Source organism: Rhipicephalus microplus, unplaced genomic scaffold (assembly GCF_043290135.1).
Source record: "Rhipicephalus microplus isolate Deutch F79 unplaced genomic scaffold, USDA_Rmic scaffold_26, whole genome shotgun sequence".
NCBI lineage: Eukaryota > Metazoa > Arthropoda > Arachnida > Ixodida > Ixodidae > Rhipicephalus > Rhipicephalus microplus.
Window position 1 is genome coordinate 6,640,663 of NW_027464599.1, and position 65,311 is coordinate 6,705,973.

Here is a 65,311-nt window from a genome sequence, read left to right on the forward strand (position 1 = left end):
ATTTCTAGTTGTGGAGTCTCTAGTTCTGTAGTTTCTAGCTGCAGAGTTTCTATTTGTGGAGTTTCTAGTTGCGGAGTTTCTAGTTGCAGAGTCTCTGGTTGTGGAGTTTCTAGTTGTGGAGTTTCTAGTTGTGGAGTTCCAAGTTGTAAAGTTTCTAGTTGGGGAGTTTCTAATTGTGGAGTTTCTAGTTGTGGAGTCTCAAGTTGTGGAGTTTAAACTTGTGGAGTTTCAAGTTGTGGAGTCTATAGTTGTGGAGTTTCTAGTTGTGGATTTTCTAGTTGTGGAGTAAATCGTTGTGGAGTTTCCAGTTGTGGAGTATCTAGTAGTGGAGTTTCCAGTTGTGGAGTTTGTAGTTGTGGAGTTTCTAGTTGCGGAGTCCCTTGTTGTGGAGTTTCTAGTTGTGGAGTCTCTAGTTGTAGAGTTTCTAGTTGAGGAGTTTCTAGTTGTGGATTTTCCAGTTGTCAAGTTTCTAGTTGTGGAGTATCTAGTAGTGAAGTTTCCAGTTGTGGAGTTTCAAGTTGCGAAGTCTCAAGCTGTGGAGCTTCTAGTTGTTGAGTTTTAGTTGTGCAGTTTCTAGTTGTTGAGTTTCTAGTTTGAAGTCTCAGGTTGTGGAGTTTCTAGTTTAGGAGTTTCTAGTTGTAGAGTTTTTAGTTTTTGAGTCTCTAGTTGTGAAGTTTCAAGTTCTGGAGTTTCGAGTTGTGGACTTTCGAATTGTGGAGTATTGAGTTGTGGAGTTTCGAGTTGTGGAGTTTCTAGTTGTGGAGTTTCTAGTTGCGGAATCTCTAGTTGTGGATTTTCTAGTTGCGAAACTTAAGGCTGTGAGGTTTCAAGTTGTGGAGTTTCTAGTTGTGGAGTTTCTAGTTGCGGAGTTTCTAGTTGTGGAGTTTCTAGCTGCGGAGTTTCTAGTTGCAAGGTCTCTAGATGTGGAATTTCTAGTTGTAGAGTTTCTAGTTGTGGAGTCTCTATTTGCGGAGTTTCTAGTTGTGGAGTTTCTAGTTGCAGAGTTTCTATTTGTGGAGTTTCTATTTGCGGAGTTTCTAGTTGCAGAGTCTCTGGTTGTAGAGTTCCTAGTTGCGAAGTCTCTAGTTGTGGAGTTTCTTGTTGTGGAGTTCCCAGTTGTGGAGTTTTTAGTTGTGGAGTTTCTGGTTGTGGAGTTTCTGGTTGTGGAGTTTCTAGTTGCGGAGTCTCTAGTTGTGGAGTTTCGATTTTTGGAGTTTCTAGTGTTGGAGTTTTGAGTTTAGGAGTTTCTAGTTGCGGAATCTCTAGCTGTGGATTTTCTAGTTGCGGAACTTAAAGTTGTGAGGTTTCAAGTTGTGGAGTTTCAAGATGTGGAGTTTCTAGTTGTGGAATTTCTAGTTGTGGAGTCTCTAGTTGTGTAGTTTCTAGCTGCAGAGTTTCTATTTTTGGAGTTTCTAGTTGCGGAGTTTCTAGTTGCAGAGTCTCTGGTTGTGGAGTTTCTAGTTGCGGAGTCTCTAGTTGTGGAGTTTCTAGTTGTGGAGTTTCTAGTTGTGGAGTTTCTAGTTGTGGAGTTCCAAGTTGTAAAGTTTCTAGTTGGGGAGTTTCTAATTGTGGAGTTTCTAGTTGTGGAGTCTCAAGTTGTGGAGTTTAAACTTGTGGAGTTTCAAGTTGCGGAGTCTCAAGCTGTGGAGCTTCTAGTTGTTGAGTTTTAGTTGTGCAGTTTTTAGTTGTTGAGTTTCTAGTTTGAAGTCTCAGGTTCTGGAGTTTCTAGTTTAGGAGTTTCTAGTTGTAGAGTTTTTAGTTTTTGAGTCTCTAGTTGTGAAGTTTCAAGTTCTGGAGTTTCGAGTTGTGGAGTTTCGAATTGTGGAGTTTTGAGTTGTGGAGTTTCGAGTTGTGGAGTTTCTAGTTGTGGAGTTTCTATTTGCGGAATCTCTAGTTGTGGATTTTCTAGTTGCGAAACTTAAGGCTGTGAGGTTTCAAGTTGTGGAGTTTCTAGTTGTGGAGTTTCTAGTTGTGGAGTTTCTAGTTGCGGAGTTTCTAGTTGTGGAGTTTCTAGCTGCGGAGTTTCTAGTTGCAAAGTCTCTAGATGTGGAATTTCTAGTTGTAGAGTTTCTAGTTGTGGAGTCTCTATTTGCGGAGTTTCTAGTTGTGGAGTTTCTAGTTGTGGAGTTTCTGGTTGTGGAGTTTTTAGTTGTGGAGTTTCAAGTTGTGGAGACTCTAGTTGTGGAGTTTCTAGTTGTGGAGTCTCTAGACCCGGAGTTTCTAGTTGTGGAGTTGCTAGTGTTGGAGTTTCTAGTTGTGGAGTTTCAGGTTGTGGAGTTTCTAGTTGCAGAGATTCTAGTTGCGGAGTCTCTGGTTGTGGAGGTTCTAGTTATGGAGTTTCTAGTTGTGGAGTTTCTAGTCGTGGAGGTTTTAGTTGTGGAGTCTAGGGTTGTGGAGTTTAAAGTGGCGGAGTCTCAAGTTGTGGAATTTCTAGTTGTAGAGTTTTTAGCTGTGCAGCTTCTAGTTGTTGAATTTCTAGTTTTGAAGTCTCTAGTTGTGGAGTCTCTAGTTATGGAGTCTCTAGTTTAGAACTTTCTAGTTGTAGAGTTTTTAGTTGTGGAGTGTCTAGTTGTGGAGTTTCCAGTTGTGGAGTTTCCAGTTGTGGAGTTTCGAGTTGTGGAGTTTCTAGCTGTGGAATTTCTTGTTGCGGAGTTTCTAAATGCGGAGTTTCTAGTTGCGGAGTTCCATAGTTGCAGAGTCTCTTGTTATGAAGTTTCTAGTTGTGGAGTGTCTAGTTGTGGAGTTTCAAGTTGTGGAGTTTCTAGTAGAGTTTCGAATTTTGAAGTTTCTAGTTGTTGAGTTTCTAGTTTGAAGTCTCTAGTTGTAGATTCTCTAGTTGTGGAGTCTCTAGTTTAGGAGTTTCTAGTTGAAGAGTTTTTAGTTGTTGAGTGTCTAGTTGTGGAGTTTCCAGTTGTTGAGTTTCGAGTTGTGGAGTTTCGAGTTTTGGAGTTTCTAGTTGTGGAATTTTGAGTTGTGGAGTTTCTAGTTGTGGAGTTTCTAGTTGCGGAATCTCTAGCTGTGGATTTTCTAGTTGCGTAACTTAAGGTCGTGAGGTTTCAAGTTGTGGAGTTTCTAGTTTTCTAGTTGTGGAGTTTCTAGTTGTGGAGTTTCTAGTTGTGGAGTCTGTAGTTGTGTAGTTCCTAGCTGCGGAGTTTCTATTTGTGGAGTATCTAGCTGCGGAGTTTCTAGTTGCGGAGTCTCTAGTTGTGGAGTTTCTAGTTTTGGAGTTTCTAGTTGTGGAGTTTCCATTTGTGGAGTTATAGTTGTGGACTTTCTAGACATGAAATTTCTTGTAGTCGAGTTTCTATTTGTGGAGCTTGTAGTTGTGGAGTTTCTAGTTGTTGAGTTTCTAGTTGTGGAGTCTCTAGTTTTGCAGTTTCTAGTTGTGGAGTTTCTAGATATGGAATTTCTAGTTGCCGAGTCTGTATTTGTGAAGTTTGAAGTTCTGGAGTTTCTAGTTGTGGAGTTTCTAGTCGTGGAGTTTCTAGTTGCAGAGTTTCTATTTGTGGAGTTTCTATTTGCGGAGTTTCTAGTTGCAGAGTCTCTGGTTGTAGAGTTTCTAGTTGCGAAGTCTCTAGTTGTGGAGTTTCTTGTTGTGGAGTTCCCAGTTGTGGAGTTTTTAGTTGTGGAGTTTCTGGTTGTGGAGTTTCTGGTTGTGGAGTTTCTAGTTGCGGAGTCTCTAGTTGTGGAGTTTCGATTTTTGGAGTTTCTAGTGTTGGAGTTTTGAGTTTAGGAGTTTCTAGTTGCGGAATCTCTAGCTGTGGATTTTCTAGTTGCGGAACTTAAAGTTGTGAGGTTTCAAGTTGTGGAGTTTCAAGATGTGGAGTTTCTAGTTGTGGAATTTCTAGTTGTGGAGTCTCTAGTTGTGTAGTTTCTAGCTGCAGAGTTTCTATTTTTGGAGTTTCTAGTTGCGGAGTTTCTAGTTGCAGAGTCTCTGGTTGTGGAGTTTCTAGTTGCGGAGTCTCTAGTTGTGGAGTTTCTAGTTGTGGAGTTTCTAGTTGTGGAGTTTCTAGTTGTGGAGTTCCAAGTTGTAAAGTTTCTAGTTGGGGAGTTTCTAATTGTGGAGTTTCTAGTTGTGGAGTCTCAAGTTGTGGAGTTTAAACTTGTGGAGTTTCAAGTTGCGGAGTCTCAAGCTGTGGAGCTTCTAGTTGTTGAGTTTTAGTTGTGCAGTTTTTAGTTGTTGAGTTTCTAGTTTGAAGTCTCAGGTTCTGGAGTTTCTAGTTTAGGAGTTTCTAGTTGTAGAGTTTTTAGTTTTTGAGTCTCTAGTTGTGAAGTTTCAAGTTCTGGAGTTTCGAGTTGTGGAGTTTCGAATTGTGGAGTTTTGAGTTGTGGAGTTTCGAGTTGTGGAGTTTCTAGTTGTGGAGTTTCTATTTGCGGAATCTCTAGTTGTGGATTTTCTAGTTGCGAAACTTAAGGCTGTGAGGTTTCAAGTTGTGGAGTTTCTAGTTGTGGAGTTTCTAGTTGTGGAGTTTCTAGTTGCGGAGTTTCTAGTTGTGGAGTTTCTAGCTGCGGAGTTTCTAGTTGCAAAGTCTCTAGATGTGGAATTTCTAGTTGTAGAGTTTCTAGTTGTGGAGTCTCTATTTGCGGAGTTTCGAGTTGTGGAGTTTCTAGTTGTGGAGTTTCTAGTTGCGGAATCTCTAGTTGTGGATTTTCTAGTTGCGAAACTTAAGGCTGTGAGGTTTCAAGTTGTGGAGTTTCTAGTTGTGGAGTTTCTAGTTGCGGAGTTTCTAGTTGTGGAGTTTCTAGCTGCGGAGTTTCTAGTTGCAAGGTCTCTAGATGTGGAATTTCTAGTTGTAGAGTTTCTAGTTGTGGAGTCTCTATTTGCGGAGTTTCTAGTTGTGGAGTTTCTAGTTGCAGAGTTTCTATTTGTGGAGTTTCTATTTGCGGAGTTTCTAGTTGCAGAGTCTCTGGTTGTAGAGTTTCTAGTTGCGAAGTCTCTAGTTGTGGAGTTTCTTGTTGTGGAGTTCCCAGTTGTGGAGTTTTTAGTTGTGGAGTTTCTGGTTGTGGAGTTTCTGGTTGTGGAGTTTCTAGTTGCGGAGTCTCTAGTTGTGGAGTTTCGATTTTTGGAGTTTCTAGTGTTGGAGTTTTGAGTTTAGGAGTTTCTAGTTGCGGAATCTCTAGCTGTGGATTTTCTAGTTGCGGAACTTAAAGTTGTGAGGTTTCAAGTTGTGGAGTTTCAAGATGTGGAGTTTCTAGTTGTGGAATTTCTAGTTGTGGAGTCTCTAGTTGTGTAGTTTCTAGCTGCAGAGTTTCTATTTTTGGAGTTTCTAGTTGCGGAGTTTCTAGTTGCAGAGTCTCTGGTTGTGGAGTTTCTAGTTGCGGAGTCTCTAGTTGTGGAGTTTCTAGTTGTGGAGTTTCTAGTTGTGGAGTTTCTAGTTGTGGAGTTCCAAGTTGTAAAGTTTCTAGTTGGGGAGTTTCTAATTGTGGAGTTTCTAGTTGTGGAGTCTCAAGTTGTGGAGTTTAAACTTGTGGAGTTTCAAGTTGCGGAGTCTCAAGCTGTGGAGCTTCTAGTTGTTGAGTTTTAGTTGTGCAGTTTTTAGTTGTTGAGTTTCTAGTTTGAAGTCTCAGGTTCTGGAGTTTCTAGTTTAGGAGTTTCTAGTTGTAGAGTTTTTAGTTTTTGAGTCTCTAGTTGTGAAGTTTCAAGTTCTGGAGTTTCGAGTTGTGGAGTTTCGAATTGTGGAGTTTTGAGTTGTGGTTTTTCGAGTTGTGGAGTTTCTAGTTGTGGAGTTTCTATTTGCGGAATCTCTAGTTGTGGATTTTCTAGTTGCGAAACTTAAGGCTGTGAGGTTTCAAGTTGTGGAGTTTCTAGTTGTGGAGTTTCTAGTTGTGGAGTTTCTAGTTGCGGAGTTTCTAGTTGTGGAGTTTCTAGCTGCGGAGTTTCTAGTTGCAAAGTCTCTAGATGTGGAATTTCTAGTTGTAGAGTTTCTAGTTGTGGAGTCTCTATTTGCGGAGTTTCTAGTTGTGGAGTTTCTAGTTGTGGAGTTTCTGGTTGTGGAGTTTTTAGTTGTGGAGTTTCAAGTTGTGGAGACTCTAGTTGTGGAGTTTCTAGTTGTGGAGTCTCTAGACCCGGAGTTTCTAGTTGTGGAGTTGCTAGTGTTGGAGTTTCTAGTTGTGGAGTTTCAGGTTGTGGAGTTTCTAGTTGCAGAGATTCTAGTTGCGGAGTCTCTGGTTGTGGAGGTTCTAGTTATGGAGTTTCTAGTTGTGGAGTTTCTAGTCGTGGAGTTTTTAGTTGTGGAGTCTAGGGTTGTGGAGTTTAAAGTGGCGGAGTCTCAAGTTGTGGAATTTCTAGTTGTAGAGTTTTTAGCTGTGCAGCTTCTAGTTGTTGAATTTCTAGTTTTGAAGTCTCTAGTTGTGGAGTCTCTAGTTATGGAGTCTCTAGTTTAGAACTTTCTAGTTGTAGAGTTTTTAGTTGTGGAGTGTCTAGTTGTGGAGTTTCCAGTTGTGGAGTTTCCAGTTGTGGAGTTTCGAGTTGTGGAGTTTCTAGCTGTGGAATTTCTTGTTGCGGAGTTTCTAAATGCGGAGTTTCTAGTTGCGGAGTTCCATAGTTGCAGAGTCTCTTGTTATGAAGTTTCTAGTTGTGGAGTGTCTAGTTGTGGAGTTTCAAGTTGTGGAGTTTCTAGTAGAGTTTCGAATTTTGAAGTTTCTAGTTGTTGAGTTTCTAGTTTGAAGTCTCTAGTTGTAGATTCTCTAGTTGTGGAGTCTCTAGTTTAGGAGTTTCTAGTTGAAGAGTTTTTAGTTGTTGAGTGTCTAGTTGTGGAGTTTCCAGTTGTTGAGTTTCGAGTTGTGGAGTTTCGAGTTTTGGAGTTTCTAGTTGTGGAATTTTGAGTTGTGGAGTTTCTAGTTGTGGAGTTTCTAGTTGCGGAATCTCTAGCTGTGGATTTTCTAGTTGCGTAACTTAAGGTCGTGAGGTTTCAAGTTGTGGAGTTTCTAGTTTTCTAGTTGTGGAGTTTCTAGTTGTGGAGTTTCTAGTTGTGGAGTCTGTAGTTGTGTAGTTCCTAGCTGCGGAGTTTCTATTTGTGGAGTATCTAGCTGCGGAGTTTCTAGTTGCGGAGTCTCTAGTTGTGGAGTTTCTAGTTTTGGAGTTTCTAGTTGTGGAGTTTCCATTTGTGGAGTTATAGTTGTGGACTTTCTAGACATGAAATTTCTTGTAGTCGAGTTTCTATTTGTGGAGCTTGTAGTTGTGGAGTTTCTAGTTGTTGAGTTTCTAGTTGTGGAGTCTCTAGTTTTGCAGTTTCTAGTTGTGGAGTTTCTAGATATGGAATTTCTAGTTGCCGAGTCTGTATTTGTGAAGTTTGAAGTTCTGGAGTTTCTAGTTGTGGAGTTTCTAGTCGTGGAGTCTCTAGTTGCGGAGTTTCTAGTTGCGGAGTTTCTAATTGTGGAGTTTCTGGTTGTGGAGTTTCTATTTGAGGAGTTTCAAGTTGTGAAGTTTCTAGTTGTGGAGTCTCTAGTTGCGGAGTTTCTAGTTTTGAAGTTTCTAGTTGTGGAGTTTCTGGTTTTCGAGTTTCTAGTTGTGGAGTTTCTAGTTGTAGAGTCTCCTGTGGCGGAGTTTCTAGTTGCGGAGTTTCTAGTTGGGGAGTTTCCAGTTGTGGAGTTTCTAGTTGTGGAGTTTCTAGTTGTGGAGTCTCAAGTTGTGGAGTTTAAACTTGTGGAGTTTCAAGTTGTGGAGTTTCTAGTTGTAGATTTTCTAGTTGTGGAGTATCTAGTTGTGGATTTTCCAGTTGTGGAGTTTCTAGTTGTTCAGTTGCGGAGTATCTAGTTGTTGAGTTTCTAGTTGCAGAGTCTCTAGTTGTGGAGTTTCAAGTTGTGGAGTCTCTAGATGTGGAGTTTCTAGTTGTCGAGTTTCCAGTTGTGGAGTATGTAGTAGTGGAGTTTCGAGTTGTGGAGTTTCTAGTTGTGGAGTTTCAAGTTGTGGAGTCTCTGGTTGTGGAGTTTCTAGTTGCGAAGTTTCAAGTTGTGGAGTTTCAAGTTGCGAAGTCTCAAGCTGCGGAGTTTCTAGTTGCGGAGTCTCTAGTTATGGAGTTTCTAGTTGTGGAGTTTCTAGTTGTGGAGTTTCCATTTGTGGAGTTATAGTTGTGGACTTTCTATACATGAAATTTCTTGTAGTCGAGTCTCTATTTGTGGAGCTTGTAGTTGTGGAGTTTCTTGTTGTTGAGTTTCTAGTTGTGGAGTCTCTAGTTTTGCAGTTTCTAGTTGTGGAGTTTCTAGATATAGAATTTCTAGTTGCCGAGTCTGTATTTGTGAAGTTTGAAGTTCTGGAGTTTCTAGTTGTGGAGTTTCTAGTTGTGGAGTCTCTAGTTGCGGAGTTTCTAGTTGCGGAGTTTCTAATTGTGGAGTTTCTGGTTTTGGAGTTTCTATTTGAGGAGTTTCAAGTTGTGAAGTTTCTAGTTGTGGAGTCTCTAGTTGCGGAGTTTCTAGTTGTGAAGTTTCTAGTTGTGGAGTTTCTAGTTTTCGAGTTTCTAGTCGTGGAGTTTCTAGTTGTAGAGTCTCCTGTCGGAGTTTCTAGTTGAGGAGTTTCTAGTTGGGGAGTTTCTAGTTGTGGAGTTTCCAGTTGTGGAGTTTCTAGTTGTGGAGTTTCTAGTTGCAGAGTCTCTAGTTGTGGAGTTTCAAGTTGTGGAGTCTCTAGTTGTGGAGTTTCTAGTTGCCGAGTTTCCAGTTGTGGAGTATCCAGTAGTGCAGTTTCCAGTTGTGGAGTTTCTAGTTGTGGAGTTTTATAGTTGCGGAGTCCCTAGTTGTGGAGTTTCTAGTTGCGGAGTCTCAAGCTGCGGAGTTTCAAGTTGTGGAGTTTCTAGTTGTGGAGTCTCAAGTTGTGGAGTTTCAAGTTGTGAAGTTTCAAGTTGTGGAGTCTCTAGTTGTGGAGTTTCTAGTTGCAGAGTATCTAGTTGTGGAGCTTCCAGTTGTGGAGTTTCTAGTTGTGAAGTGGTGGAGTCTCTGGTTGTGAAGTTTTTAGTTGTGGAGTTTCTAGTTGTGGAGTTTCGAGTTGTGGAGTCTCTAGTTATGGAGTTTCTAGTTGTGAAGCTTCCAGTTGTGGAGTATCTAGTTGTGGAGTTTCCAGTGGTGAAGTATCTAGTTGTGGAGTTTCCAGTTGTGGAGTATCTAGTTGTGGAGTTTTGAGGTGTGGAGTTTCTAGTTGCGGAGTTTCTAGTTGCGGAGTTTTTAATAGCGGAGTTTCTAGTTGTGAAGTTTCAAGTTGCGGAGTCTCAAGTTGTGGAAATTCCAGTGGTGGAGTTTTTAGTTGTGGAGTTTCTAGTTGTGGAGTGTCTAGTTGTGGAGTTTCCAGTTGTGGAGTTTCCAGTTGTGGAGTTTCGAGTTGTGGAGTTTCTTGTTGTGGAGGTCTGAGTAGTGGAGTTTCTAGTTGCGGCGTCTCAAGTTGCGGAGTTTGTAGTTGCGGAGTGTCTAGTTGTGGTGTTTCTAGCTGTGGAATTTCTTGTTGCGGAGTTTCTAAATGCGGAGTTTCTAGTTGCGGAGTTCCATAGTTGCAGAGTCTCTTGTTATGAAGTTTCTAGTTGTGGAGTGTCTAGTTGTGGAGTTTCAAGTTGTGGAGTTTCTAGTAGAGTTTCGAATTTTGAAGTTTCTAGTTGTTGAGTTTCTAGTTTGAAGTCTCTAGTTGTAGATTCTCTAGTTGTGGAGTCTCTAGTTTAGGAGTTTCTAGTTGAAGAGTTTTTAGTTGTTGAGTGTCTAGTTGTGGAGTTTCCAGTTGTGGAGTTTCGAGTTGTGGAGTTTCGAGTTTTGGAGTTCCTAGTTGTGGAATTTTGAGTGGTGGAGTTTCTAGTTGTGGAGTTTCTAGTTGCGGAATCTCTAGCTGTGGATTTTCTAGTTGCGTAACTTAAGGTCATGAGGTTTCAAGTTGTGGAGTTTCTAGTTTTCTAGTTGTGGAGTTATAGTTGTGGAGTTTCTAGTTGTGGAGTCTGTAGTTGTGTAGTTTCTAGCTGCGGAGTTTCTATTTGTGGAGTATCTAGCTGCGGAGTTTCTAGTTGCGGAGTCTCTAGTTGTGGAGTTTCTAGTTTTGGAGTTTCTAGTTGTGGAGTTTCCATTTGTGGAGTTATAGTTGTGGACTTTCTAGACATGAAATTTCTTGTAGTCGAGTTTCTATTTGTGGAGCTTGTAGTTGTGGAGTTTCTAGTTGTTGAGTTTCTAGTTGTGGAGTCTCTAGTTTTGCAGTTTCTAGTTGTGGAGTTTCTAGATATGGAATTTCTAGTTGCCGAGTCTGTATTTGTGAAGTTTGAAGTTCTGGAGTTTCTAGTTGTGGAGTTTCTAGTCGTGGAGTCTCTAGTTGCGGAGTTTCTAGTTGCGGAGTTTCTAATTGTGGAGTTTCTGGTTGTGGAGTTTCTATTTGAGGAGTTTCAAGTTGTGAAGTTTCTAGTTGTGGAGTCTCTAGTTGCGGAGTTTCTAGTTTTGAAGTTTCTAGTTGTGGAGTTTCTGGTTTTCGAGTTTCTAGTTGTGGAGTTTCTAGTTGTAGAGTCTCCTGTGGCGGAGTTTCTAGTTGCGGAGTTTCTAGTTGGGGAGTTTCCAGTTGTGGAGTTTCTAGTTGTGGAGTTTCTAGTTGTGGAGTCTCAAGTTGTGGAGTTTAAACTTGTGGAGTTTCAAGTTGTGGAGTTTCTAGTTGTAGATTTTCTAGTTGTGGAGTATATAGTTGTGGATTTTCCAGTTGTGGAGTTTCTAGTTGTTCAGTTGCGGAGTATCTAGTTGTTGAGTTTCTAGTTGCAGAGTCTCTAGTTGTGGAGTTTCAAGTTGTGGAGTCTCTAGATGTGGAGTTTCTAGTTGTCGAGTTTCCAGTTGTGGAGTATCTAGTAGTGGAGTTTCGAGTTGTGGAGTTTCTAGTTGTGGAGTTTCAAGTTGCGGAGTCTCTAGTTGTGGAGTTTCTAGTTGCGAAGTTTCAAGTTGTGGAGTTTCAAGTTGCGAAGTCTCAAGCTGCGGAGTTTCTAGTTGCGGAGTCTCTAGTTATGGAGTTTCTAGTTGTGGAGTTTCTAGTTGTGGAGTTTCCATTTGTGGAGTTATAGTTGTGGACTTTCTAGACATGAAATTTCTTGTAGTCGAGTCTCTATTTGTGGAGCTTGTAGTTGTGGAGTTTCTTGTTGTTGAGTTTCTAGTTGTGGAGTGTCTAGTTTTGCAGTTTCTAGTTGTGGAGTTTCTAGATATAGAATTTCTAGTTGCCGAGTCTGTATTTGTGAAGTTTGAAGTTCTGGAGTTTCTAGTTGTGGAGTTTCTAGTTGTGGAGTCTCTAGTTGCGGAGTTTCTAGTTGCGGAGTTTCTAATTGTGGAGTTTCTGGTTTTGGAGTTTCTATTTGAGGAGTTTCAAGTTGTGAAGTTTCTAGTTGTGGAGTCTCTAGTTGCGGAGTTTCTAGTTGTGAAGTTTCTAGTTGTGGAGTTTCTAGTTTTCGAGTTTCTAGTCGTGGAGTTTCTAGTTGTAGAGTCTCCTGTCGGAGTTTCTAGTTGAGGAGTTTCTAGTTGGGGAGTTTTTAGTTGTGGAGTTTCTAGTTGTTGAGTTTCTAGTTGTGAAGTCTCTAGTTTTGCAGTTACTAGTTGTGGAGTTTCTAGATATGGAATTTCTAGTTGCCGAGGATGTATTTGTGGAGTTTGTAGTTGTGGAGTTTCTAGTCGTGGAGTTTCTAGTTGTGGAGTCTCTAGTTGCGGAGTTTCTAGTTGCGGAGTTTCTAGTTGTGGAGTTTCTGGTTGTGGAGTTTCTAGTTGAGGAGTTTCAAGTTGTGGAGTTTCTAGTTGTGGAGTCTCAAGTTGTGGAGTTTAAACTTGTGGAGTTTCTAGTTGTGGAGTTTCTCGTTTTGGAGTTTCCAGTTGTGGAGTTTCTAGTTGCGGAGTCCCTAGTTGTGGAGTTTCTAGTTGCGGAGTCTCAAGATGTGGAGTTTCTAGTTGTTGAGTTTTTAGTTGTGGAGTTTCTAGTTGTTGAGTTTCTAGTTTGAAGTCTCTAGTTGTAGATTTTTTAGTTGTGGAGTATCTAGTTTAGGAATTTCTAGTTGAAGAGTTTTTAGTTGTGGAGTGTCTAGTTGTGGAGTTTTCAGTTGTGGAGTATCTAGTAGTGGAGTTTCTATTTGTGGAGTTTCTAGCTTCGGAGTTTCTAGTTGCAGAGTCTCTGGTTGTGGAGTTTCGAGTTTTGGAGTTTCTAGTGTTGGAGGTTTGAGTTGTGGGGTTTCTAGTTGTGGAGTTTCTAGTTGCGGAATTTTAGCTGTGGAATTTCTAGTTGCGGAACCTAAAGTTGTGAGGTTTCAAGTGGTGGAGTCCCTAGTTGTGGAGTTTCTAGTTGTGGAGTTTCTAGTTGTGGAGTCTCTAGTTGTGTAGTTTCTAGTTGCGGAGTTTCTAGTTGCAGAGTTTCTATTTGTGGAGTTTCTACTTGCGGAGTTTCTAGTTGCAGAGTCTCTGGTTGTGGAGTTTCTAGTTGCGAAGTCTCTAGTTGTGGAGTTTCTTGTTGTGGAGTTTCCAGTTGTGGAGTTTTTAGTTGTGGAGTTTCTGGTTGTGGAGTTTCTGGTTGTGGAGTTTCTAGTTGTGGAGTCTCTAGTTGTGGAGTTTCGATTTTTGGAGTTTCTAGTGTTGGAGTTTTGAGTTTAGGAGTTTCTAGTTGCGGAATCTCTAGCTGTGGATTTTCTAGTTGCGAAACTTAAAGTTGTGAGGTTTCAAGTTGTGGAGTTTCAAGATGTGGAGTTTCTAGTTGTGGAATTTCTAGTTGTGGAGTCTCTAGTTCTGTAGTTTCTAGCTGCAGAGTTTCTATTTGTGGAGTTTCTAGTTGCGGAGTTTCTAGTTGCAGAGTCTCTGGTTGTGGAGTTTCTAGTTGTGGAGTTTCTAGTTGTGGAGTTCCAAGTTGTAAAGTTTCTAGTTGGGGAGTTTCTAATTGTGGAGTTTCTAGTTGTGGAGTCTCAAGTTGTGGAGTTTAAACCTGTGGAGTTTCAAGTTGTGGAGTCTATAGTTGTGGAGTTTCTAGTTGTGGATTTTCTAGTTGTGGAGTAAATCGTTGTGGAGTTTCCAGTTGTGGAGTATCTAGTAGTGGAGTTTCCAGTTGTGGAGTTTCTAGTTGTGGAGTTTCTAGTTGCGGAGTCCCTTGTTGTGGAGTTTCTAGTTGTGGAGTCTCTAGTTGTAGAGTTTCTAGTTGAGGAGTTTCTAGTTGTGGATTTTCCAGTTGTCAAGTTTCTAGTTGTGGAGTATCTAGTAGTGAAGTTTCCAGTTGTGGAGTTTCAAGTTGCGAAGTCTCAAGCTGTGGAGCTTCTAGTTGTTGAGTTTTAGTTGTGCAGTTTCTAGTTGTTGAGTTTCTAGTTTGAAGTCTCAGGTTGTGGAGTTTCTAGTTTAGGAGTTTCTAGTTGTAGAGTTTTTAGTTTTTGAGTCTCTAGTTGTGAAGTTTCAAGTTCTGGAGTTTCGAGTTGTGGACTTTCGAATTGTGGAGTATTGAGTTGTGGAGTTTCGAGTTGTGGAGTTTCTAGTTGTGGAGTTTCTAGTTGCGGAATCTCTAGTTGTGGATTTTCTAGTTGCGAAACTTAAGGCTGTGAGGTTTCAAGTTGTGGAGTTTCTAGTTGTGGAGTTTCTAGTTGCGGAGTTTCTAGTTGTGGAGTTTCTAGCTGCGGAGTTTCTAGTTGCAAGGTCTCTAGATGTGGAATTTCTAGTTGTAGAGTTTCTAGTTGTGGAGTCTCTATTTGCGGAGTTTCTAGTTGTGGAGTTTCTAGTTGCAGAGTTTCTATTTGTGGAGTTTCTCTTTGCGGAGTTTCTAGTTGCAGAGTCTCTGGTTGTAGAGTTTCTAGTTGCGAAGTCTCTAGTTGTGGAGTTTCTTGTTGTGGAGTTCCCAGTTGTGGAGTTTTTAGTTGTGGAGTTTCTGGTTGTGGAGTTTCTGGTTGTGGAGTTTCTAGTTGCGGAGTCTCTAGTTGTGGAGTTTCGATTTTCGGAGTTTCTAGTGTTGGAGTTTTGAGTTTAGGAGTTTCTAGTTGCGGAATCTCTAGCTGTGGATTTTCTAGTTGCGGAACTTAAAGTTGTGAGGTTTCAAGTTGTGGAGTTTCAAGATGTGGAGTTTCTAGTTGTGGAATTTCTAGTTGTGGAGTCTCTAGTTGTGTAGTTTCTAGCTGCAGAGTTTCTATTTTTGGAGTTTCTAGTTGCGGAGTTTCTAGTTGCAGAGTCTCTGGTTGTGGAGTTTCTAGTTGCGGAGTCTCTAGTTGTGGAGTTTCTAGTTGTGGAGTTTCTAGTTGTGGAGTTTCTAGTTGTGGAGTTCCAAGTTGTAAAGTTTCTAGTTGGGGAGTTTCTTATTGTGGAGTTTCTAGTTGTGGAGTCTCAAGTTGTGGAGTTTAAACTTGTGGAGTTTCAAGTTGCGGAGTCTCAAGCTGTGGAGCTTCTAGTTGTTGAGTTTTAGTTGTGCAGTTTTTAGTTGTTGAGTTTCTAGTTTGAAGTCTCAGGTTCTGGAGTTTCTAGTTTAGGAGTTTCTAGTTGTAGAGTTTTTAGTTTTTGAGTCTCTAGTTGTGAAGTTTCAAGTTCTGGAGTTTCGAGTTGTGGAGTTTCGAATTGTGGAGTTTTGAGTTGTGGAGTTTCGAGTTGTGGAGTTTCTAGTTGTGGAGTTTCTATTTGTGGAATCTCTAGTTGTGGATTTTCTAGTTGCGAAACTTAAGGCTGTGAGGTTTCAAGTTGTGGAGTTTCTAGTTGTGGAGTTTCTAGTTGTGGAGTTTCTAGTTGCGGAGTTTCTAGTTGTGGAGTTTCTAGCTGCGGAGTTTCTAGTTGCAAAGTCTCTAGATGTGGAATTTCTAGTTGTAGAGTTTCTAGTTGTGGAGTCTCTATTTGCAGAGTTTCTAGTTGTGGAGTTTCTAGTTGTGGAGTTTCTGGTTGTGGAGTTTTTAGTTGTGGAGTTTCAAGTTGTGGAGACTCTAGTTGTGGAGTTTCTAGTGTGGAGTCTCTAGACGCGGAGTTTCTAGTTGTGGAGTTGCTAGTGTTGGAGTTTCTAGTTGTGGAGTTTCAGGTTGTGGAGTTTCTAGTTGCAGAGATTCTAGTTGCGGAGTCTCTGGTTGTGGAGGTTCTAGTTATGGAGTTTCTAGTTGTGGAGTTTCTAGTCGTGGAGTTTTTAGTTGTGGAGTCTAGGGTTGTGGAGTTTAAAGTGGCGGAGTCTCAAGTTGTGGAATTTCTAGTTGTAGAGTTTTTAGCTGTGCAGCTTCTAGTTGTTGAATTTCTAGTTTTGAAGTCTCTAGTTGTGGAGTCTCTAGTTATGGAGTCTCTAGTTTAGAACTTTCTAGTTGTAGAGTTTTTAGTTGTGGAGTGTCTAGCAGTGGAGTTTCCAGTTGTGGAGTTTCCAGTTGTGGAGTTTCGAGTTGTGGAGTTTCTTGTTGTGGAGGTTTGAGTAGTGGAGTTTCTAGTTGCGGCGTCTCAAGTTGTGGAGTTTGTAGTTGCGGAGTGTCTAGTTGTGGTGTTTCTAGCTGTGGAATTTCTTGTTGCGGAGTTTCTAAATGCGGAGTTTCTAGTTGCGGAGTTCCATAGTTGCAGAGTCTCTTGTTATGAAGTTTCTAGTTGTGGAGTGTCTAGTTGTGGAGTTTCAAGTTGTGGAGTTTCTAGTAGAGTTTCGAATTTTGAAGTTTCTAGTTGTTGAGTTTCTAGTTTGAAGTCTCTAGTTGTAGATTCTCTAGTTGTGGAGTCTCTAGTTTAGGAGTTTCTAGTTGAAGAGTTTTTAGTTGTTGAGTGTCTAGTTGTGGAGTTTCCAGTTGTTGAGTTTCGAGTTGTGGAGTTTCGAGTTTTGGAGTTTCTAGTTGTGGAATTTTGAGTTGTGGAGTTTCTAGTTGTGGAGTTTCTAGTTGCGGAATCTCTAGCTGTGGATTTTCTAGTTGCGTAACTTAAGGTCGTGAGGTTTCAAGTTGTGGAGTTTCTAGTTTTCTAGTTGTGGAGTTTCTAGTTGTGGAGTTTCTAGTTGTGGAGTCTGTAGTTGTGTAGTTCCTAGCTGCGGAGTTTCTATTTGTGGAGTATCTAGCTGCGGAGTTTCTAGTTGCGGAGTCTCTAGTTGTGGAGTTTCTAGTTTTGGAGTTTCTAGTTGTGGAGTTTCCATTTGTGGAGTTATAGTTGTGGACTTTCTAGACATGAAATTTCTTGTAGTCGAGTTTCTATTTGTGGAGCTTGTAGTTGTGGAGTTTCTAGTTGTTGAGTTTCTAGTTGTGGAGTCTCTAGTTTTGCAGTTTCTAGTTGTGGAGTTTCTAGATATGGAATTTCTAGTTGCCGAGTCTGTATTTGTGAAGTTTGAAGTTCTGGAGTTTCTAGTTGTGGAGTTTCTAGTCGTGGAGTCTCTAGTTGCGGAGTTTCTAGTTGCGGAGTTTCTAATTGTGGAGTTTCTGGTTGTGGAGTTTCTATTTGAGGAGTTTCAAGTTGTGAAGTTTCTAGTTGTGGAGTCTCTAGTTGCGGAGTTTCTAGTTTTGAAGTTTCTAGTTGTGGAGTTTCTGGTTTTCGAGTTTCTAGTTGTGGAGTTTCTAGTTGTAGAGTCTCCTGTGGCGGAGTTTCTAGTTGGGGAGTTTCCAGTTGTGGAGTTTCTAGTTGTGGAGTTTCTAGTTGTGGAGTCTCAAGTTGTGGAGTTTAAACTTGTGGAGTTTCAAGTTGTGGAGTTTCTAGTTGTAGATTTTCTAGTTGTGGAGTATCTAGTTGTGGATTTTCCAGTTGTGGAGTTTCTAGTTGTTCAGTTGCGGAGTATCTAGTTGTTGAGTTTCTAGTTGCAGAGTCTCTAGTTGTGGAGTTTCAAGTTGTGGAGTCTCTAGATGTGGAGTTTCTAGTTGTCGAGTTTCCAGTTGTGGAGTATGTAGTAGTGGAGTTTCGAGTTGTGGAGTTTCTAGTTGTGGAGTTTCAAGTTGTGGAGTCTCTGGTTGTGGAGTTTCTAGTTGCGAAGTTTCAAGTTGTGGAGTTTCAAGTTGCGAAGTCTCAAGCTGCGGAGTTTCTAGTTGCGGAGTCTCTAGTTAAGGAGTTTCTAGTTGTGGAGTTTCTAGTTGTGGAGTTTCCATTTGTGGAGTTATAGTTGTGGACTTTCTAGACATGAAATTTCTTGTAGTCGAGTCTCTATTTGTGGAGCTTGTAGTTGTGGAGTTTCTTGTTGTTGAGTTTCTAGTTGTGGAGTCTCTAGTTTTGCAGTTTCTAGTTGTGGAGTTTCTAGATATAGAATTTCTAGTTGCCGAGTCTGTATTTGTGAAGTTTGAAGTTCTGGAGTTTCTAGTTGTGGAGTTTCTAGTTGTGGAGTCTCTAGTTGCGGAGTTTCTAGTTGCGGAGTTTCTAATTGTGGAGTTTCTGGTTTTGGAGTTTCTATTTGAGGAGTTTCAAGTTGTGAAGTTTCTAGTTGTGGAGTCTCTAGTTGCGGAGTTTCTAGTTGTGAAGTTTCTAGTTGTGGAGTTTCTAGTTTTCGAGTTTCTAGTCGTGGAGTTTCTAGTTGTAGAGTCTCCTGTCGGAGTTTCTAGTTGAGGAGTTTCTAGTTGGGGAGTTTCTAGTTGTGGAGTTTCCAGTTGTGGAGTTTCTAGTTGTGGAGTTTCTAGTTGCAGAGTCTCTAGTTGTGGAGTTTCAAGTTGTGGAGTCTCTAGTTGTGGAGTTTCTAGTTGCCGAGTTTCCAGTTGTGGAGTATCCAGTAGTGCAGTTTCCAGTTGTGGAGTTTCTAGTTGTGGAGTTTTATAGTTGCGGAGTCCCTAGTTGTGGAGTTTCTAGTTGCGGAGTCTCAAGCTGCGGAGTTTCAAGTTGTGGAGTTTCTAGTTGTTGAGTCTCAAGTTGTGGAGTTTCAAGTTGTGAAGTTTCAAGTTGTGGAGTCTCTAGTTGTGGAGTTTCTAGTTGCAGAGTATCTAGTTGTGGAGCTTCCAGTTGTGGAGTTTCTAGTTGTGAAGTGGTGGAGTCTCTGGTTGTGAAGTTTTTAGTTGTGGAGTTTCTAGTTGTGGAGTTTCGAGTTGTGGAGTCTCTAGTTATGGAGTTTCTAGTTGTGGAGCTTCCAGTTGTGGAGTATCTAGTTGTGGAGTTTCCAGTGGTGAAGTATCTAGTTGTGGAGTTTCCAGTTGTGGAGTATCTAGTTGTGGAGTTTTGAGGTGTGGAGTTTCTAGTTGCGGAGTTTCTAGTTGCGGAGTTTCAAGTTGCGGAGTCTCAAGTTGTGGAAATTCCAGTTGTGGAGTTTTTAGTTGTGGAGTTTCTAGTTGTGGAGTGTCTAGTTGTGGAGTTTCCAGTTGTGGAGTTTCCAGTTGTGGAGTTTCGAGTTGTGGAGTTTCTTGTTGTGGAGGTTTGAGTAGTGGAGTTTCTAGTTGCGGCGTCTCAAGTTGCGGAGTTTGTAGTTGCGGAGTGTCTAGTTGTGGTGTTTCTAGCTGTGGAATTTCTTGTTGCGGAGTTTCTAAATGCGGAGTTTCTAGTTGCGGAGTTCCATAGTTGCAGAGTCTCTTGTTATGAAGTTTCTAGTTGTGGAGTGTCTAGTTGTGGAGTTTCAAGTTGTGGAGTTTCTAGTAGAGTTTCGAATTTTGAAGTTTCTAGTTGTTGAGTTTCTAGTTTGAAGTCTCTAGTTGTAGATTCTCTAGTTGTGGAGTCTCTAGTTTAGGAGTTTCTAGTTGAAGAGTTTTTAGTTGTTGAGTGTCTAGTTGTGGAGTTTCCAGTTGTGGAGTTTCGAGTTGTGGAGTTTCGAGTTTTGGAGTTCCTAGTTGTGGAATTTTGAGTGGTGGAGTTTCTAGTTGTGGAGTTTCTAGTTGCGGAATCTCTAGCTGTGGATTTTCTAGTTGCGTAACTTAAGGTCATGAGGTTTCAAGTTGTGGAGTTTCTAGTTTTCTAGTTGTGGAGTTTCTAGTTTTGGAGTTTCTAGTTGTGGAGTTTCCATTTGTGGAGTTATAGTTGTGGACTTTCTAGACATGAAATTTCTTGTAGTCGAGTTTCTATTTGTGGAGCTTGTAGTTGTGGAGTTTCTAGTTGTTGAGTTTCTAGTTGTGGAGTCTCTAGTTTTGCAGTTTCTAGTTGTGGAGTTTCTAGATATGGAATTTCTAGTTGCCGAGTCTGTATTTGTGAAGTTTGAAGTTCTGGAGTTTCTAGTTGTGGAGTTTCTAGTCGTGGAGTCTCTAGTTGCGGAGTTTCTAGTTGCGGAGTTTCTAATTGTGGAGTTTCTGGTTGTGGAGTTTCTATTTGAGGAGTTTCAAGTTGTGAAGTTTCTAGTTGTGGAGTCTCTAGTTGCGGAGTTTCTAGTTGTGAAGTTTCTAGTTGTGGAGTTTCTGGTTTTCGAGTTTCTAGTTGTGGAGTTTCAAGTTGTAGAGTCTCCTGTGGCGGAGTTTCTAGTTGCGGAGTTTCTAGTTGGGGAGTTTCCAGTTGTGGAGTTTCTAGTTGTGGAGTTTCTAGTTGTGGAGTCTCAAGTTGTGGAGTTTAAACTTGTGGAGTTTCAAGTTGTGGAGTTTCTAGTTGTAGATTTTCTAGTTGTGGAGTATCTAGTTGTGGATTTTCCAGTTGTGGAGTTTCTAGTTGTTCAGTTGCGGAGTATCTAGTTGTTGAGTTTCTAGTTGCAGAGTCTCTAGTTGTGGAGTTTCAAGTTGTGGAGTCTCTAGATGTGGAGTTTCTAGTTGTCGAGTTTCCAGTTGTGGAGTATCTAGTAGTGGAGTTTCGAGTTGTGGAGTTTCTAGTTGTGGAGTTTCAAGTTGCGGAGTCTCTAGTTGTGGAGTTTCTAGTTGCGAAGTTTCAAGTTGTGGAGTTTCAAGTTGCGAAGTCTCAAGCTGCGGAGTTTCTAGTTGCGGAGTCTCTAGTTATGGAGTTTCTAGTTGTGGAGTTTCTAGTTGCGGAGTTCCTTGTTGTGGAGTTTCTAGTTGTGGAGTCTCTAGTTGTAGAGTTTCTAGTTGAGGAGTTTCTAGTTGTGGATTTTCCAGTTGTCGAGTTTGGGGTTGTGGAGTATCTAGTAGTGAAGTTTCCAGTTGTGGAGTTTCAACTTGCGGAGTCTCAAGCTGTGGAGCTTCTAGTTGTTGAGTTTTAGTTGTGCAGTTTCTAGTTGTTGAGTTTCTAGTTTGAAGTCTCAGGTTGTGGAGTTTCTAGTTTAGGAGTTTCTAGTTGTAGAGTTTTTAGTTTTTGAGTCTCTAGTTTTGAAGTTTCAAGTTATGGAGTTTCGAGTTGTGAAGTTTCGAATTGTGGAGTTTTGAGTTGTGGAGTTTCGCGTTGTGGAGTTTCTAGTTGTGGAGTTTCTAGTTGCGGAATCTCTAGTTGTGGATATTCTAGTTGTAGAGTTTCTAGTTGTGGAGTCTCTATTTGCGGAGTTTCTAGTTGTGGAGTTTCTAGTTGTGGAGTTTCTGGTTGTGGAGTTTTTAGTTGTGGAGTTTCAAGTTGGGGAGACTGTAGTTGTGGAGTTTCTTGTTGTGGAGTCTCTAGATGCGGAGTTTCTAGTTGTGGAGTTGCTAGTGTTGGAGTTTCTAGTTGTGGAGTTTCAGGTTGTGGAGTTTCTAGTTGCAGAGATTCTAGTTGCGGAGTCTCTGGTTGTGGAGGTTCTAGTTATGGAGTTTCTAGTTGTGGAGTTTCTATTCGTGGAGTTTTTAGTTGTGGAGTCTAGGGTTGTGGAGTTTAAAGTGGCGGAGTCTCAAGTTGTGGAATTTCTAGTTGTAGAGTTTTTAGCTGGGGAGCTTCTAGTTGTTGAGTTTCTATTTTTCAAGTCTCTAGTTGTGGAGTCTCTAGTTATGGAGTCTCTAGTTTAGAACTTTCTAGTTGTAGAGTTTTTAGTTGTGGAGTGTCTAGTTGTGGAGTTTCTAGTTGTGGAGTTTCCAGTTGTGGAGTTTCGAGTTGTGGAGTTTCTTGTTGTGGAGGTTTGAGTAGTGGAGTTTCTAGTTGCGGCGTCTCAAGTTGTAGAGTTTTTAGTTGCGGAGTGTCTAGTTGTGGTGTTTCTAGCTGTGGAATTTCTTGTTGCGGAGTTTCTAAATGCGGAGTTTCTAGTTGCGGAGTTCCATAGTTGCAGAGTCTCTAGTTATGGAGTTTCTAGTTGTGGAGTGTCTAGTTGTGGAGTTTCAAGTTGTGGAGTTTCTAGTAGAGTTTCGAATTTTGGAGTTTCTAGTTGTTGAGTTTCTAGTTTGAAGTCTCTAGTTGTAGATTCTCTAGTTGTGGAGTCTCTACTTTAGGAGTTTCTAGTTGAAGAGTTTTTAGTTGTGGAGTGTCTAGTTGTGGAGTTTCCAGTTGTGGAGTTTCCGAGTTTTGGAGTTTCTAGCTGTGGAATTTTGAGTTGTGGAGTTTATAGTTGTGGACTTTCTAGTTGCGGAATCTCTAGCTGTGGATTTTCTAGTTGCGTAACTTAAGGTCGTGAGGTTTCAAGTTGTGGAGTTTCTAGTTTTCTAGTTGTGGAGTTTCTAGTTGTGGAGTTTCTAGTTGTGGAATTTCTAGTTGCCGAGTCTGTATTTGTGAAGTTTGAAGTTCTGGAGTTTCTAGTTGTGGAGTTTCTAGTTGTGGAGTCTCTAGTTGCGGAGTTTCTAGTTGCGGAGTTTCTAATAGTGGAGTTTCTGGTTGTGGAGTTTCTATTTGAGGAGTTTCAAGTTGTGAAGTTTCTAGTTGTGGAGTCTCTAGTTGCGGAGTTTCTAGTTGTGAAGTTTCTAGTTGTGGAGTTTCTAGTTTTCGAGTTTCTAGTTGTGGAGTTTCTAGTTGTGGAGTCTCAAGTTGTGGAGTTTAGAGTTGTGAAGTTTCAAGTTGTGGAGTCTCTAGTTGTGGAGTTTCTAGTTGCAGAGTATCTAGTTGTGGACCTTCCAGTTGTGGAGTTTCTAGTTGTGAAGTGGTGGAGTCTCTGGTTGTGGAGTTTTTAGTTGTGGAGTTTCTAGTTGTGGAGTTTCGAGTTGTGGAGTCTCTAGTTATGGAGTTTCTAGTTGTGGAGCTTCCAGTTGTGGAGTATCTAGTTGTGGAGTTTCCAGTGGTGAAGTATCAAGTTGTGGAGTTTCCAGTTGTGGAGTATCTAGTTGTGGAGTTTTGAGGTGTGGAGTTTCTATTTGCGGAGTTTCTAGTTGCGGAGTTTTTAATAGCGGAGTTTCTAGTTGTGAAGTTTCAAGTTGCGGAGTCTCAAGTTGTGGAAATTCCAGTTGTGGAGTTTTTAGTTGTGGAGTTTCTAGTTGTTGAGTTTCTAGTTGTGAAGTCTCTAGCTTTGCAGTTACTAGTTGTGGAGTTTCTAGATATGGAATTTCTAGTTGCCGAGTCTGTATTTGTGGAGTTTGTAGTTGTGGAGTTTCTAGTCGTGGAGTTTCTAGTTGTGGAGTCTCTAGTTGCGGAGTTTCTAGTTGCGGAGTTTCTAGTTGTGGAGTTTCTGATTGTGGAGTTTCTAGTTGAGGAGTTTCAAGTTGTGGAGTTTCTAGTTGTGGAGTCTCAAGTTGTGGAGTTTAAACTTGTGGAGTTTCTAGTTGCGGAGTTTCTCGTTTTGGAGTTTCCAGTTGTGGAGTTTCTAGTTGCGGAGTCCCTAGTTGTGGAGTTTCTAGTTGCGGAGTCTCAAGATGTGGAGTTTCTAGTTGTTGAGTTTTTAGTTGTGGAGTTTCTAGTTGTTGAGTTTCTAGTTTGAAGTCTCTAGTTGTAGATTTTTTAGTTGTGGAGTCTCTAGTTTAGGAATTTCTAGTTGAAGAGTTTTTAGTTGTGGAGTGTGTAGTTGTGGAGTTTTCAGTTGTGGAGTATCTAGTAGTGGAGTTTCTATTTGTGGAGTTTCTAGCTGCGGAGTTTCTAGTTGCAGAGTCTCTGGTTGTGGAGTTTCGAGTTTTGGAGTTTCTAGTGTTGGAGGTTTGAGTTGTGGAGTTTCTAGTTGTGGAGTTTCTAGTTGCGGAATCTCTAGCTGTGGAATTTCTAGTTGCGGAACCTAAAGTTGTGAGGTTTCAAGTGGTGGAGTCTCTAGTTGTGGAGTTTCTAGTTGTGGAGTTTCTAGTTGTGGAGTCTCTAGTTGTGTAGTTTCTAGTTGCGGAGTTTCTAGTTGCAGAGTTTCTATTTGTGGAGTTTCTACTTGCGGAGTTTCTAGTTGCAGAGTCTCTGGTTGTGGAGTTTCTAGTTGCGAAGTCTCTAGTTGTGGAGTTTCTTGTTGTGGAGTTTCCAGTTGTGGAGTTTTTAGTTGTGGAGTTTCTGGTTGTGGAGTTTCTGGTTGTGGAGTTTCTAGTTGCGGAGTCTCTAGTTGTGGAGTTTCGATTTTTGGAGTTTCTAGTGTTGGAGTTTTGAGTTTAGGAGTTTCTAGTTGCGGAATCTCTAGCTGTGGATTTTCTAGTTGCGGAACTTAAAGTTGTGAGGTTTCAAGTCGTGGAGTTTCAAGATGTGGAGTTTCTAGTTGTGGAATTTCTAGTTGTGGAGTCTCTAGTTGTGTAGTTTCTAGCTGCAGAGTTTCTATTTGTGGAGTTTCTAGTTGCGGAGTTTCTAGTTGCAGAGTCTCTGGTTGTGGAGTTTCTAGTTGCGGAGTCTCTAGTTGTGGAGTTTCTAGTTGTGGAGTTTCTAGTTGTGGAGTTTCTAGTTGTGGAGTTCCAAGTTGTAAAGTTTCTAGTTGGGGAGTTTCTAATTGTGGAGTTTCTAGTTGTGGAGTCTCAAGTTGTGGAGTTTAAACTTGTGGAGTTTCAAGTTATGGAGTCTATAGTTGTGGAGTTTCTAGTTGTGGATTTTCTAGTTGTGGAGTAAATCGTTGTGGATTTTCCAGTTGTGGAGTTTCTAGTTGTGGAGTTGCGGAGTCTCTAGTTGTGGAGTTTCTAGTTGCAGAGTCTCTAGTTGTGGAGTTTCAAGTTGTGGAGTCTCTAGTTGTGGAGTTTCTAGTTGCCGAGTTTCCAGTTGTGGAGTATCTAGTAGTGGAGTTTCCAGTTGTGGAGTTTCTAGTTGTGGAGATTCTAGTTGCGGAGTCCCTTGTTGTGGAGTTTCTAGTTGTGGAGTCTGTAGTTGTAGAGTTTCTAGTTGAGGAGTTTCTAGTTGTGGATTTTCCAGTTGTCGAGTTTCTAGTTGTGGAGTATCTAGTAGTGAAGTTTCCAGTTGTGGAGTTTCAAGTTGCGGAGTCTCAAGCTGTGGAGCTTCTAGTTGTTGAGTTTTAGTTGTGCAGTTTCTAGTTGTTGAGTTTCTAGTTTGAAGTCTCAGGTTGTGGAGTTTCTAGTTTAGAAGTTTCTAGTTGTAGAGTTTTTAGTTTTTGAGTCTCTAGTTGTGAAGTTTCAAGTTATGGAGTTTCGAGTTGTGGAGTTTCGAATTGTGGAGTTTTGAGTTGTGGAGTTTCGAGTTGTGGAGTTTCTAGTTGTGGAGTTTCTAGTTGCGGAATCTCTAGTTGTGGATTTTCTAGTTGCGAAACTTAAGGCTGTGAGGTTTCAAGTTGTGGAGTTTCTAGTTGTGGAGTTTCTAGTTGTGGAGTTTCTAGTTGTGGAGTCTCTAGTTGCAGAGTTTCTAGTTGTGGAGTTTCTAGTTGGGGAGTTTCAAGTTGTGGAGTCTGTAGTTGTGGAGTTACTAGTTTCGAAGTTCTAGTTATGGAGTTTGCAGTTGTGGAGTTTCTAGTTGTGGAATTGCAGAGTCTCTGGTTGTGGAGTTTAGAGTTGTGGAGTTTCTAGTTGTGGAGTCTCTAGTTGCGGAGTCTCTATTGTGAAGTTTCTAGTTGTGGAGTGTCTAGTTGTGGAGTTTCTGGGTGTGGAGTTTCTAGTTGTGGAGTTTCTAGTTGTGGAGTTACCAGTTGTGGAGTATCTAGTTGTGGGGTTTCCAGTTGTGAAGTATCTAGTTGTAAAGTTTCCAGTTGTGGAATATCTAGTTGTGGAGTTTTAAGATGTGGAGTTTCTAGTTGCGGAGTTTCTAGTTGCGGAGTTTTTAATAGCGGAGCTTCTAGTTGTGAAGTTTCAAGTTGCGGAGTCTCAAGTTGTGGAGTTTTCAGTTGTGGAGTTTTTAGTTGTGGAGTTTCTAGTTGTTCAGTTTCTAGTTGAGAAGTCTCTAGTTTTGCAGTTTTTAGTTGTGGAGTTTCTAGTGGTGGAGTCTCTAGTTGCGGAGTTTCTAGTTGTGGAGATTCTAGTTGTAGTCTCCTGTTGCGGAGTTTCTAGTTGCGGAGTTTCTAGTTGTGGAGTTTCCAGTTGTGAATTTTCTAGTTGTGGAGTCTTAAGTTGTGGAGTTTAAACTTGTGGAGTTTCAAGTTGTTGAGTCTATAGTTGTGGAGTTTCTAGTTGTGGATTTTCTAGTTGTGGAGTATCTAGTTGTGGATTTTTCAGTTGTGGAGTTTCTAGTTGTGGAGTTGCGGAGTCTCTAGTTGTGAAGTTTCTAGTTGCAGAGTCTGTAGTTGTGGAGTTTCCAGTTGTGGAGTCTCTAGATGTGGAGTTTCTAGTTGTCGAGTATCCAGTTGTGGAGTATCTAGTAGTGGAGTTTCGAGTTGTGGAGTTTCTAGTTGTGGAGTTTTTAGTTGCGGAGTTCCTAGTTGTAGAGTTTTTAGTTGCGGAGTTTCTAGTTGTGGAGTTTCTAGTTGTTGAGTTTCTAGTTTGAAGTCTCTAGTTGTAGATTCTCTAGTTGTGGAGTCTCTAGTTTAGGAGTTTCTAGTTGAAGAGTTTTTAGTTGTGGAGTGTCTAGTTGTGGAGTTTCCAGTTGTGGAGTTTCGAGTTGTGGAGTTTCGAGTTTTGGAGTTTCTACTTGTGGAGTTTTGAGTTGTGGAGTTTCTAGTTGTGTAGTTTCTAGTTGCGGAATCTCTAGCTGTGGATTTTCTAGTTGCGTAACTTAAGGTTGTGAGGTTTCAAGTTGTGGAGTTTTTAGTTGTGGAGTTTCTAGTTGTGGAGTTTCTAGTTGTGGAGTCTCTAGTTGTGTAGTTTCTAGCTGCGGAGCTTCTAGTTGTGGAGTTTCCAGTTGTGGAGTTTCTGGTTGTGGACTTCTAGACATGAAATTTCTTGTAGCCGAGTCTCTATTTTTAGAGTTTGTAGTTGTGGAGTTTCTAGTTGTGGAGTATCTAGTTGCAGAGTTTCTAGTTGTGGAGTTTCTAGTTGTGGAGTTTCAAGTTGTTGAGTTTCTAGTTGTTGAGTTTCTAGTTGCGGAGTATCTAGTTGTGGAGTTTCCAGTTGGGGAGTTTCTAGTTGTGGAATTGCAGAGTCTCTGGTTGTGGATTTTCTAGTTGTGGAGTTTCTAGTTGTGGAGTTTTGATTTTTGGAGTCTCTAGTTGTGGAGTTTCTGGTTGTGGAGCTTCCAGTTGTGGAGTATCTAGTTGTGGAGTTTCCAGTTGTGAAGTATCTAGTTGTGGAGTTTCCAGTTGTGGAATATCTAGTTGTGGAGTTTCAAGTTGCGGAGTTTCTATTTGTGGAGTTTCTAGCTGCGGAGTTTCTAGTTGCAGAATCTATGGTTGTTGAGTTTCTAGTTGCGGAATCTCTAGTTGTGGAGTTTCTAGTTGTGGGGTTTCTAGTTGTGGAGTTTCCAGTTGTGGAGTTTCTGGTTGTGGACTTTCTAGACCTGAAATTTCTTGTAGCCGAGTCTCTATTTGTAGAGTTTGTAGTTGTGGAGTTTCTAGTTGTGGAGTCTCTAGTTGCAGAGTTTCTAGTTGTGGAGTTTCTAGTTGTGGAGTTTCAAGTTGTGGAGTCTCTAGTTGTGGAGTTTCTAGTTGTGGAGTTTGTAGTTGTGGAGTTTCGTGTTTTGGAGTCTCTAGTTGTGGAGTTTCTGGTTGTGGAGTTTCTAGTTGTGGAGTTTCCAGTTGTGGAGTATCTAGTTGTGGGGTTTTTAGTTGTGGAGTTTCTAGTTGTGGAGTTTCTGGTTGTGCAGTTTCTAATTGTGGAGTTTCCAGTTGTGGAGTTTTGAGTTGTGGAGTTTCTAGTTGTGGAGTCTCAAGTTGTGGAGTTTAAAGTTGTGGAGTTTCAAGTTGTTGAGTCTCTAGTTGTGGAGTTTCCAGTTGTGGAGTATCTAGTTGTGGAGTTTCCAGTTGTGGAGTTTCTAGTTGTGGAGTTGCGGAGTCTCTAGTTGTGGAGTTTCTAGTTGCGGAGTCTCTAGTTGTGGAGTTTCAAGTTGTGGCGTCTAGTTGTGGAGTTTCTAGTTGTGGAGTTTCCAGTTGTGGAGTATCTAGTTCTGGAGTTTCCAGTTGTGAAGTTTCAAGTTGCGGAGTCTCAAGTTGTGGAGTTTCCAGTTGTGGAGTTTTTAGTTGTGGAGTTTCTAGTTGTTGAGTTTCTAGTTGAGAAGTCTCTAGTTTTGCAGTTTTTAGTTGTGGAGTTTCTAGATATGGAATTTCTAGTTTCCGAGTCTGTATTTGTGGAGTTTGTAGTTGTGGAGTTTCTAGTTGGTGAGTCTCTAGTTGCGGAGTTTTTAGTTGTGGAGTTTCTAGTCGTGGAGTTTCTGGTTGTGGATTTTTCAGTTGTGGAGTTTCTAATGGTGGAGTTGCGGAGTCTCTAGTTGTGAAGTTTCTAGTTGCAGAGTCTGTAGTTGTGGAGTTTCCAGTTGTGGAGTATCTAGATGTGGAGTTTCTAGTTGTCGAGTATCTATTTGTGGAGTATCTAGTAGTGGAGTTTCGAGTTGTGGAGTTTCTAGTTGTGGAGTTTTTAGTTGCGGAGTTCCTAGTTGTAGAGTTTCTAGTTGCGGGGTTTGTAGTTGTGGAGTTTCAAGTTGCGGAGTCTCATGCTGTGGAGTTTCTACTTGTTGAGTTTTTAGTTGTGGAGTTTGTAGTTGTTGAGTTTCTAGTTTCAAGTCTCTAGTTGTAGATTCTCTAGTTGTGGAGTCTTTAGTTTAGGAGTTTCTAGTTGAAGAGTTTTTAGTTGTGGAGTTTTTAGTTGTGGAGTTTCTAGTTGTGGAGTTTCTAGTTGTGGAGTCTCTAGTTGTGGAGTTTCTAGTTGTGGAGTCTCTAGTAGTGTAGTTTCTAGCTGCGGAGTTTCTAGTTGTGGAGTTTCCAGTTGTGGAGTTTCTGGTTGTGGACTTTCTAGACATGAAATTTCTTGTAGCCGAGTCTCTATTTTTAGAGTTTGTAGTTGTGGAGTTTCTAGTTGTGGAGTATCTAGTTGCAGAGTTTCTAGTTGTGGAGTTTCTAGCTGTGGAGTTTCAAGTTGTCGAGTTTCTAGTTGTTGAGTTTGTAGTTGCGGAGTATCTAGTTGTGGAGTTTCCAGTTGTGGAATTGCAGAGTCTCTGGTTGTGGATTTTCTAGTTGTGGAGTTTCTAGTTGTGGAGTTTCGAGTTTTGGAGTCTCTAGTTGTGGAGTTTCTGGTTGTGGAGTTTCCAGTTGTGGAGTATCTAGTTGTGGAGTTTCCAGTTGTGATGTATCTAGTTGTGGAGTTTCCAGTTGTGGAGTATCTAGTTGTGGAGTTTCAAGTTGCGGAGTTTCTATTTGTGGAGTTTCTAGCTGCGGAGTTTCTAGTTGCAGAGTCTATGGTTGTGGAGTTTCTAGTTGCGGAATCTCTAGTTGTGGAGTTTCTAGTTTTGGAGTTTCTAGTTGTGGAGTCTCTAGTTGCAGAGTTTCTAGTTGTGGAGTTTCAAGTTGTGGAGTCTCCAGTTGTGGAGTTTCTAGTTCGGAGTATCTAGTTGTGGAGTTTGCAGTTGTGGAGTCTCTAGTTGTGGAATTGCAGAGTCTCTGGTTGTGGAGTTTATAGTTGTGGAGTTTCTAGTTTTGGAGTCACTAGTTGCGGAGTCTCTAGTTGTGAAGTTTCTAGTTGTGGAGCTTCTAGTTGTGGAGTTTCTGGTTGTGGAGTTTCTAGTAGTGGAGTTTCTAGTTGTGGAGTTTCCAGTTGTGGAGTATCTAGTTGTGGGGTTTTTAGTTGTGGAGTTTCTAGTTGTGGAGTTTCTGGTTGTGCAGTTTCTAATTGTGGAGTTTCCAGTTGTGGAGTTTTGAGTTGTGGAGTTTCTAGTTGTGGAGTCTCAAGTGGTGGAGTTTAAAGTTGTGGAGTTTCAAGTTGTTGAGTCTCTAGTTGTGGAGTTTCCAGTTGTGGAGTATCTAGTTGTGGAGTTTCCAGTTGTGGAGTTTCTAGTTGTGGAATTGCGGAGTCTCTAGTTGTGGAGTTTCTAGTTGCGGAGTCTCTAGTTGTGGAGTTTCAAGTTGTGGCGTCTAGTTGTGGAGTTTCTAGTTGTGGAGTTTCCAGTTGTGGAGTATCTAGTTGTGGAGTTTCCAGTTGTGAAGTTTCAAGTTGCGGAGTCTCAAGTTGTGGAGTTTCCAGTTGTGGAGTTTTTGTTGTGGAGTTTCTAGTTGTTGAGTTTCTAGTTGAGAAGTCTCTAGTTTTGCAGTTTTTAGTTGTGGAGTTTCTAGATATGGAATTTCTAGTTTCCGAGTCTGTATTTGTGGAGTTTGTAGTTGTGGAGTTTCTAGTTGTGGAGTTTCTAGTTGTGGAGTTTCTAGTTGGTGAGTCTCTAGTTGCGGAGTTTTTAGTTGTGGAGTTTCTAGTCGTGGAGTTTCTGGTTGTGGATTTTTCAGTTGTGGAGTTTCTAGTTGTGGAGTTGCGGAGTCTCTAGTTGTGAAGTTTCTAGTTGCAGAGTCTGTAGTTGTGGAGTTTCCAGTTGTGGAGTATCTAGATGTGGAGTTTCTAGTTGTCGAGTATCCAGTTGTGGAGTATCTAGTAGTGCAGTTTCGAGTTGTGGAGTTTCTATATGTGGAGTTTCTAGTTGTGGAGTCTCAAGTTGTGGAGTTTAAACTTGTGGAGTTTCAAGTTGTGGAGTCTATAGTTGTGGAGTTTCTAGTTGTAGATTTTCTAGTTGTGGAGTATCTAGTTGTGGATTTTCCAGTTGTGGAGTTTCTAGTTATTCAGTTGCGGAGTATCTAGTTGTTGAGTTTCTAGTTGCAGAGTCTCTAGTTGTGGAGTTTCAAGTTGTGGAGTCTCTAGATGTGGAGTTTCTAGTTGTCGAGTTTCCAGTTGTGGAGTATCTAGTAGTGGAGTTTCGAGTTGTGGAGTTTCTAGTTGTGGAGTTTCTAGTTGTGGAGTTTCTAGTTGCGGAGTTTCTAGTTGCGAAGTTTCAAGTTGTGGAGTTTCAAGTTGCGGAGTCTCAAGCTGTGGAGTTTCTAGTTGTGGAGTTTCCAGTTGTGGAGTTTCGAGTTGTGGAGTTTCTAGTTGCAGAGTCTCTAGTTGTGGAGTTTCAAGTTGTGGAGTCTCTAGTTGTGGAGTTTCTAGTTGCCGAGTTTCCAGTTGTGGAGTATCTAGTAGTGGAGTTTCCAGTTGTGGAGTTTCTCGTTGTGGAGTTTCTAGTTGCGGAGTCCCTAGTTGTGGAGTTTCTAGTTGCGGAGTCTCAAGCTGCGGAGTTTCAAGTTGTGGAGTTTCTAGTTGTAGAGTCTCAAGTTGTGGAGTTTCAAGTTGTGAAGTTTCAAGTTGTGGAGTCTCTAGTTGTGGAGTTTCTAGTTGCAGAGTATCTAGTTATGGAGTTTCTAGTTGTGGAGCTTCCAGTTGTGGAGTATCTAGTTGTGGAGTTTCCAGTTGTGAAGTATCTAGTTGTGGAGTTTCCAGTTGTGGAGTATCTAGTTGTGGAGTTTTGAGTTGTGGAGTTTCTAGTTGCGGAGTTTCTAGTTGCGGAGTTTTTAATAGCGGAGTTTTCAGTTGTGAAGTTTCAAGTTGCGGAGTCTCAAGTTGTGGAGTTTCCAGTTGTGGAGTTTTTAGTTGTGGAGTTTCTAGTTGTTGAGTTTCTAGTTGTGAAGTCTCTAGTTTTGCAGTTACTAGTTGTGGAGTTTCTAGATATGGAATTTCTAGTTTCCGAGTCTGTATTTGTGGAGTTTGTAGTTGTGGAGTTTCAAGTTGCGGAGTTTCTATTTGTGGAGTTTCTAGCTGCGGAGTTTCTAGTTGCAGAGTCTATGGTTGTGGAGTTTCTAGTTGCGGAATCTCTAGTTGTGGAGTTTCTAGTTTTGGAGTTTCTAGTTGTGGAGTCTCTAGTTGCAGAGTTTCTAGTTGTGGAGTTTCAAGTTGTGGAGTCTCCAGTTGTGGAGTTTCTAGTTCGGAGTATCTAGTTGTGGAGTTTGCAGTTGTGGAGTCTCTAGTTGTGGAATTGCAGAGTCTCTGGTTGTGGAGTTTATAGTTGTGGAGTTTCTAGTTTTGGAGTCACTAGTTGCGGAGTCTCTAGTTGTGAAGTTTCTAGTTGTGGAGCTTCTAGTTGTGGAGTTTCTGGTTGTGGAGTTTCTAGTAGTGGAGTTTCTAGTTGTGGAGTTTCCAGTTGTGGAGTATCTAGTTGTGGGGTTTTTAGTTGTGGAGTTTCTAGTTGTGGAGTTTCTGGTTGTGCAGTTTCTAGTTGTGGAGTCTCTAGTTGTGTAGTTTCTAGCTGCGGAGCTTCTAGTTGTGGAGTTTCCAGTTGTGGAGTTTCTGGTTGTGGACTTCTAGACATGAAATTTCTTGTAGCCGAGTCTCTATTTTTAGAGTTTGTAGTTGTGGAGTTTCTAGTTGTGGAGTATCTAGTTGCAGAGTTTCTAGTTGTGGAGTTTCTAGTTGTGGAGTTTCAAGTTGTTGAGTTTCTAGTTGTTGAGTTTCTAGTTGCGGAGTATCTAGTTGTGGAGTTTCCAGTTGGGGAGTTTCTAGTTGTGGAATTGCAGAGTCTCTGGTTGTGGATTTTCTAGTTGTGGAGTTTCTAGTTGTGGAGTTTTGATTTTTGGAGTCTCTAGTTGTGGAGTTTCTGGTTGTGGAGCTTCCAGTTGTGGAGTATCTAGTTGTGGAGTTTCCAGTTGTGAAGTATCTAGTTGTGGAGTTTCCAGTTGTGGAATATCTAGTTGTGGAGTTTCAAGTTGCGGAGTTTCTATTTGTGGAGTTTCTAGCTGCGGAGTTTCTAGTTGCAGAATCTATGGTTGTTGAGTTTCTAGTTGCGGAATCTCTAGTTGTGGAGTTTCTAGTTGTGGGGTTTCTAGTTGTGGAGTTTCCAGTTGTGGAGTTTCTGGTTGTGGACTTTCTAGACCTGAAATTTCTTGTAGCCGAGTCTCTATTTGTAGAGTTTGTAGTTGTGGAGTTTCTAGTTGTGGAGTCTCTAGTTGCAGAGTTTCTAGTTGTGGAGTTTCTAGTTGTGGAGTTTCAAGTTGTGGAGTCTCTAGTTGTGGAGTTTCTAGTTGTGGAGTTTGTAGTTGTGGAGTTTCGTGTTTTGGAGTCTCTAGTTGTGGAGTTTCTGGTTGTGGAGTTTCTAGTTGTGGAGTTTCCAGTTGTGGAGTATCTAGTTGTGGGGTTTTTAGTTGTGGAGTTTCTAGTTGTGGAGTTTCTGGTTGTGCAGTTTCTAATTGTGGAGTTTCCAGTTGTGGAGTTTTGAGTTGTGGAGTTTCTAGTTGTGGAGTCTCAAGTTGTGGAGTTTAAAGTTGTGGAGTTTCAAGTTGTTGAGTCTCTAGTTGTGGAGTTTCCAGTTGTGGAGTATCTAGTTGTGGAGTCTCTAGTTGTGGAGTTTCTAGTTGCGGAGTCTCTAGTTGTGGAGTTTCAAGTTGTGGCGTCTAGTTGTGGAGTTTCTAGTTGTGGAGTTTCCAGTTGTGGAGTATCTAGTTCTGGAGTTTCCAGTTGTGAAGTTTCAAGTTGCGGAGTCTCAAGTTGTGGAGTTTCCAGTTGTGGAGTTTTTAGTTGTGGAGTTTCTAGTTGTTGAGTTTCTAGTTGAGAAGTCTCTAGTTTTGCAGTTTTTAGTTGTGGAGTTTCTAGATATGGAATTTCTAGTTTCCGAGTCTGTATTTGTGGAGTTTGTAGTTGTGGAGTTTCTAGTTGGTGAGTCTCTAGTTGCGGAGTTTTTAGTTGTGGAGTTTCTAGTCGTGGAGTTTCTGGTTGTGGATTTTTCAGTTGTGGAGTTTCTAATGGTGGAGTTGCGGAGTCTCTAGTTGTGAAGTTTCTAGTTGCAGAGTCTGTAGTTGTGGAGTTTCCAGTTGTGGAGTATCTAGATGTGGAGTTTCTAGTTGTCGAGTATCTATTTGTGGAGTATCTAGTAGTGGAGTTTCGAGTTGTGGAGTTTCTAGTTGTGGAGTTTTTAGTTGCGGAGTTCCTAGTTGTAGAGTTTCTAGTTGCGGGGTTTGTAGTTGTGGAGTTTCAAGTTGCGGAGTCTCATGCTGTGGAGTTTCTACTTGTTGAGTTTTTAGTTGTGGAGTTTGTAGTTGTTGAGTTTCTAGTTTCAAGTCTCTAGTTGTAGATTCTCTAGTTGTGGAGTCTTTAGTTTAGGAGTTTCTAGTTGAAGAGTTTTTAGTTGTGGAGTTTTTAGTTGTGGAGTTTCTAGTTGTGGAGTTTCTAGTTGTGGAGTCTCTAGTTGTGGAGTTTCTAGTTGTGGAGTCTCTAGTAGTGTAGTTTCTAGCTGCGGAGTTTCTAGTTGTGGAGTTTCCAGTTGTGGAGTTTCTGGTTGTGGACTTTCTAGACATGAAATTTCTTGTAGCCGAGTCTCTATTTTTAGAGTTTGTAGTTGTGGAGTTTCTAGTTGTGGAGTATCTAGTTGCAGAGTTTCTAGTTGTGGAGTTTCTAGCTGTGGAGTTTCAAGTTGTCGAGTTTCTAGTTGTTGAGTTTGTAGTTGCGGAGTATCTAGTTGTGGAGTTTCCAGTTGTGGAATTGCAGAGTCTCTGGTTGTGGATTTTCTAGTTGTGGAGTTTCTAGTTGTGGAGTTTCGAGTTTTGGAGTCTCTAGTTGTGGAGTTTCTGGTTGTGGAGTTTCCAGTTGTGGAGTATCTAGTTGTGGAGTTTCCAGTTGTGATGTATCTAGTTGTGGAGTTTCCAGTTGTGGAGTATCTAGTTGTGGAGTTTCAAGTTGCGGAGTTTCTATTTGTGGAGTTTCTAGCTGCGGAGTTTCTAGTTGCAGAGTCTATGGTTGTGGAGTTTCTAGTTGCGGAATCTCTAGTTGTGGAGTTTCTAGTTTTGGAGTTTCTAGTTGTGGAGTCTCTAGTTGCAGAGTTTCTAGTTGTGGAGTTTCAAGTTGTGGAGTCTCCAGTTGTGGAGTTTCTAGTTCGGAGTATCTAGTTGTGGAGTTTGCAGTTGTGGAGTCTCTAGTTGTGGAATTGCAGAGTCTCTGGTTGTGGAGTTTATAGTTGTGGAGTTTCTAGTTTTGGAGTCACTAGTTGCGGAGTCTCTAGTTGTGAAGTTTCTAGTTGTGGAGCTTCTAGTTGTGGAGTTTCTGGTTGTGGAGTTTCTAGTAGTGGAGTTTCTAGTTGTGGAGTTTCCAGTTGTGGAGTATCTAGTTGTGGGGTTTTTAGTTGTGGAGTTTCTAGTTGTGGAGTTTCTGGTTGTGCAGTTTCTAATTGTGGAGTTTCCAGTTGTGGAGTTTTGAGTTGTGGAGTTTCTAGTTGTGGAGTCTCAAGTGGTGGAGTTTAAAGTTGTGGAGTTTCAAGTTGTTGAGTCTCTAGTTGTGGAGTTTCCAGTTGTGGAGTATCTAGTTGTGGAGTTTCCAGTTGTGGAGTTTCTAGTTGTGGAATTGCGGAGTCTCTAGTTGTGGAGTTTCTAGTTGCGGAGTCTCTAGTTGTGGAGTTTCAAGTTGTGGCGTCTAGTTGTGGAGTTTCTAGTTGTGGAGTTTCCAGTTGTGGAGTATCTAGTTGTGGAGTTTCCAGTTGTGAAGTTTCAAGTTGCGGAGTCTCAAGTTGTGGAGTTTCCAGTTGTGGAGTTTTTGTTGTGGAGTTTCTAGTTGTTGAGTTTCTAGTTGAGAAGTCTCTAGTTTTGCAGTTTTTAGTTGTGGAGTTTCTAGATATGGAATTTCTAGTTTCCGAGTCTGTATTTGTGGAGTTTGTAGTTGTGGAGTTTCTAGTTGTGGAGTTTCTAGTTGTGGAGTTTCTAGTTGGTGAGTCTCTAGTTGCGGAGTTTTTAGTTGTGGAGTTTCTAGTCGTGGAGTTTCTGGTTGTGGATTTTTCAGTTGTGGAGTTTCTAGTTGTGGAGTTGCGGAGTCTCTAGTTGTGAAGTTTCTAGTTGCAGAGTCTGTAGTTGTGGAGTTTCCAGTTGTGGAGTATCTAGATGTGGAGTTTCTAGTTGTCGAGTATCCAGTTGTGGAGTATCTAGTAGTGCAGTTTCGAGTTGTGGAGTTTCTATATGTGGAGTTTCTAGTTGTGGAGTCTCAAGTTGTGGAGTTTAAACTTGTGGAGTTTCAAGTTGTGGAGTCTATAGTTGTGGAGTTTCTAGTTGTAGATTTTCTAGTTGTGGAGTATCTAGTTGTGGATTTTCCAGTTGTGGAGTTTCTAGTTATTCAGTTGCGGAGTATCTAGTTGTTGAGTTTCTAGTTGCAGAGTCTCTAGTTGTGGAGTTTCAAGTTGTGGAGTCTCTAGATGTGGAGTTTCTAGTTGTCGAGTTTCCAGTTGTGGAGTATCTAGTAGTGGAGTTTCGAGTTGTGGAGTTTCTAGTTGTGGAGTTTCTAGTTGTGGAGTTTCTAGTTGCGGAGTTTCTAGTTGCGAAGTTTCAAGTTGTGGAGTTTCAAGTTGCGGAGTCTCAAGCTGTGGAGTTTCTAGTTGTGGAGTTTCCAGTTGTGGAGTTTCGAGTTGTGGAGTTTCTAGTTGCAGAGTCTCTAGTTGTGGAGTTTCAAGTTGTGGAGTCTCTAGTTGTGGAGTTTCTAGTTGCCGAGTTTCCAGTTGTGGAGTATCTAGTAGTGGAGTTTCCAGTTGTGGAGTTTCTCGTTGTGGAGTTTCTAGTTGCGGAGTCCCTAGTTGTGGAGTTTCTAGTTGCGGAGTCTCAAGCTGCGGAGTTTCAAGTTGTGGAGTTTCTAGTTGTAGAGTCTCAAGTTGTGGAGTTTCAAGTTGTGAAGTTTCAAGTTGTGGAGTCTCTAGTTGTGGAGTTTCTAGTTGCAGAGTATCTAGTTATGGAGTTTCTAGTTGTGGAGCTTCCAGTTGTGGAGTATCTAGTTGTGGAGTTTCCAGTTGTGAAGTATCTAGTTGTGGAGTTTCCAGTTGTGGAGTATCTAGTTGTGGAGTTTTGAGTTGTGGAGTTTCTAGTTGCGGAGTTTCTAGTTGCGGAGTTTTTAATAGCGGAGTTTTCAGTTGTGAAGTTTCAAGTTGCGGAGTCTCAAGTTGTGGAGTTTCCAGTTGTGGAGTTTTTAGTTGTGGAGTTTCTAGTTGTTGAGTTTCTAGTTGTGAAGTCTCTAGTTTTGCAGTTACTAGTTGTGGAGTTTCTAGATATGGAATTTCTAGTTTCCGAGTCTGTATTTGTGGAGTTTGTAGTTGTGGAGTTTCAAGTTGCGGAGTTTCTATTTGTGGAGTTTCTAGCTGCGGAGTTTCTAGTTGCAGAGTCTATGGTTGTGGAGTTTCTAGTTGCGGAATCTCTAGTTGTGGAGTTTCTAGTTTTGGAGTTTCTAGTTGTGGAGTCTCTAGTTGCAGAGTTTCTAGTTGTGGAGTTTCAAGTTGTGGAGTCTCCAGTTGTGGAGTTTCTAGTTCGGAGTATCTAGTTGTGGAGTTTGCAGTTGTGGAGTCTCTAGTTGTGGAATTGCAGAGTCTCTGGTTGTGGAGTTTATAGTTGTGGAGTTTCTAGTTTTGGAGTCACTAGTTGCGGAGTCTCTAGTTGTGAAGTTTCTAGTTGTGGAGCTTCTAGTTGTGGAGTTTCTGGTTGTGGAGTTTCTAGTAGTGGAGTTTCTAGTTGTGGAGTTTCCAGTTGTGGAGTATCTAGTTGTGGGGTTTTTAGTTGTGGAGTTTCTAGTTGTGGAGTTTCTGGTTGTGCAGTTTCTAATTGTGGAGTTTCCAGTTGTGGAGTTTTGAGTTGTGGAGTTTCTAGTTGTGGAGTCTCAAGTGGTGGAGTTTAAAGTTGTGGAGTTTCAAGTTGTTGAGTCTCTAGTTGTGGAGTTTCCAGTTGTGGAGTATCTAGTTGTGGAGTTTCCAGTTGTGGAGTTTCTAGTTGTGGAATTGCGGAGTCTCTAGTTGTGGAGTTTCTAGTTGCGGAGTCTCTAGTTGTGGAGTTTCAAGTTGTGGCGTCTAGTTGTGGAGTTTCTAGTTGTGGAGTTTCCAGTTGTGGAGTATCTAGTTGTGGAGTTTCCAGTTGTGAAGTTTCAAGTTGCGGAGTCTCAAGTTGTGGAGTTTCCAGTTGTGGAGTTTTTGTTGTGGAGTTTCTAGTTGTTGAGTTTCTAGTTGAGAAGTCTCTAGTTTTGCAGTTTTTAGTTGTGGAGTTTCTAGATATGGAATTTCTAGTTTCCGAGTCTGTATTTGTGGAGTTTGTAGTTGTGGAGTTTCTAGTTGTGGAGTTTCTAGTTGTGGAGTTTCTAGTTGGTGAGTCTCTAGTTGCGGAGTTTTTAGTTGTGGAGTTTCTAGTCGTGGAGTTTCTGGTTGTGGATTTTTCAGTTGTGGAGTTTCTAGTTGTGGAGTTGCGGAGTCTCTAGTTGTGAAGTTTCTAGTTGCAGAGTCTGTAGTTGTGGAGTTTCCAGTTGTGGAGTATCTAGATGTGGAGTTTCTAGTTGTCGAGTATCCAGTTGTGGAGTATCTAGTAGTGCAGTTTCGAGTTGTGGAGTTTCTATATGTGGAGTTTCTAGTTGTGGAGTCTCAAGTTGTGGAGTTTAAACTTGTGGAGTTTCAAGTTGTGGAGTCTATAGTTGTGGAGTTTCTAGTTGTAGATTTTCTAGTTGTGGAGTATCTAGTTGTGGATTTTCCAGTTGTGGAGTTTCTAGTTATTCAGTTGCGGAGTATCTAGTTGTTGAGTTTCTAGTTGCAGAGTCTCTAGTTGTGGAGTTTCAAGTTGTGGAGTCTCTAGATGTGGAGTTTCTTGTTGTCGAGTTTCCAGTTGTGGAGTATCTAGTAGTGGAGTTTCGAGTTGTGGAGTTTCTAGTTGTGGAGTTTCTAGTTGTGGAGTTTCTAGTTGCGGAGTTTCTAGTTGCGAAGTTTCAAGTTGTGGAGTTTCAAGTTGCGGAGTCTCAAGGTGTGGAGTTTCTAGTTGTGGATTTTCCAGTTGTGGAGTTTCGAGTTGTGGAGTTTCTAGTTGCAGAGTCTCTAGTTGTGGAGTTTCAAGTTGTGGAGTCTCTAGTTGTGGAGTTTCTAGTTGCCGAGTTTCCAGTTGTGGAGTATCTAGTAGTGGAGTTTCCAGTTGTGGAGTTTCTAGTTGTGGAGTTTCTAGTTGCGGAGTCCCTAGTTGTGGAGTTTCTAGTTGCGGAGTCTCAAGCTGCGGAGTTTCAAGTTGTGGAGTTTCTAGTTGTAGAGTCTCAAGTTGTGGAGTTTCAAGTTGTGAAGTTTCAAGTTGTGGAGTCTCTAGTTGTGGAGTTTCTAGTTGCAGAGTATCTAGTTATGGAGTTTCTAGTTGTGGAGCTTCCAGTTGTGGAGTATCTAGTTGTGGAGTTTCCAGTTGTGAAGTATCTAGTTGTGGAGTTTCCAGTTGTGGAGTATCTAGTTGTGGAGTTTTGAGTTGTGGAGTTTCTAGTTGCGGAGTTTCTAGTTGCGGAGTTTTTAATAGCGGAGTTTTCAGTTGTGAAGTTTCAAGTTGCGGAGTCTCAAGTTGTGGAGTTTCCAGTTGTGGAGTTTTTAGTTGTGGAGTTTCTAGTTGTTGAGTTTCTAGTTGTGAAGTCTCTAGTTTTGCAGTTACTAGTTGTGGAGTTTCTAGATATGGAATTTCTAGTTTCCGAGTCTGTATTTGTGGAGTTTGTAGTTGTGGAGTTTCTAGTTGCGGAGTTTCTAGTTGTGGAGTTTCTGGTTGTGGAGTTTCTAGTTGAGGAGTATCAAGTTGTGGAGTTTCTAGTTGTGGAGTCTCAAGTTGTGGAGTTTAAACTTGTGGAGTTTCTAATTGTGGAGTTTCTCGTTTTGGAGTTTCTAGTTGTGGAGTTTCTAGTTGTAGAGTCTCCTGTTGCGGAGTTTCTAGTTGTGGAGTTTCTAGTTGTGGAGTTTCGAGTTGTGGGGTTTCTAGTTGCAGAGTCTCTAGTTGTGGAGTTTAAACTTGTGGAGTCTCTAGTCGTGGAGTTTCTAGTTGCCGAGTTTCCAGTTGTGGAGTATCTAGTAGTGGAGTTTCCAGTTGTGGAGTTTCTAGTTGTGGAGTTTCTAGTTGCGGAGTCCCTAGTTGTGGAGTTTCTAGTTGCGGAGTCTCAAGCTGCGGAGTTTCAAGTTGTGGAGTTTCTAGTTGTGGAGTCTAAAGTTGTGGAGCTTAAAGTTGTGGAGTTTCAAGTTGTGGAGTCTGTAGTTGTGGAGTTTCTAGTCAGAGTATCTAGTTTTGGAGTTTCCAGTTGTGGAGTTTCTAGTTGTGGAGTTGCGGAGTCTCTGGTTGTGGAGTTTCTAGTTGTGGAGTTTCTAGTTGTGGAGTTTCTAGTTGTGGAGTCTCTAGTTGTGGAGTTTCTAGTTTTGGAGTTTCCAGTTGTGGAGTATCTAGTTGTGGAGTATCCAGTTGTGAAGTATCTAGTTGTGGAATTTCCAGTTGTGGAGTACCTAGTTGTGGAGTTTTAAGTTGTGGAGTTTCTAGTTGCGGAGTTTCTAGTTGCGGAGTTTTTAATAGCGGAGTTTCTAGTTGTGAAGTTTCAAGCTGCGGAGTCTCAAGTTGTGGAGTTTCCAGTTGTGGAGTTTTTAGTTGTGGAGTTTCTAGTTGTTGAGTTTCTAGTTGTGAAGTCTCTAGTTTTGCAGTTTCTAGTTGTGGAGTTTCTAGATATGGAATTTCTAGTTGCCGAGTCTGTTTTAATGGAGTTTGAAGTTGTGGAGTTTCTAGTTGTGGAGTCTCTAGTTGCAGAGTTTCTAGTTGTGGAGTTTCTAGTTGTGGAGTTTCTGGTTGTGGAGTTTCTATTTGAGGAGTTTCAAGTTGTGAAGTTTCTAGTTGTGGAGTCTCTAGTTGCGGAGTTTCTAGTTGTGAAGTTTCTAGTTGTGGAGTTTCTAGTTTTCGAGTTTCTAGTTGTGGAGTTTCTAGTTGTAGAGTCTCCTGTTGCGGAGTTTCTAGTTGCGGAGTTTCTAGTTGGGGAGTTTCCAGTTGTGGAGTTTCTAGTTGTGGAGTTTCTAGTTGTGGAGTCTCAAGTTGTGTAGTTTAAACTTGTGGAGTTTCAAGTTGTGGAGTCTATAGTTGTGGAGTTTCTAGTTGTAGATTTTCTAGTTTTGGAGTATCCAGTTGTGGAGTTTCTAGTTGTGAAGTTTCTAGTTAACGAGTTTCTAGTTGTGGAGTTTCTGGTTGTGGAGTTTTTAGTTGTGGAGTTTCAAGCTGTGGAGACTCTAGTTGTGGAGTTTCTAGTTGTGGAGTCTCTAGATGCGGAGTTTCTAGTTGTCGAGTTGCTAGTGTTGGAGTTTCTAGTTGTGGAGTTTCTAGTTGTGGAGTTTCAGGTTGTGGAGTCCTTTGTTGTGGAGTTTCTAGTTGTGGAGTCTCTAGTTGTAGAGTTTCTAGTTGAGGAGTTTCTAGTTGTGGATTTTCCAGTTGTCGAGTTTCTAGTTGTGGAGAATCTAGTAGTGAAGTTTCCAGTTGTGGAGTTTCAAGTTGCGGAGTCTCAAGCTGTGGAGCTTCTAGTTGTTGAGTTTTAGTTGTGCAGTTTCTAGTTGTTGAGTTTCTAGTTTGAAGTCTCAGGTTGTGGAGTTTCTAGTTTAGGAGTTTCTAGTTGTAGAGTTTTTAGTTTTTGAGTCTCTAGTTGTGAAGTTTCAAGTTATGGAGTTTCGAGTTGTGGAGTTTCGAATTGTGGAGTTTTGAGTTGTGGAGTTTCGAGTTGTGGAGTTTCTAGTTGTGGAGTTTCTAGTTGCGGAATCTCTAGTTGTGGATTTTCTAGTTGCGAAACTTAAGGCTGTGAGGTTTCAAGTTGTGGAGTTTCTAGTTGTGGAGTTTCTAGTTGTGGAGTCTCTAGTTGCAGAGTTTCTAGTTGTGGAGTTTCTAGTTGGGGAGTTTCAAGTTGTGGAGTCTGTAGTTGTGGAGTTTCTAGTTTCGAAGTTCTAGTTATGGAGTTTGCAGTTGTGGAGTTTCTAGTTGTGGAATTGCAGAGTCTCTGGTTGTGGAGTTTAGAGTTGTGGAGTTTCTAGTTGTGGAGTCTCTAGTTGCGGAGTCTCTATTGTGAAGTTTCTAGTTGTGGAGTTTCTAGTTGTGGAGTTTCTGGGTGTGGAGTTTCTAGTTGTGGAGTTTCTAGTTGTGGAGTTACCAGTTGTGGAGTATCTAGTTGTGGGGTTTCCAGTTGTGAAGTATCTAGTTGTAAAGTTTCCAGTTGTGGAGTATCTAGTTGTGGAGTTTTAAGATGTGGAGTTTCTAGTTGTGGAGTTTCTAGTTGCGGAGTTTTTAATAGCGGAGCTTCTAGTTGTAAAGTTTCAAGTTGCGGAGTCTCAAGTTGTGGAGTTTTCAGTTGTGGAGTTTTTAGTTGTGGAGTTTCTAGTTGTTGAGTTTCTAGTTGAGAAGTGTCTAGTTTTGCAGTTTTTAGTTGTGGAGTTTCTAGTGGTGGAGTCTCTAGTTGCGGAGTTTCTAGTTGTGGAGATTCTAGTTGTAGTCTCCTGTTGCGGAGTTTCTAGTTGCGGAGTTTCTAGTTGTGGAGTTTCCAGTTGTGAAGTTTCTAGTTGTGGAGTCTTAAGTTGTGGAGTTTAAACTTGTGGCGTTTCAAGTTGTTGAGTCTATAGTTGTGGAGTTTCTAGTTGTGGAGTTTCTAGTTGCGGAGTCCCTAGTTGTGGAGTTTCTAGTTGCGGAGTCTCAAGCTGCGGAGTTTCAAGTTGTGGAGTTTCTAGTTGTAGAGTCTCAAGTTGTGGAGTTTCAAGTTGTGAAGTTTCAAGTTGTGGAGTCTCTAGTTGTGGAGTTTCTAGTTGCAGAGTATCTAGTTATGGAGTTTCTAGTTGTGGAGCTTCCAGTTGTGGAGTATCTAGTTGTGGAGTTTCCAGTTGTGAAGTATCTAGTTGTGGAGTTTCCAGTTGTGGAGTATCTAGTTGTGGAGTTTTGAGTTGTGGAGTTTCTAGTTGCGGAGTTTCTAGTTGCGGAGTTTTTAATAGCGGAGTTTTCAGTTGTGAAGTTTCAAGTTGCGGAGTCTCAAGTTGTGGAGTTTCCAGTTGTGGAGTTTTTAGTTGTGGAGTTTCTAGTTGTTGAGTTTCTAGTTGTGAAGTCTCTAGTTTTGCAGTTACTAGTTGTGGAGTTTCTAGATATGGAATTTCTAGTTTCCGAGTCTGTATTTGTGGAGTTTGTAGTTGTGGAGTTTCAAGTTGCGGAGTTTCTATTTGTGGAGTTTCTAGCTGCGGAGTTTCTAGTTGCAGAGTCTATGGTTGTGGAGTTTCTAGTTGCGGAATCTCTAGTTGTGGAGTTTCTAGTTTTGGAGTTTCTAGTTGTGGAGTCTCTAGTTGCAGAGTTTCTAGTTGTGGAGTTTCAAGTTGTGGAGTCTCCAGTTGTGGAGTTTCTAGTTCGGAGTATCTAGTTGTGGAGTTTGCAGTTGTGGAGTCTCTAGTTGTGGAATTGCAGAGTCTCTGGTTGTGGAGTTTATAGTTGTGGAGTTTCTAGTTTTGGAGTCACTAGTTGCGGAGTCTCTAGTTGTGAAGTTTCTAGTTGTGGAGCTTCTAGTTGTGGAGTTTCTGGTTGTGGAGTTTCTAGTAGTGGAGTTTCTAGTTGTGGAGTTTCCAGTTGTGGAGTATCTAGTTGTGGGGTTTTTAGTTGTGGAGTTTCTAGTTGTGGAGTTTCTGGTTGTGCAGTTTCTAATTGTGGAGTTTCCAGTTGTGGAGTTTTGAGTTGTGGAGTTTCTAGTTGTGGAGTCTCAAGTGGTGGAGTTTAAAGTTGTGGAGTTTCAAGTTGTTGAGTCTCTAGTTGTGGAGTTTCCAGTTGTGGAGTATCTAGTTGTGGAGTTTCCAGTTGTGGAGTTTCTAGTTGTGGAATTGCGGAGTCTCTAGTTGTGGAGTTTCTAGTTGCGGAGTCTCTAGTTGTGGAGTTTCAAGTTGTGGCGTCTAGTTGTGGAGTTTCTAGTTGTGGAGTTTCCAGTTGTGGAGTATCTAGTTGTGGAGTTTCCAGTTGTGAAGTTTCAAGTTGCGGAGTCTCAAGTTGTGGAGTTTCCAGTTGTGGAGTTTTTGTTGTGGAGTTTCTAGTTGTTGAGTTTCTAGTTGAGAAGTCTCTAGTTTTGCAGTTTTTAGTTGTGGAGTTTCTAGATATGGAATTTCTAGTTTCCGAGTCTGTATTTGTGGAGTTTGTAGTTGTGGAGTTTCTAGTTGTGGAGTTTCTAGTTGTGGAGTTTCTAGTTGGTGAGTCTCTAGTTGCGGAGTTTTTAGTTGTGGAGTTTCTAGTCGTGGAGTTTCTGGTTGTGGATTTTTCAGTTGTGGAGTTTCTAGTTGTGGAGTTGCGGAGTCTCTAGTTGTGAAGTTTCTAGTTGCAGAGTCTGTAGTTGTGGAGTTTCCAGTTGTGGAGTATCTAGATGTGGAGTTTCTAGTTGTCGAGTATCCAGTTGTGGAGTATCTAGTAGTGCAGTTTCGAGTTGTGGAGTTTCTATATGTGGAGTTTCTAGTTGTGGAGTCTCAAGTTGTGGAGTTTAAACTTGTGGAGTTTCAAGTTGTGGAGTCTATAGTTGTGGAGTTTCTAGTTGTAGATTTTCTAGTTGTGGAGTATCTAGTTGTGGATTTTCCAGTTGTGGAGTTTCTAGTTATTCAGTTGCGGAGTATCTAGTTGTTGAGTTTCTAGTTGCAGAGTCTCTAGTTGTGGAGTTTCAAGTTGTGGAGTCTCTAGATGTGGAGTTTCTAGTTGTCGAGTTTCCAGTTGTGGAGTATCTAGTAGTGGAGTTTCGAGTTGTGGAGTTTCTAGTTGTGGAGTTTCTAGTTGTGGAGTTTCTAGTTGCGGAGTTTCTAGTTGCGAAGTTTCAAGTTGTGGAGTTTCAAGTTGCGGAGTCTCAAGGTGTGGAGTTTCTAGTTGTGGAGTTTCCAGTTGTGGAGTTTCGAGTTGTGGAGTTTCTAGTTGCAGAGTCTCTAGTTGTGGAGTTTCAAGTTGTGGAGTCTCTAGTTGTGGAGTTTCTAGTTGCCGAGTTTCCAGTTGTGGAGTATCTAGTAGTGGAGTTTCCAGTTGTGGAGTTTCTAGTTGTGGAGTTTCTAGTTGCGGAGTCCCTAGTTGTGGAGTTTCTAGTTGCGGAGTCTCAAGCTGCGGAGTTTCAAGTTGTGGAGTTTCTAGTTGTAGAGTCTCAAGTTGTGGAGTTTCAAGCTGTGAAGTTTCAAGTTGTGGAGTCTCTAGTTGTGGAGTTTCTAGTTGCAGAGTATCTAGTTATGGAGTTTCTAGTTGTGGAGCTTCCAGTTGTGGAGTATCTAGTTGTGGAGTTTCCAGTTGTGAAGTATCTAGTTGTGGAGTTTCCAGTTGTGGAGTATCTAGTTGTGGAGTTTTGAGTTGTGGAGTTTCTAGTTGCGGAGTTTCTAGTTGCGGAGTTTTTAATAGCGGAGTTTTCAGTTGTGAAGTTTCAAGTTGCGGAGTCTCAAGTTGTGGAGTTTCCAGTTGTGGAGTTTTTAGTTGTGGAGTTTCTAGTTGTTGAGTTTCTAGTTGTGAAGTCTCTAGTTTTGCAGTTACTAGTTGTGGAGTTTCTAGATATGGAATTTCTAGTTTCCGAGTCTGTATTTGTGGAGTTTGTAGTTGTGGAGTTTCTAGTTGCGGAGTTTCTAGTTGTGGAGTTTCTGGTTGTGGAGTTTCTAGTTGAGGAGTATCAAGTTGTGGAGTTTCTAGTTGTGGAGTCTCAAGTTGTGGAGTTTAAACTTGTGGAGTTTCTAATTGTGGAGTTTCTCGTTTTGGAGTTTCTAGTTGTGGAGTTTCTAGTTGTAGAGTCTCCTGTTGCGGAGTTTCTAGTTGTGGAGTTTCTAGTTGTGGAGTTTCGAGTTGTGGGGTTTCTAGTTGCAGAGTCTCTAGTTGTGGAGTTTAAACTTGTGGAGTCTCTAGTCGTGGAGTTTCTAGTTGCCGAGTTTCCAGTTGTGGAGTATCTAGTAGTGGAGTTTCCAGTTGTGGAGTTTCTAGTTGTGGAGTTTCTAGTTGCGGAGTCCCTAGTTGTGGGGTTTCTAGTTGCGGAGTCTCAAGCTGCGGAGTTTCAAGTTGTGGAGTTTCTAGTTGTGGAGTCTCAAGTTGTGGAGCTTAAAGTTGTGGAGTTTCAAGTTGTGGAGTGTGTAGTTGTGGAGTTTCTAGTCAGAGTATCTAGTTGTGGAGTTTCCAGTTGTGGAGTTTCTAGTTGTGGAGTTGCGGAGTCTCTGGTTGTGGAGTTTCTAGTTGTGGAGTTTCTAGTTGTGGAGTTTCGAGTTGTGGAGTCTCTAGTTGTGGAGTTTCTAGTTGTGGAGTTTCCAGTTGTGGAGTATCTAGTTGTGGAGTATCCAGTTGTGAAGTATCTAGTTGTGGAATTTCCAGTTGTGGAGTACCTAGTTGTGGAGTTTTAAGTTGTGGAGTTTCTAGTTGCGGAGTTTCTAGTTGCGGAGTTTTTAATAGCGGAGTTTCTAGTTGTGAAGTTTCAAGCTGCGGAGTCTCAAGTTGTGGAGTTTCCAGTTGTGGAGTTTTTAGTTGTGGAGTTTCTAGTTGTTGAGTTTCTAGTTGTGAAGTCTCTAGTTTTGCAGTTTCTAGTTGTGGAGTTTCTAGATATGGAATTTCTAGTTGCCGAGTCTGTTTTAATGGAGTTTGAAGTTGTGGAGTTTCTAGTTGTGGAGTCTCTAGTTGCAGAGTTTCTAGTTGTGGAGTTTCTAGTTGTGGAGTTTCTGGTTGTGGAGTTTCTATTTGAGGAGTTTCAAGTTGTGAAGTTTCTAGTTGTGGAGTCTCTAGTTGCGGAGTTTCTAGTTGTGAAGTTTCTAGTTGTGGAGTTTCTAGTTTTCGAGTTTCTAGTTGTGGAGTTTCTAGTTGTAGAGTCTCCTGTTGCGGAGTTTCTAGTTGCGGAGTCTCAAGTTGTGTAGTTTAAACTTGTGGAGTTTCAAGTTGTGGAGTCTATAGTTGTGGAGTTTCTAGTTGTAGATTTTCTAGTTTTGGAGTATCCAGTTGTGGAGTTTCTAGTTGTGAAGTTTCTAGTTAACGAGTTTCTAGTTGTGGAGTTTCTGGTTGTGGAGTTTTTAGTTGTGGAGTTTCAAGCTGTGGAGACTCTAGTTGTGGAGTTTCTAGTTGTGGAGTCTCTAGATGCGGAGTTTCTAGTTGTCGAGTTGCTAGTGTTGGAGTTTCTAGTTGTGGAGTTTCTAGTTGTGGAGTTTCAGGTTGTGGAGTCCTTTGTTGTGGAGTTTCTAGTTGTGGAGTCTCTAGTTGTAGAGTTTCTAGTTGAGGAGTTTCTAGTTGTGGATTTTCCAGTTGTCGAGTTTCTAGTTGTGGAGTATCTAGTAGTGAAGTTTCCAGTTGTGGAGTTTCAAGTTGCGGAGTCTCAAGCTGTGGAGCTTCTAGTTGTTGAGTTTTAGTTGTGCAGTTTCTAGTTGTTGAGTTTCTAGTTTGAAGTCTCAGGTTGTGGAGTTTCTAGTTTAGGAGTTTCTAGTTGTAGAGTTTTTAGTTTTTGAGTCTCTAGTTGTGAAGTTTCAAGTTATGGAGTTTCGAGTTGTGGAGTTTCGAATTGTGGAGTTTTGAGTTGTGGAGTTTCGAGTTGTGGAGTTTCTAGTTGTGGAGTTTCTAGTTGCGGAATCTCTAGTTGTGGATTTTCTAGTTGCGAAACTTAAGGCTGTGAGGTTTCAAGTTGTGGAGTTTCTAGTTGTGGAGTTTCTAGTTGTGGAGTCTCTAGTTGCAGAGTTTCTAGTTGTGGAGTTTCTAGTTGGGGAGTTTCAAGTTGTGGAGTCTGTAGTTGTGGAGTTTCTAGTTTCGAAGTTCTAGTTATGGAGTTTGCAGTTGTGGAGTTTCTAGTTGTGGAATTGCAGAGTCTCTGGTTGTGGAGTTTAGAGTTGTGGAGTTTCTAGTTGTGGAGTCTCTAGTTGCGGAGTCTCTATTGTGAAGTTTCTAGTTGTGGAGTTTCTAGTTGTGGAGTTTCTGGGTGTGGAGTTTCTAGTTGTGGAGTTTCTAGTTGTGGAGTTACCAGTTGTGGAGTATCTAGTTGTGGGGTTTCCAGTTGTGAAGTATCTAGTTGTAAAGTTTCCAGTTGTGGAGTATCTAGTTGTGGAGTTTTAAGATGTGGAGTTTCTAGTTGTGGAGTTTCTAGTTGCGGAGTTTTTAATAGCGGAGCTTCTAGTTGTAAAGTTTCAAGTTGCGGAGTCTCAAGTTGTGGAGTTTTCAGTTGTGGAGTTTTTAGTTGTGGAGTTTCTAGTTGTTGAGTTTCTAGTTGAGAAGTGTCTAGTTTTGCAGTTTTTAGTTGTGGAGTTTCTAGTGGTGGAGTCTCTAGTTGCGGAGTTTCTAGTTGTGGAGATTCTAGTTGTAGTCTCCTGTTGCGGAGTTTCTAGTTGCGGAGTTTCTAGTTGTGGAGTTTCCAGTTGTGAAGTTTCTAGTTGTGGAGTCTTAAGTTGTGGAGTTTAAACTTGTGGCGTTTCAAGTTGTTGAGTCTATAGTTGTGGAGTTTCTAGTTGTGGAGTTTCTAGTTGCGGAGTCCCTAGTTGTGGAGTTTCTAGTTGCGGAGTCTCAAGCTGCGGAGTTTCAAGTTGTGGAGTTTCTAGTTGTAGAGTCTCAAGTTGTGGAGTTTCAAGTTGTGAAGTTTCAAGTTGTGGAGTCTCTAGTTGTGGAGTTTCTAGTTGCAGAGTATCTAGTTATGGAGTTTCTAGTTGTGGAGCTTCCAGTTGTGGAGTATCTAGTTGTGGAGTTTCCAGTTGTGAAGTATCTAGTTGTGGAGTTTCCAGTTGTGGAGTATCTAGTTGTGGAGTTTTGAGTTGTGGAGTTTCTAGTTGCGGAGTTTCTAGTTGCGGAGTTTTTAATAGCGGAGTTTTCAGTTGTGAAGTTTCAAGTTGCGGAGTCTCAAGTTGTGGAGTTTCCAGTTGTGGAGTTTTTAGTTGTGGAGTTTCTAGTTGTTGAGTTTCTAGTTGTGAAGTCTCTAGTTTTGCAGTTACTAGTTGTGGAGTTTCTAGATATGGAATTTCTAGTTTCCGAGTCTGTATTTGTGGAGTTTGTAGTTGTGGAGTTTCAAGTTGCGGAGTTTCTATTTGTGGAGTTTCTAGCTGCGGAGTTTCTAGTTGCAGAGTCTATGGTTGTGGAGTTTCTAGTTGCGGAATCTCTAGTTGTGGAGTTTCTAGTTTTGGAGTTTCTAGTTGTGGAGTCTCTAGTTGCAGAGTTTCTAGTTGTGGAGTTTCAAGTTGTGGAGTCTCCAGTTGTGGAGTTTCTAGTTCGGAGTATCTAGTTGTGGAGTTTGCAGTTGTGGAGTCTCTAGTTGTGGAATTGCAGAGTCTCTGGTTGTGGAGTTTATAGTTGTGGAGTTTCTAGTTTTGGAGTCACTAGTTGCGGAGTCTCTAGTTGTGAAGTTTCTAGTTGTGGAGCTTCTAGTTGTGGAGTTTCCAGTTGTGGAGTATCTAGTTGTGGGGTTTTTAGTTGTGGAGTTTCTAGTTGTGGAGTTTCTGGTTGTGCAGTTTCTAATTGTGGAGTTTCCAGTTGTGGAGTTTCTAGTTGTGGAGTCTCAAGTGGTGGAGTTTAAAGTTGTGGAGTTTCAAGTTGTTGAGTCTCTAGTTGTGAAGTTTCCAGTTGTGGAGTATCTAGTTGTGGAGTTTCCAGTTGTGGAGTTTCTAGTTGTGGAATTGCGGAGTCTCTAGTTGTGGAGTTTTTAGTTGCGGAGTCTCTAGTTGTGGAGTTTCAAGTTGTGGCGTCTAGTTGTGGAGTCTCTAGTTGTGGAGTTTCCAGTTGTGGAGTATCTAGTTGTGGAGTTTCCAGTTGTGAAGTTTCAAGTTGCGGAGTCTCAAGTTGTGGAGTTTCCAGTTGTGGAGTTTTTGTTGTGGAGTTTCTAGTTGTTGAGTTTCTAGTTGAGAAGTCTCTAGTTTTGCAGTTTTTAGGTGTGGAGTTTCTAGATATGGAATTTCTAGTTTCCGAGTCTGTATTTGTGGAGTTTGTAGTTGTGGAGTTTCTAGTTGTGGAGTTTCTAGTTGTGGAGTTTCTAGTTGGTGAGTCTCTAGTTGCGGAGTTTTTAGTTGTGGAGTTTCTAGTCGTGGAGTTTCTGGTTGTGGATTTTTCAGTTGTGGAGTTTCTAGTTGTGGAGTTGCGGAGTCTCTAGTTGTGAAGTTTCTAGTTGCAGAGTCTGTAGTTGTGGAGTTTCCAGTTGTGGAGTATCTAGATGTGGAGTTTCTAGTTGTCGAGTATCCAGTTGTGGAGTATCTAGTAGTGCAGTTTCGAGTTGTGGAGTTTCTATATGTGGAGTTTCTAGTTGTGGAGTCTCAAGTTGTGGAGTTTAAACTTGTGGAGTTTCAAGTTGTGGAGTCTATAGTTGTGGAGTTTCTAGTTGTAGATTTTCTAGTTGTGGAGTATCTAGTTGTGGATTTTCCAGTTGTGGAGTTTCTAGTTATTCAGTTGCGGAGTATCTAGTCGTTGAGTTTCTAGTTGCAGAGTCTCTAGTTGTGGAGTTTCAAGTTGTGGAGTCTCTAGATGTGGAGTTTCTAGTTGTCGAGTTTCCAGTTGTGGAGTATCTAGTAGTGGAGTTTCGAGTTGTGGAGTTTCTAGTTGTGGAGTTTCTAGTTGTGGAGTTTCTAGTTGCGGAGTTTCTAGTTGCGAAGTTTCAAGTTGTGGAGTTTCAAGTTGCGGAGTCTCAAGCTGTGGAGTTTCTAGTTGTGGAGTTTCCAGTTGTGGAGTTTCGAGTTGTGGAGTTTCTAGTTGCAGAGTCTCTAGTTGTGGAGTTTCAAGTTGTGGAGTCTCTAGTTGTGGAGTTTCTAGTTGCCGAGTTTCCAGTTGTGGAGTATCTAGTAGTGGAGTTTCCAGTTGTGGAGTTTCTAGTTGTGGAGTTTCTAGTTGCGGAGTCCCTAGTTGTGGAGTTTCTAGTTGCGGAGTCTCAAGCTGCGGAGTTTCAAGTTGTGGAGTTTCTAGTTGTAGAGTCTCAAGTTGTGGAGTTTCAAGTTGTGAAGTTTCAAGTTGTGGAGTCTCTAGTTTTGGAGTTTCTAGTTGCAGAGTATCTAGTTATGGAGTTTCTAGTTGTGGAGCTTCCAGTTGTGGAGTATCTAGTTGTGGAGTTTCCAGTTGTGAAGTATCTAGTTGTGGAGTTTCCAGTTGTGGAGTATCTAGTTGTGGAGTTTTGAGTTGTGGAGTTTCTAGTTGCGGAGTTTCTAGTTGCGGAGTTTTTAATAGCGGAGTTTTCAGTTGTGAAGTTTCAAGTTGCGGAGTCTCAAGTTGTGGAGTTTCCAGTTGTGGAGTTTTTAGTTGTGGAGTTTCTAGTTGTTGAGTTTCTAGTTGTGAAGTCTCTAGTTTTGCAGTTACTAGTTGTGGAGTTTCTAGATATGGAATTTCTAGTTTCCGAGTCTGTATTTGTGGAGTTTGTAGTTGTGGAGTTTCTAGTTGCGGAGTTTCTAGTTGTGGAGTTTCTGGTTGTGGAGTTTCTAGTTGAGGAGTATCAAGTTGTGGAGTTTCTAGTTGTGGAGTCTCAAGTTGTGGAGTTTAAACTTGTGGAGTTTCTAATTGTGGAGTTTCTCGTTTTGGAGTTTCTAGTTGTGGAGTTTCTAGTTGTAGAGTCTCCTGTTGCGGAGTTTCTAGTTGTGGAGTTTCTAGTTGTGGAGTTTCGAGTTGTGGGGTTTCTAGTTGCAGAGTCTCGAGTTGTGGAGTTTAAACTTGTGGAGTCTCTAGTCGTGGAGTTTCTAGTTGCCGAGTTTCCAGTTGTGGAGTATCTAGTAGTGGAGTTTCCAGTTGTGGAGTTTCTAGTTGTGGAGTTTCTAGTTGCGGAGTCCCTAGTTGTGGAGTTTCTAGTTGCGGAGTCTCAAGCTGCGGAGTTTCAAGTTGTGGAGTTTCTAGTTGTGGAGTCTCAAGTTGTGGAGCTTAAAGTTGTGGAGTTTCAAGTTGTGGAGTCTGTAGTTGTGGAGTTTCTAGTCAGAGTATCTAGTTGTGGAGTTTCCAGTTGTGGAGTTTCTAGTTGTGGAGTTGCGGAGTCTCTGGTTGTGGAGTTTCTAGTTGTGGAGTTTCTAGTTGTGGAGTTTCGAGTTGTGGAGTCTCTGGTTGTGGAGTTTCTAGTTGTGGAGTTTCCAGTTGTGGAGTATCTAGTTGTGGAGTATCCAGTTGTGAAGTATCTAGTTGTGGAATTTCCAGTTGTGGAGTACCTAGTTGTGGAGTTTTAAGTTGTGGAGTTTCTAGTTGCGGAGTTTCTAGTTGCGGAGTTTTTAATAGCGGAGTTTCTAGTTGTGAAGTTTCAAGCTGCGGAGTCTCAAGTTGTGGAGTTTCCAGTTGTGGAGTTTTTAGTTGTGGAGTTTCTAGTTGTTGAGTTTCTAGTTGTGAAGTCTCTAGTTTTGCAGTTTCTAGTTGTGGAGTTTCTAGATATGGAATTTCTAGTTGCCGAGTCTGTTTTAATGGAGTTTGAAGTTGTGGAGTTTCTAGTTGTGGAGTCTCTAGTTGCAGAGTTTCTAGTTGTGGAGTTTCTAGTTGTGGAGTTTCTGGTTGTGGAGTTTCTATTTGAGGAGTTTCAAGTTGTGAAGTTTCTAGTTGTGGAGTCTCTAGTTGCGGAGTTTCTAGTTGTGAAGTTTCTAGTTGTGGAGTTTCTAGTTTTCGAGTTTCTAGTTGTGGAGTTTCTAGTTGTAGAGTCTCCTGTTGCGGAGTTTCTAGTTGCGGAGTTTCTAGTTGGGGAGTTTCCAGTTGTGGAGTTTCTAGTTGTGGAGTTTCTAGTTGTGGAGTCTCAAGTTGTGTAGTTTAAACTTGTGGAGTTTCAAGTTGTGGAGTCTATAGTTGTGGAGTTTCTAGTTGTAGATTTTCTAGTTTTGGAGTATCCAGTTGTGGAGTTTCTAGTTGTGAAGTTTCTAGTTAACGAGTTTCTAGTTGTGGAGTTTCTGGTTGTGGAGTTTTTAGTTGTGGAGTTTCAAGCTGTGGAGACTCTAGTTGTGGAGTTTCTAGTTGTGGAGTCTCTAGATGCGGAGTTTCTAGTTGTCGAGTTGCTAGTGTTGGAGTTTCTAGTTGTGGAGTTTCTAGTTGTGGAGTTTCAGGTTGTGGAGTCCTTTGTTGTGGAGTTTCTAGTTGTGGAGTCTCTAGTTGTAGAGTTTCTAGTTGAGGAGTTTCTAGTTGTGGATTTTCCAGTTGTCGAGTTTCTAGTTGTGGAGTATCTAGTAGTGAAGTTTCCAGTTGTGGAGTTTCAAGTTGCGGAGTCTCAAGCTGTGGAGCTTCTAGTTGTTGAGTTTTAGTTGTGCAGTTTCTAGTTGTTGAGTTTCTAGTTTGAAGTCTCAGGTTGTGGAGTTTCTAGTTTAGGAGTTTCTAGTTGTAGAGTTTTTAGTTTTTGAGTCTCTAGTTGTGAAGTTTCAAGTTATGGAGTTTCGAGTTGTGGAGTTTCGAATTGTGGAGTTTTGAGTTGTGGAGTTTCGAGTTGTGGAGTTTCTAGTTGTGGAGTTTCTAGTTGCGGAATCTCTAGTTGTGGATTTTCTAGTTGCGAAACTTAAGGCTGTGAGGTTTCAAGTTGTGGAGTTTCTAGTTGTGGAGTTTCTAGTTGTGGAGTCTCTAGTTGCAGAGTTTCTAGTTGTGGAGTTTCTAGTTGGGGAGTTTCAAGTTGTGGAGTCTGTAGTTGTGGAGTTTCTAGTTTCGAAGTTCTAGTTATGGAGTTTGCAGTTGTGGAGTTTCTAGTTGTGGAATTGCAGAGTCTCTGGTTGTGGAGTTTAGAGTTGTGGAGTTTCTAGTTGTGGAGTCTCTAGTTGCGGAGTCTCTATTGTGAAGTTTCTAGTTGTGGAGTTTCTAGTTGTGGAGTTTCTGGGTGTGGAGTTTCTAGTTGTGGAGTTTCTAGTTGTGGAGTTACCAGTTGTGGAGTATCTAGTTGTGGGGTTTCCAGTTGTGAAGTATCTAGTTGTAAAGTTTCCAGTTGTGGAGTATCTAGTTGTGGAGTTTTAAGATGTGGAGTTTCTAGTTGTGGAGTTTCTAGTTGCGGAGTTTTTAATAGCGGAGCTTCTAGTTGTAAAGTTTCAAGTTGCGGAGTCTCAAGTTGTGGAGTTTTCAGTTGTGGAGTTTTTAGTTGTGGAGTTTCTAGTTGTTGAGTTTCTAGTTGAGAAGTCTCTAGTTTTGCAGTTTTTAGTTGTGGAGTTTCTAGTGGTGGAGTCTCTAGTTGCGGAGTTTCTAGTTGTGGAGATTCTAGTTGTAGTCTCCTGTTGCGGAGTTTCTAGTTGCGGAGTTTCTAGTTGTGGAGTTTCCAGTTGTGAAGTTTCTAGTTGTGGAGTCTTAAGTTGTGGAGTTTAAACTTGTGGCGTTTCAAGTTGTTGAGTCTATAGTTGTGGAGTTTCTAGTTGTGGATTTTCTAATTGTGGAGTATCTAGTTATGGATTTTTCAGTTGTTGAGTTTCTAGTTGTGGAGTTGCGGAGTCTCTAGTTGTGAAGTTTCTAGTTGCAGAGTCTGTAGTTGTGGAGTTTCCAGTTGTGGAGTCTCTAGATGTGGAGTTTCTAGTTGTCGAGTATCCAGTTGTGGAGTATCTAGTAGTGGAGTTTAGAGTTGTGGAGTTTCTAGTTGTGGAGTTTTTAGTTGCGGAGTTCCTAGTTGTAGAGTTTCTAGTTGCGGAGTTTCTAGTTGTGGAGATTTTAGTTGTTGAGTTTCTAGTTTGAAGTCTCTAGTTGTAGATTCTCTAGTTGTGGAGTCTCTAGTTTAGGAGTTTCTAGTTGAAGAGTTTTTAGTTGTGGAGTGTCTAGTTGTGGAGTTTCCAGTTGTGGAGTTTCGAGTTGTGGAGTTTCGAGTTTTGGAGTTTCTACTTGTGGAGTTTTGAGTTGTGGAGTTTCTAGTTGTGGAGTTTCTGGTTGTGGACTTCTAGACATGAAATTTCTTGTAGCCGAGTCTCTATTTTTGAGTTTGTAGTTGTGGAGTTTCTAGTTTTGGAGTATCTAGTTGCAGAGTTTCTAGTTGTGGAGTTTCTAGCTGTGGAGTTTCAAGTTGTTGAGTTTCTAGTTGTTGAGTTTCTAGTTTCGGAGTATCTAGTTGTGGAGTTTCCAGTTGTGGAGTTTCTAGTTGTGGAATTGCAGAGTCTCTGGTTGTGGATTTTCTAGTTGTGGAGTTTCTAGTTGTGGAGTTTCGAGTTTTGGAGTCTCTAGTTGTGGAGTTTCTGGTTGTGGAGTTTCCAGTTGTGGAGTATCTAGTTGTGGAGTTTCCAGTTGTGAAGTATCTAGTTGTGGAGTTTCCAGTTGTGTAGTATCTAGTTGTGGAGTTTCAAGTTGCGGAGTTTCTATTTGTGGAGTTTCTAGCTGCGGAGTTTCTAGTTGCAGAATCTATGGTTGTGGAGTTTCTAGTTGCGGAATCTCTAGTTGTGGAGTTTCTAGTTGTGGAGTTTCTAGTTGTGGAGTTTCCAGTTGTGGAGTTTCTGGTTGTGGACTTTCTAGACCTGAAATTTCTAGTAGCCGAGTCTCTATTTGTAGAGTTTGTAGTTGTGGAGTTTCTAGTTGTGGAGTCTCTAGTTGCAGAGTTTCTAGTTGTGGAGTTTCAAGTTGTGCAGTCTCTAGTTGTGGAGTTTCTAGTTGCGGAGTATCTAGTTGTGGAGTTTCAAGTTGTGGAGTTTCTAGTTCTGGAATTGCAGAATCTCTGGTTGTGGATTTTGTTGTTGTGGAGTTTGTAGTTGTGGAGTTTCAAGTTTTGGAGTCTCTAGTTGTGGAGTTTCTGGTTGTAGAGTTTCCAGTTGTGGAGTATCTAGTTGTGGAGTTTCCAGTTGTGAAGTATCTAGTTGTGGAGTTTCCAGTTGTGGAGTATCTAGTTGTGGAGTTTCAAGTTGCGGAGTTTCTAGTTGCGGAGTTTCTAGTTGCGGAGTTTTTAATAGCGGAGTTTCTTGTTGTGGAGTTTTAGGTTGCGGAGTCTCAAGTTGTGGAGTTTCCAGTTGTGGAGTTTCTAGTTGTGGAGTTTCTAGTTTTGAAGTCTCTAGTTGTGGAGTTTCTAGTTGTGGAGTTTCGAGTTTTGGAGTCTCTAGTTGTGGAGTTTCTGGTTGTGGAGTTTTCAGTTGTGGAGTATCTAGTTGTGGAGTTTCCAGTTGTGAAGTATCTAGTTGTGGAGTTTCCAGTTGTGTAGTATCTAGTTGTGGAGTTTCAAGTTGCGGAGTTTCTATTTGTGGAGTTTCTAGCTGCGGAGTTTCTAGTTGCAGAATCTATGGTTGTGGAGTTTCTAGTTGCGGAATCTCTAGTTGTGGAGTTTCTAGTTGTGGAGTTTCTAGTTCTGGAGTTTCCAGTTGTGGAGTTTCTGGTTGTGGACTTTCTAGACCTGAAATTTCTTGTAGCCGAGTCTCTATTTGTAGAGTTTGTAGTTGTGGAGTTTCTAGTTGTGGAGTCTCTAGTTGCAGAGTTTCTAGTTGTGGAGTTTCTAGTTGTGGAGTTTCAAGTTGTGCAGTCTCTAGTGTTGGAGTTTCTAGTTGCGGAGTATCTAGTTGTGGAGTTTCAAGTTGTGGAGTTTCTAGTTCTGGAATTGCAGAATCTCTGGTTGTGGATTTTCTTGTTGTGGAGTTTGTAGTTGTGGAGTTTCGAGTTTTGGAGTCTCTAGTTGTGGAGTTTCTGGTTGTAGAGTTTCCAGTTGTGGAGTATCTAGTTGTGGAGTTTCCAGTTGTGAAGTATCTAGTTGTGGAGTTTCCAGTTGTGGAGTATCTAGTTGTGGAGTTTCAAGTTGCGGAGTTTCTAGTTGCGGAGTTTCTAGTTGCGGAGTTTTTAATAGCGGAGTTTCATGTTGTGGAGTTTTAGGTTGCGGAGTCTCAAGTTGTGGAGTTTCCAGTTGTGGAGTTTCTAGTTGTGGAGTTTCTAGTTTTGAAGTCTCTAGTTGTGGAGTTTCAAGTTGTGGAGTTTTGAGTTGTGGAGTTTCGAGTTGTGGAGTTTCTAGTTGTGGAGTTTCTAGTTGTGGAGTTTCTAGTTGTGGAGTTTCTAGCTGCAGAGTTTCTAGAGGCAGAGTCTCTAGTTTTGGAGTTTCTAGTTGCGAATTCTCTAGTTGAGCAGTCTCTACTTGTAGAGTTTCTAGTTGTGGAGTTTCTAGTTGTGAAGATTCAAGTTGTGAAGTTTCTAGTTGCGGCGTCTGAAGTTGTGGAGTTTCTAGTTGCGGAGTGTCTAGTTGTGGTGTTTCTAGCTGTGGAATTTCTTGTTGCGGAGTATCTAGTTGTGGAGTTTGTAGTTGTGGAGTTTCTAGTTGTGGAGTCTCTAGTTGGGGAGTCTCTAATTGTGAAGTTTCTAGTTGTGGAGTTTCTAGTTGTGGAGTTTCTGGTTGTGGAGTTTCTAGTTGTGGAGTGTCTAGTTGTGGAGTTTCCAGTTGTGGAGTTTCGAGTTGTGGAGTTTTTAGTTGTGGAGTTTCTAGTTGTGGAGTTTCAAGTTGTGGAGTTTTAGTTGTGGACTTTCTAGACATGAAATTTCTTGTAGCCGTGTCTTTATTTGTAGAGTTTGTAGTTGTGGAGTTTCTAGTTTTGGAGTTTCTAGTTGTGGAGTCTCTAGTTGCAGAGTTTCTAGTTGTGGAGTTTGCAGTTGTGGAGTTTATAGTTGTGGAATTGCAGAGTCTCTGGTTGTGGAGTTTATAGTTGTGGAGTTTCTAGTTTTGGAGTATCTAGTTGCAGAGTTTCTAGTTGTGGAGTTTCTAGCTGTGGAGTTTCAAGTTGTTGAGTTTCTAGTTGTTGAGTTTCTAGTTGCGGAGTATCTAGTTGTGGAGTTTCCAGTTGTGGAGTTTCTAGTTGTGGAATTGCAGAGTATCTGGTTGTGGATTTTCTAGTTGTGGAGTTTCTAGTTGTGGAGTTTCGAGTTTTGGAGTCTCTAGTTGTGGAGTTTCTGGTTGTGGAGTTTCCAGTTGTGGAGTATCTAGTTGTGGAGTTTCCAGTTGCGAAGTATCTAGTTGTGGAGTTTCCAGTTGTGTAGTATCTAGTTGTAGAGTTTCAAGTTGCGGAGTTTCTATTTGTGGAGTTTTTAGCTGCGGAGTTTCTAGTTGCAGAATCTATGGTTGTGGAGTTTCTAGTTGCGGAATCTCTAGTTGTGGAGTTTCTAGTTGTGGAGTTTCTAGTTGTGGAGTTTCCAGTTGTGGAGTTTCTGGTTGTGGACTTTCTAGACCTGAAATTTCTAGTAGCCGAGTCTCTATTTGTAGAGTTTGTAGTTGTGGAGTTTCTAGTTGTGGAGTCTCTAGTTGCAGAGTTTCTAGTTGTGGAGTTTCTAGTTGTGGAGTTTCAAGTTGTTCAGTCTCTAGTTGTGGAGTTTCTAGTTGCGGAGTATCTAGTTGTGGAGTTTCAAGTTGTGGAGTTTCTAGTTCTGGAATTGCAGAATCTCTGGTTGTGGATTTTCTTGTTGTGGAGTTTGTAGTTGTGGAGTTTCGAGTTTTGGAGTCTCTAGTTGTGGAGTTTCTGGTTGTAGAGTTTCCAGTTGTGGAGTATCTAGTTGTGGAGTTTCCAGTTGTGAAGTATCTAGTTGTGGAGTTTCCAGTTGTGGAGTATCTAGTTGTGGAGTTTCAAGTTGCGGAGTTTCTAGTTGCGGAGTTTCTAGTTGCGGAGTTTTTAATAGCGGAGTTTCTTGTTGTGGAGTTTTAGGTTGCGGAGTCTCAAGTTGTGGAGTTTCCAGTTGTGGAGTTTCTAGTTGTGGAGTTTCTAGTTTTGAAGTCTCTAGTTGTGGAGTTTCAAGTTGTGGAGTTTTGAGTTGTGGAGTTTCGAGTTGTGGAGTTTCTAGTTGTGGAGTTTCTAGTTATGGAGTTTCTAGCTGCAGAGTTTCTAGAGGCAGAGTCTCTAGTTTTGGAGTTTCTAGTTGCGAATTCTCTAGTTGAGGAGTCTCTACTTGTAGGGTTTCTAGTTGTGGAGGTTCTAGTTGTGAAGTTTCAAGTTGTGAAGTTTCTAGTTGCGGGGTCTGAAGTTGTGGAGTTTCTAGTTGCGGAGTGTCTAGTTGTGGTGTTTCTAGCTGTGGAATTTCTTGTTGCGGAGTATCTAGTTGTGGAGTTTGTAGTTGTGGAGTTTCTAGTTGTGGAGTCTCTAGTTGGGGAGTCTCTAATTGTGAAGTTTCTAGTTGTGGAGTTTCTAGTTGTGGAGTTTCTGGTTGTGGAGTTTCTAGTTGTGGAGTGTCTAGTTGTGGAGTTTCCAGTTGTGGAGTTGCGAGTTGTGGAGTTTCTAGTTGTGGAGTTTCTAGTTGTGGAGTTTCTAGTTGTGGAGTTTCAAGTTGTGGAGTTTTTAGTTGTGGACTTTCTAGACATGAAATTTCTTGTAGCCGTGTCTTTATTTGTAGAGTTTGTAGTTGTGGAGTTTCTAGTTTTGGAGTTTCTAGTTGTGGAGTCTCTAGTTGCAGAGTTTCTAGTTGTGGAGTTTCGAGTTTTGGAGTCTCTAGTTGTGGAGTTTCTGGTTGTGGAGTTTCCAGTTGTGGAGTATCTAGTTGTGGAGTTTCCAGTTGTGAAGTATCTAGTTGTGGAGTTTCCAGTTGTGGAGTATCTAGTTGTGGAGTTTCAAGTTGCGGAGTTTCTAGTTGCGGAGTTTCTAGTTGCGGAGTTTTTAATAGCGGAGTTTCTAGTTGTGGAGTTTCAAGTTGCGGAGTCTCAAGTTGTGGAGTTTCCAGTTGTGGAGTTTCTAGTTGTGGAGTTTCTAGTTTTGAAGTCTCTAGTTGTGGAGTTTCAAGTTGTGGAGTTTTGAGTTGTGGAGTTTCGAGTTGTGGAGTTTCTAGTTGTGGAGTTTCTAGTTGTGGAGTTTCTAGCTGCAGAGTTTCTAGAGGCAGAGTCTCTAGTTTTGGAGTTTCTAGTTGCGAATTCTCTAGTTGAGGAGTCTCTAGTTGTAGAGTTTCTAGTTGTGGAGTTTCTAGTTGTGAAGTTTCAAGTTGTGGAGTTTCTAGTTGCGGCGTCTGAAGTTGTGGAGTTTCTAGTTTCGGAGTGTCTAGTTGTGGTGTTTCTAGCTGTGGAATTTCTTGTTGCGGAGTATCTAGTTGTGGAGTTTGTAGTTGTGGAGTTTCTAGTTGTGGAGTCTCTAGTTGCGGAGTCTCTAATTGTGAAGATTCTAGTTGTGGAGTTTCTAGTTGTGGAGTTTCTGGTTGTGGAGTTTCTAGTTGTGGAGTGTCTAGTTGTGGAGTTTCCAGTTGTGGAGTTTCGAGTTGTGGAGTTTCTAGTTGTGGAGTTTCTAGTTGTGGAGTTTCAAGTTGTGGAGTTTTTAGTTGTGGACTTTCTAGACATGAAATTTCTTGTAGCCGTGTCTTTATTTGTAGAGTTTGTAGTTGTGGAGTTTCAAGTTGTGGAGTCTCCAGTTGTGGAGTTTCTAGTTGTGGAGTATCTAGTTGTGGAGTTTGCAGTTGTGGAGTTTCTAGTTGTGGAATTGCAGAGTCTCTGGTTGTGGAGTTTATAGTTGTGGAGTTTCTAGTTTTGGAGTCTCTAGTTGCGGAGTCTCTAGTTCAATCAATCAATCAATAAATCAATGAAGCTTTATTTTCATAAATAGATATATGCAATTACAGGGATTATTTGGACCGATAGCCTAAAGTGGCTAGTGGACGGTCCAATACAATGTGCAACATAAAAAAGTGTACAGGTCAGCTCTGAGGTAACAACATAAAAAAAACAATCATGTGATACAGATAACACAGTAATACATTTTTTCTTGCAGATATGCATACTTATTAGCTTGCAGCTAGTTTCTATACATAGGCACTTATTAAAAAATTACAATGAAAATCGAATCACACACACATGCTTACATGTCTTGACTCCACAGAAGTTTCTAGTTGTGGAGCTTCTAGTTGTGGAGTTTCTGGTGTTGGAGTTTCTAGTTGTGGAGTTTCTAGTTGTGGAGTTTCCAGTTGTGGAGTATCTAGTTGTGGGGTTTTTAGTTTTGGAGTTTCTAGTTGTGGAGTTTCTGGTTGTGCAGTTTCTAATTGTGGAGTTTCCAGTTGTGGAGTTTTGAGTTGTGGAGTTTTTAGTTGTGGAGTCTCAAGTTGTGGAGTTTAAAGTTGTGGAGTTTCAAGTTGTTGAGACTCCAGTTGTGGAGTTTCCAGTTGCGGAGTATCCAGTTGTGGAGTTTCCAGTTGTGGAGTTTCTAGTTGTGGAGTTGCGGAGTCTCTAGTTGTGGAGTTTCTAGTTGCGGAGTCTCTAGTTGTGGAGTTTCAAGTTGTGGCATCTAGTTGTGGAGTTTCTAGTTGTGGAGTTTCCAGTTGTGGAGTATCTAGTTGTGGAGTTTCCAGTTGTGAAGTTTCAAGTTGCGGAGTCTCAAGTTGTGGAGTTTCCAGTTGTGGAGTTTTTAGTTGTGGAGTTTCTAGTTGTTGAGTTTCTAGTTGAGAAGTCTCGAGTTTTGCAGTTTTTAGTTGTGGAGTTTCTAGATATGGAATTTCTAGTTTCCGAGTCTGTATTTGTGGAGTTTGTAGTTGTGGAGTTTCTAGTTGTGGAGTTTCTATTTGGTGAGTCTCTAGTTGCGGAGTTTTTAGTTGAGGAGTTTCTAGTTGTGGAGTTTCTGGTTGTGGAGTTTCTAGTTGTGGAGTTTCTAGTGGTGGAGTCTCTAGTTGCGGAGTTTCTAGTTGTGAAGTTTCTAGTTGTGGAGTTTCTAGTTGTGGAGTTTCTAGTTGTGGAGCTGCGGAGTCTCTAGTTGTGAAGTTTCCAGTTGCAGAGTCTCTAGTTGTGGAGTTTCCAGTTGTGGAGTCTCTAGATGTGGCGTTTCTAGTCGTCGAGTATCCAGTTGTGGAGTATCTAGTAGTGGAGTTTCTAGTTGTGGAGTTTCTAGTTGTGGAGTTTCTAGTTGCGGAGTTCCTAGTTGTAGAGTTTCTAGTTGCGGAGTTTCTAGTTGTGGAGTTTCAAGTTGCGGAGTCTCATGCTGTGGAGTTTCTACTTGTTGAGTTTTTAGTTCTGGAGTTTCTAGTTGCAGAATCTATGGTTGTGGAGTTTCTAGTTTCGGAATCTCTAGTTGTGGAGTTTCTAGTTGTGGAGTTTCTAGTTGTGGAGTTTCCAGTTGTGGAGTTTCTGGTTGTGGACTTTCTAGACCTGAAATTTCTTGTAGCCGAGTCTCTATTTGCAGAGTTTGTAGTTGTGGAGTTTCTAGTTGTGGAGTCTCTAGTTGCAGAGTTTCTAGTTGTGGAGTTTCTAGTTGTGGAGTTTCAAGTTGTGCAGTCTCTAGTTGTGGAGTTTCTAGTTGCGGAGTATCTAGTTGTGGAGTTTCAAGTTGTGGAGTTTCTAGTTCTGGAATTGCAGAATCTCTGGTTGTGGATTTTCTTGTTGTGGAGTTTGTAGTTGTGGAGTTTCGAGTTTTGGAGTCTCTAGTTGTGGAGTTTCTGGTTGTAGAGTTTCCAGTTGTGGAGTATCTAGTTGTGGAGTTTCCAGTTGTGAAGTATCTAGTTGTGGAGTTTCCAGTTGTGGAGTATCTAGTTGTGGAGTTTCAAGTTGCGGAGTTTCTAGTTGCGGAGTTTCTAGTTGCGGAGTTTTTAATAGCGGAGTTTCTTGTTGTGGAGTTTTAAGTTGCGGAGTCTCTAGTTGTGGAGTTTCAAGTTATGAAGTTTTGAGTTGTGGAGTTTCGAGTTGTGGAGTTTCTAGTTGTGGAGTTTCTAGTTGTGGAGTTTCTAGTTGCGGAGTTTCTAGCTGCAGAGTTTCTAGAGGCAGAGTCTCTAGTTTTGGAGTTTCTAGTTGCGAATTCTCTAGTTGAGGAGTCTCTACTTGTAGAGTTTCTAGTTGCAGAGTTTCTAGTTGTGGAGTTTGCAGTTGTGGAGTTTATAGTTGTGGAATTGCAGAGTCTCTGGTTGTGGAGTTTATAGTTGTGGAGTTTCTAGTTTTGGAGTATCTAGTTGCAGAGTTTCTAGTTGTGGAGTTTCTAGCTGTGGAGTTTCAAGTTGTTGAGTTTCTAGTTGTTGAGTTTCTAGTTGCGGAGTATCTAGTTGTGGAGTTTCCAGTTGTGGAGTTTCTAGTTGTGGAATTGCAGAGTATCTGGTTGTGGATTTTCTAGTTGTGGAGTTTCTAGTTGTGGAGTTTCGAGTTTTGGAGTCTCTAGTTGTGGAGTTTCTGGTTGTGGAGTTTCCAGTTGTGGAGTATCTAGTTGTGGAGTTTCCAGTTGCGAAGTATCTAGTTGTGGAGTTTCCAGTTGTGTAGTATCTAGTTGTAGAGTTTCAAGTTGCGGAGTTTCTATTTGTGGAGTTTTTAGCTGCGGAGTTTCTAGTTGCAGAATCTATGGTTGTGGAGTTTCTAGTTGCGGAATCTCTAGTTGTGGAGTTTCTAGTTGTGGAGTTTCTAGTTGTGGAGTTTCCAGTTGTGGAGTTTCTGGTTGTGGACTTTCTAGACCTGAAATTTCTAGTAGCCGAGTCTCTATTTGTAGAGTTTGTAGTTGTGGAGTTTCTAGTTGTGGAGTCTCTAGTTGCAGAGTTTCTAGTTGTGGAGTTTCTAGTTGTGGAGTTTCAAGTTGTTCAGTCTCTAGTTGTGGAGTTTCTAGTTGCGGAGTATCTAGTTGTGGAGTTTCAAGTTGTGGAGTTTCTAGTTCTGGAATTGCAGAATCTCTGGTTGTGGATTTTCTTGTTGTGGAGTTTGTAGTTGTGGAGTTTCGAGTTTTGGAGTCTCTAGTTGTGGAGTTTCTGGTTGTAGAGTTTCCAGTTGTGGAGTATCTAGTTGTGGAGTTTCCAGTTGTGAAGTATCTAGTTGTGGAGTTTCCAGTTGTGGAGTATCTAGTTGTGGAGTTTCAAGTTGCGGAGTTTCTAGTTGCGGAGTTTCTAGTTGCGGAGTTTTTAATAGCGGAGTTTCTTGTTGTGGAGTTTTAGGTTGCGGAGTCTCAAGTTGTGGAGTTTCCAGTTGTGGAGTTTCTAGTTGTGGAGTTTCTAGTTTTGAAGTCTCTAGTTGTGGAGTTTCAAGTTGTGGAGTTTTGAGTTGTGGAGTTTCGAGTTGTGGAGTTTCTAGTTGTGGAGTTTCTAGTTATGGAGTTTCTAGCTGCAGAGTTTCTAGAGGCAGAGTCTCTAGTTTTGGAGTTTCTAGTTGCGAATTCTCTAGTTGAGGAGTCTCTACTTGTAGGGTTTCTAGTTGTGGAGGTTCTAGTTGTGAAGTTTCAAGTTGTGAAGTTTCTAGTTGCGGGGTCTGAAGTTGTGGAGTTTCTAGTTGCGGAGTGTCTAGTTGTGGTGTTTCTAGCTGTGGAATTTCTTGTTGCGGAGTATCTAGTTGTGGAGTTTGTAGTTGTGGAGTTTCTAGTTGTGGAGTCTCTAGTTGGGGAGTCTCTAATTGTGAAGTTTCTAGTTGTGGAGTTTCTAGTTGTGGAGTTTCTGGTTGTGGAGTTTCTAGTTGTGGAGTGTCTAGTTGTGGAGTTTCCAGTTGTGGAGTTGCGAGTTGTGGAGTTTCTAGTTGTGGAGTTTCTAGTTGTGGAGTTTCTAGTTGTGGAGTTTCAAGTTGTGGAGTTTTTAGTTGTGGACTTTCTAGACATGAAATTTCTTGTAGCCGTGTCTTTATTTGTAGAGTTTGTAGTTGTGGAGTTTCTAGTTTTGGAGTTTCTAGTTGTGGAGTCTCTAGTTGCAGAGTTTCTAGTTGTGGAGTTTCGAGTTTTGGAGTCTCTAGTTGTGGAGTTTCTGGTTGTGGAGTTTCCAGTTGTGGAGTATCTAGTTGTGGAGTTTCCAGTTGTGAAGTATCTAGTTGTGGAGTTTCCAGTTGTGGAGTATCTAGTTGTGGAGTTTCAAGTTGCGGAGTTTCTAGTTGCGGAGTTTCTAGTTGCGGAGTTTTTAATAGCGGAGTTTCTAGTTGTGGAGTTTCAAGTTGCGGAGTCTCAAGTTGTGGAGTTTCCAGTTGTGGAGTTTCTAGTTGTGGAGTTTCTAGTTTTGAAGTCTCTAGTTGTGGAGTTTCAAGTTGTGGAGTTTTGAGTTGTGGAGTTTCGAGTTGTGGAGTTTCTAGTTGTGGAGTTTCTAGTTGTGGAGTTTCTAGCTGCAGAGTTTCTAGAGGCAGAGTCTCTAGTTTTGGAGTTTCTAGTTGCGAATTCTCTAGTTGAGGAGTCTCTAGTTGTAGAGTTTCTAGTTGTGGAGTTTCTAGTTGTGAAGTTTCAAGTTGTGGAGTTTCTAGTTGCGGCGTCTGAAGTTGTGGAGTTTCTAGTTTCGGAGTGTCTAGTTGTGGTGTTTCTAGCTGTGGAATTTCTTGTTGCGGAGTATCTAGTTGTGGAGTTTGTAGTTGTGGAGTTTCTAGTTGTGGAGTCTCTAGTTGCGGAGTCTCTAATTGTGAAGATTCTAGTTGTGGAGTTTCTAGTTGTGGAGTTTCTGGTTGTGGAGTTTCTAGTTGTGGAGTGTCTAGTTGTGGAGTTTCCAGTTGTGGAGTTTCGAGTTGTGGAGTTTCTAGTTGTGGAGTTTCTAGTTGTGGAGTTTCAAGTTGTGGAGTTTTTAGTTGTGGACTTTCTAGACATGAAATTTCTTGTAGCCGTGTCTTTATTTGTAGAGTTTGTAGTTGTGGAGTTTCAAGTTGTGGAGTCTCCAGTTGTGGAGTTTCTAGTTGTGGAGTATCTAGTTGTGGAGTTTGCAGTTGTGGAGTTTCTAGTTGTGGAATTGCAGAGTCTCTGGTTGTGGAGTTTATAGTTGTGGAGTTTCTAGTTTTGGAGTCTCTAGTTGCGGAGTCTCTAGTTCAATCAATCAATCAATAAATCAATGAAGCTTTATTTTCATAAATAGATATATGCAATTACAGGGATTATTTGGACCGATAGCCTAAAGTGGCTAGTGGACGGTCCAATACAATGTGCAACATAAAAAAGTGTACAGGTCAGCTCTGAGGTAACAACATAAAAAAAACAATCATGTGATACAGATAACACAGTAATACATTTTTTCTTGCAGATATGCATACTTATTAGCTTGCAGCTAGTTTCTATACATAGGCACTTATTAAAAAATTACAATGAAAATCGAATCACACACACATGCTTACATGTCTTGACTCCACAGAAGTTTCTAGTTGTGGAGCTTCTAGTTGTGGAGTTTCTGGTGTTGGAGTTTCTAGTTGTGGAGTTTCTAGTTGTGGAGTTTCCAGTTGTGGAGTATCTAGTTGTGGGGTTTTTAGTTTTGGAGTTTCTAGTTGTGGAGTTTCTGGTTGTGCAGTTTCTAATTGTGGAGTTTCCAGTTGTGGAGTTTTGAGTTGTGGAGTTTTTAGTTGTGGAGTCTCAAGTTGTGGAGTTTAAAGTTGTGGAGTTTCAAGTTGTTGAGACTCCAGTTGTGGAGTTTCCAGTTGCGGAGTATCCAGTTGTGGAGTTTCCAGTTGTGGAGTTTCTAGTTGTGGAGTTGCGGAGTCTCTAGTTGTGGAGTTTCTAGTTGCGGAGTCTCTAGTTGTGGAGTTTCAAGTTGTGGCATCTAGTTGTGGAGTTTCTAGTTGTGGAGTTTCCAGTTGTGGAGTATCTAGTTGTGGAGTTTCCAGTTGTGAAGTTTCAAGTTGCGGAGTCTCAAGTTGTGGAGTTTCCAGTTGTGGAGTTTTTAGTTGTGGAGTTTCTAGTTGTTGAGTTTCTAGTTGAGAAGTCTCTAGTTTTGCAGTTTTTAGTTGTGGAGTTTCTAGATATGGAATTTCTAGTTTCCGAGTCTGTATTTGTGGAGTTTGTAGTTGTGGAGTTTCTAGTTGTGGAGTTTCTATTTGGTGAGTCTCTAGTTGCGGAGTTTTTAGTTGAGGAGTTTCTAGTTGTGGAGTTTCTGGTTGTGGAGTTTCTAGTTGTGGAGTTTCTAGTGGTGGAGTCTCTAGTTGCGGAGTTTCTAGTTGTGAAGTTTCTAGTTGTGGAGTTTCTAGTTGTGGAGTTTCTAGTTGTGGAGCTGCGGAGTCTCTAGTTGTGAAGTTTCCAGTTGCAGAGTCTCTAGTTGTGGAGTTTCCAGTTGTGGAGTCTCTAGATGTGGCGTTTCTAGTCGTCGAGTATCCAGTTGTGGAGTATCTAGTAGTGGAGTTTCTAGTTGTGGAGTTTCTAGTTGTGGAGTTTCTAGTTGCGGAGTTCCTAGTTGTAGAGTTTCTAGTTGCGG